Genomic DNA, 72,089 nt, shown 5'->3' with positions numbered 1-72,089 from the left:
TGAATTCACACCTACACTTTGCAATCAGGCCAGTCTCAATATATGATTTCTTCTCCTAATTTTTTAGTGAGTCCAAAGTGGAATTAAATTTAGTTTAGCATCTAGCTTTATGACTACTTTGAAGTAATCTAATAATTCTAGAACTCACTTTCTTTATGTCTAACACTTGAGTCATAATCTTTGATTCACAAAGATTTTATAGCTGTATCTAGATACTAGTGTTCCTGTAAATGTTTGTAAATCACTTATAGTTCAAATACATGACATTTATAGGCATTGTAGTAAATTCACAGTGCATTTAATTTTGGTTAATCTATTCAGAACTCTAGGATGTAGGAGAATAGATAATGCTCTTCCCATTTTTTTAAAATTAGATACAGTAAAATTGAAAAAAAATGTTGATTCAGAAAGTTTTCTTATTTTTACTTTCCATTTTGAACTTTTGACACTGTAGTAATACATTTCACAAATCTACATTTAGTGAATAGGGATTTAGAATTAGTGCAAGGATGAAATAAAGTTACCAACACTGGAAAACATTATAGGGAATAGATACCCCAAACAGAAAATAGTTCAAATAATAGAGGCAATTAACAATTACTTCATAAGTATAGTATTTAAGAAAGCTTCACTAACAGGAATAGTTAGGTATATGATGGGTCCAGTGTACTCCCATTAACATAAATGAATATAAGAGATTCTACTAATTATTATGAATAGAATAAATTCCAAAAATAGTATTCAATCTTATACAGAATTTCTGAAAATTAGTCATTCCATATAATGAATATTCAAGATAAATGAAGAAACTCATTTAAGGGATAAAGGAAATAGTTTTGTTGTAGGCAGAATAATGTTCCCACCAAACTAGGCATCCTAATCCATGATCCTGTGAATCTGTTACCTGATATGGCAGAAGGGACTTTCAAGATGTTATTAAGTTAAGGACAGTGAGACAAGGAGATTATCCTGGATTATCCAGGAGGAATCAATCTAATCACATGAGTCCTTAAGAGAGGACTCATTTCTGGATATAGTCAAAGAAAAAGATGTGACTATAGAAGAAAGGTCAGGGGCTTACAATGTTGCAGGTTTTGCAGATGTAAAATGGGTGCCATGAGCCAAAGAATGCAGGCTGCCACTAGAAACTGGATAAGACAAGAAAACAAATTGTGCTCTAGAGCCTCCAGAAAGGAACACAGAATGGCTGACATTTTGATCTAAGCCTGGAAAGATCTGTGTCAGATATCTGATCTACCAAATGGTAAAGTAATAAATTTGTTTTCTTCTAAGCTACTAAGTTTGTGGTACTTTGTTACAGGCATCATAGAAATCCAATACAAGTTCCGACATAGGTTGTGTAAATTCTTGCTAATTATTGATCATTATTTAATCATTTTATTGAGGATCAAGGTCAAATCTATGCTTAGTAATTATAGCACTAAATAAAAATATAAGAACTAGTTTTTTCCCTTACAGTTGGTGAGGCTAGATACCCTATGAAATAAGAAAAAGGAAAAACGTTGACAGTGGTTCATACTATATGTCTGAACTGAGTACTTGTTTAATGCTACATCATTAATAGTAATAATGTTGATATAGTTTTCCATTAAACGAATGTGGAAAGTAACTCTTGAAACATTAAGGCAAATTCCCAATCACCAGAAGGTTATTAATGGCAGAATTTACATTCTAAGACAGGTTTTAAACTTACCACTTCATGGCTCTGTAATAATTCCCATTCTGACTGTATTTCTTGAATCCCTTACTTCCTACTCAATTTGCTGCTTCTAATCATCTATGGAACAGGGGAGTCAGAAGAACTAATTTTCTTAGAGTTGGATATGAAAATAGAGTAGAGTGATAATGAGGACATGAAGGTCAATCTAAGAATGAAATTCATGAGCTTCAGTGAATGAACTTTTTATATACATATTCATGATATGAAGACTATGCTAGTTTTTAGACTTATAAGCACTCTTGCTCTATTATTAGTGTGCCTGTAATGGCAGAGACAAACCTATTGAATAAGCTAAAGATATTGTGTTATTGACTGCATGTTTATGTCCTGAAGAAATGCATATGTTGAAATCCTAACATTCAGTGTGATGGTATTAGGAGGTGGAGCCTTTGGGATGTATTTAGATCATGAGAATGGAGCCCTCTTGAATGGGATTAGTGACCTCATAAGAAGGAACATAAAATCTTGTCCTCTTTCTTTCTGCTTTCTGCCATGTGAAGACACAACAAGAAAATAGTCATCTGCAAATCAGGAAGAGTGCCCTCATGAGATATAAGATGGCCAGTTCTTTTATCTTGGACTTCCCAGCCCCCAGAACTATGAAAAATAAGTGTTTGTTGTTTAAGCCACCCAGCCTCTGATATTTGTTTTTACAGCTGCCCAAACTGACTAAGATAGTTGTCAAACTCATGACAGTGGGTATATTAATAAAACTGTGCACATTGCATGATTGAAGTCAAGGGTTGTTTAGTTTCTTAGGGCTGCCATAACAAAGTACCATAAACTAGATAACTTAAAATGACAGAAATTTATTGTATCACAGTTCTGCAGAAGTCCGGTATCAAGGTGCCATGTTTCCTCTGAAACATGTAGGGGAGAAACCTTCCTTGCCTATTCCAACTTCTGGTAGCCCCAGTTGTTCCAAATCTTGTGCCAGTATAACTCTAATCTCCGCCTCCATCTTCATATGGCCATCTTCCCTCTGTGTGTGTTTTCACATGGCATTCTCCTCTCTGTATATATTTGTGCCCAATATGCCTCTTCTAATAAGGACACTTGGTGTATTGGGTTAGGACCCACCTTAATGTCCATATCTTAACTTGATTACATCTTCAAAGAGCTTAGTTTCAAATAAGGTCACATGCACAAGTATGGATGTTAGGATTTCAACATATCTTATTGGAGGACACAACTCAACCCATAAAAAGAGTTAGGGACAAGTTCCAGGGAAAACTGAGAAGAAATATTCTTCAGGTGGACTAGATTCTAAATGACCAATTCTTGAACAAGGGTTTTGGAAGAGGAATTCAAAAAAAAAAAAAACCTTTGGATGGTGTTTGGATAACATTGTACTCCTCATGGCTCCTAGATTCCTGATGTGACATATGTCTGAATGAAGAATTTGGTAGCTCATTTTTATTTTGTGTTTTGAGACTGTCCTAGTTTTTGATTGTTGGTTTAATAGATAAGTGGGAATGACATGTATTTGACTATGACAGTCAGAGAGAAGGATGATTACACATTAAACTCAGTTTTAATAAAGGGGTTCAGATTTTTCATAAGGGCTGAGGCTGTAATTAGGCAGAAAAAGATGACGGACACAGGTGGAAAACAGGAAAGCAGTATGTATATTAAGCAAGAAAAATGAACTCTAAGCAGAATAAAAGGACAAAGGGCAGACATGAAAAGGGAAGCTTAGAGAAAAACTCTGAAGAATATCCTACTTTTTAACTTCAACAATGAATTCATAGGTTTTTCACAGAGCACAAATTGTATCTTAGATAATCAGATATCTAATTACACCATTATGAAAATATCACTCTGAATTCTTAGGCCATTAGCTCAGCATGAAATATAATCCTGAAAGATATAAAGAATTTAGGTATATTTGTCATTGTCTTCTAGTAAATAATGATTTTATAATGGGTTTTATTTTTATCAATAAAAGATATGTGGAAAAATAATAGGAGTAAACAAATTCAGAAAAAGAGAAATAAGTGACTACTTAAGATTATATGTGTAAACCTTGATCAATGTTTCAAATACAAAGGAAGTGATATACAATAGAATTTTTGTGATTTTATTTGTACTCCTTAAACAAACAAGTCAAATAGTGTATTTTTTTTCTGAAGAGAAACCTCTCAGAAAACAATCAGCTATAACTGTTGAGCTAATTTTAATTTTGTGAATTCTACCCAGACCTCTTTTTTTCTTTAAATGTTTGCCTGTGAAAACTTTAAATATTTTCACCTATGAAATTTGCTTTCACAATTAAACATGGTAGCTAAGGAGTTACTTACTTCTCCTTGTTATTAACCATGCACTTTCAAAATCATCATTCCTAAATTGCACTATATTTTCATAAGATTCAGTAAATCCTGTATTTTCTGTTTAGCATAATGGGTAAAAGCTTATATCTGAAGTGAAAATGCACAGTTTCAATTTAGCTTCAGACCCTGCTTTTTTCTGCTATGAAATGAGGATAATAATGTTACTGAACTCACAGGATCCTTTTCAGGACTCAATGAGGTAATATTTATGAGGCATGTATACAAGTGCTTATCATATAATCGGGAGAAAATACATGTCACATATTAATATTATTGTTAAAAACATTTTAAGAATCAATGATTATTTCAGTTTTAGAATATCTGTTTGGGAAAAACAAAATTGAGGAAGAGAAAATAAATGAGACCAACAGAAGGAAGGCAAAATAGACAGAAGAGAATGAAAAAGGTTTTACAATGAACCATCATAACTTCCATTATGAGCAACAGCTCTTGTTTCCTCTAGAATATCCACATGTGATACATATATTCCAATAGACAAAGCACCACTAAAAAATATTTTTAAAATAACTCTTCTTTGCTTATTTTACCCCATAAATGTAGCACATAGTAATATTGCTTAAAACTCATCTTTTTTTCTCTATCACCTATTTTCTGCACATGCAACAGATACACACACACTTCTTTCTTCAAAAATGATCTCAGAACATCCTTACTCATAGAGTTGAATAACTCTAGTCCTATTTTTATCTTGATAGGAAATTATCTGGCAATAAATAAATCCCCTAGAGGGCTGGAGAGTGGAGGAAACCCAACTGGCTGAGCCAGAAGCCCCTTTATTCCACACAGAAAACAGAAAGTAGACTCAAACAATACTCATTTTATTCACACTGCATCAAAAAAAAAAAAAAAAAGAAAAGAAATCAACATTTTAGAGTGAAGAGGTAAATGTTTAGGTTGCCTTGTTAATCAGGGTCTAATCATATGATAGAAACCACCAGAATATGTAAATATAGTAATGTAGAGAACTCGTATTCAAGTGAGAGAAAAGATAAAAATCAGGAGAGTGAAATGTCCAGAACTCAGCAATATGTAGCTACTATACCCTTTAGACTGAAGACTAAGCAGAGAAGATTTTGGGGGAGAGGAAGTGTGGGACCTTGGCCCAGGATAGACTGCAGGAGGAAGAATACACAGTGGGTTTATCTGGAAGAAACTGCATCCACAGAGGGGACAGAACCACTCCCATATAATCCAAGATAGAGAGACAGGAAGATAGAGTCCATATATTCCTTCCCTACACGTGACTAACAATCTCCCAAAAATACCTTCCAAGGCCATACCTAGGTGGAAGACAGCTGACTAGAATTCTTAGTAAATACAGCACCAGCCACCCCATAATACATAGTAAAGAAAAAAGCAAGGGTAGATCCAGGGATTCATGGGCAATCAAATGCTGGAAAAGCACAGTAAATGTTAGGGAGACTGTTCATGGGGATAGATGAAAACAACAATCACAGAGAGACCTTCAAAATTGGAGATGAGTAAGACATGGAGATCAGCTTCCTCCCCAAAAATATATCAAAAATACATCTACATGTGGAACAACTCCTACAGAACACCTACTGAATGCTGGCAGAAGACCTCAGACTTCCCAAAAGGCAAGAAAATCCCCACGTACCTGGGTAGGACAAAATAAAAAAGGAAAATCAGAGACAAAAGTATAGAGATGGGACCTGCACCTCTGGGAAGGAGCTGTGAAGGAGGAAAAGTTTCCAGACACTAGAAAGCCCCTTCATTGGCAGGCATGGAGTGGGGGAATCTTCGGAGCCACAGAGGAGAGCACATCAACAGGGGTGCAGAGGGAAAAGCAGAGAGATTCCGACAAAGAGGATTGGTGCTGACCAGCACCCACTAGCCTGAGATGCTGAGCCTCAGACTTTGGATGTCAGACCCCAGGTAGAGGACTGGGGTTAGCTGCTTAAAGACAGCATGAAGGGGGCTAGTGCACCATAGCTGGCTGGGAGGGAGTCTGGGGAAAAGTCTGGACTTGCTGGAGAGGCAAGAGACCATTTTTTCAGAGTGTGAAAGGAGAGGGGCCTCCTGCTCTGTGTGCCCACAGATGGCAGAACACTGCCTAAGCAAGCTCCAGAGACAGGCGCAAGCCATGATTATCAATTTGGACCTGACAGGTGGGCACAGACCACTAATGCTGCTGCCACTGCCACCAAGAATCCTGTGTGTAAGCACAGGTCACTACCCACCCACACCCCACACTCCAGGAGCCTGTACAGCACAGCAAGCCACTGCCAGGGTCCCGGGATCCAGGGCCAACTTCCCCAAGAGAGGACACAGCATGCCGCAGGCTTTGCAACATCACATGGCCTCTGCCACCAGAGGCTTGCCCTGTATTCCAATTATGATTACCGTACCCCTCCATCTCCCTGGCCTGAGTGAGCAAGAGAGCCCTAATCAGCTGCTGCTTTATCCCCCTCCTGTCTGGGTGGGAACAGACACCTGAGGGCGACCTACATGCAGAGGTGGGGCCAAAACCAAAGCTGAACCCCGGTAGCTGTGTGAACAAAGAAGAGAAAGGGAAATTTCTCTGTGCAGCCTCAGGAGCAGTGGATTAAATCTCCGCAATCAACTTGATAAAAGATGCATCTGTGGAATACCTGAATAGACAATGAGGCAGTGGACTTTGGGAGAAACTGTAGACTTGGGGTTTACTTTCTGCATTTCATGTGTTTTGGGTTTTATGTTTATGTTAGTTTAGTTTTAGTGCTTGTTTTCATTGGCGGGTTTGTTTATTGGTTTGGTTATTCTCTTCCTTTTTTTTTCTCTTTTTGTGAGTGTGTGTGTGTGTGTGTAAGTTTCTTTGTGTGATTTTGTGTGTTTAGGTTTGCTTTTACCATTTGTCTTAGGGTTCTGTCTTTTTTTGTTCTTTTCCTTGTTTGCTTTTCTTTTTATGAGTGTGTGTGTGTGTGTTTCTTTGTGTGATTTTGCCTGTCTAGTTTTCCTTTTACCATTTGTTTTGGAGTTCTGTCTGTTTAGTTATGGTTTTCTTTTTTTCTTCCTTTTCTTCCATACTGTGTGACTGGCAGGGTTTTGGTGCTCCAGCAGGGTGTCGAGCCTGAGCTTCTGAGGTGGGAGAGATGAGCCCAGGACACTGGACCACCAGAGACCTCTTGGCCCCAATTAGTATTAATCGGTCAGAGCTCTCCCAGAGATCTCCATCTCAACACAGACACCCAGCTCCACCAAACAGCCAGCAAGCTCCAGTGCTGGATGCTCCATGCCAAACAACTAGCAAGACAGAAACACAACCCCACAATTGGCAGAGAGGCTGCCTAAAGTCATGCTAAGTTCACAGACACCCCAAAACTCAACAGAGAACATGACCCTACCCACCAGAGAGAGAAGATCCAGCTCTACACACCAGAACACAGGCATCGGTCCACCCACCAGGAAGCCTAAACAAGCCACTGAACCAACCTCACCCACTAGGGGCAGACACCAAAAATAAGAGGAATTACAAACCTGCAGTCTTTTAAAAGGAGACCCCAAACACAGTAAGCCAGACAAAAAGAGAAGACAGAGAAATATGCAGCAGATGAAGGAGCAAGGTAAAAACCCACCAGACCAAACAAATGAAGATCAAATAGGCAGTCTATGTGAAAAAGAATTCAGAGTAATGATACTATAGATGATACAAAATCATAGAATGGAGAAAATACAAGAAACATTTAACAAGGACCTAGAAAAACCAAAGAACAAACAAACAATGATAAACAACACAATAAATGAAATTAAAAATTCTCTAGAAGGAATCAGTAGAAGAATAACTGAGGCAGAAGAACAGATAAGTGTCCTGGAAGATAGAATAGTGGAAATAACTGCCACAGAGCAGAATAAAGAATGAAAAGAATTGAGAACAGTCTCAGAGACATATGGGACAACATTAAGTGCACCAACATTCGAATTATAGGGGCCCCAGAAGAACAAGAGAAAAAGAAAGTGATTGAGAAAATATTTGAAGAGATTAGAGTCGAAAAAGTCCATAAGGTGAGAAAGGAAATAGTCAATCAAGTCCAGGAAGTGCAGAGGGTTCCATACAGGATAAATCCAAGGAGAAACACGCCAAGACACATGTTAATCAAATTGTCAAAAATTAAATACAAAGAAAAAATATTAAAAGCAGCAAGGAAAAACAACAAATAACACACAAGGGGATCACCATAAGGTTAACAGTTGATCTTTCTGCAGAAACTCTGCAAGCCAGAAGGGACAGGAAGGACATATTTAAAGTGATGAAAGAGAAAAACCTACAACCAAGATTACTCTACCCAGCAAGAATCACATTCAGATTGGATAGAGAAGTTAAAAACTTTACAGACAAGCAAAAGTTAAGAGGATTCAGCACCACCAAACCAGCTTTACAACAAATGCTAAAGGAATTTCTCTAGGGAGAAAACAAAAGAGAAAGAATAGACCTACAAAAAGAAACCCAAAACAATTAAGAAAATGGTAATAGGAACACACATATCGATGATTACCTTAAATGTAAATGGATTAAATGTACCAACCAAAAGATACAGACGGAATGGATACAAAAACAACACCCATATATATTCTGTCTACAAAAGACCCACTTCAGACTTAAGGACACATAATGACTGAAAGTGAGGGGATGGAAAGAAATATTCGATGCAAATGGAAATGAAGAGAAAGCTGGACTAGTAATTCTCATATCAGAACAAAATAGACTTTAAAATAAAGATTATTACAAGAGACAAAGAAGGACACTATAAAATGACCAAGGGATCAATCCCAGAAGAAGATGTACCAATTCTAAATATATATGCACCCAACATAGGAGCACCTAAATACATAAAGCAAATGCTAACAGCCATAAAAGGGGAAATTGAGCGTAAAAAAATAATAGTAGGGGATTTTAACACCCCACATTCACCAAAGGACAGATCATCCAGAATGAAAATAAATAAGGAAACACAAGCTTTAAATGATATATTAAACAAGATGGACTTAATTGATATTTATAGGGCATTCCATCCAAAAACAAAAGAATACACTTTCTTCTCAAGTACTCATGAGACATTCTCCAGGATAGATCATATCTTGGGTCACAAATCGAGCCTGGTAAATTTAAGAAAATTGAAACTGTATCAACTAACTATGCTGACCAAAATGCTATGAGACTAGAAATCAATTACAGGAAAAAAAACTGTAAAATACAAACACATGGAGGCTAAACATTACATTACTAAATAACCAAGAGATCACTGAGGAAATCAAAGAGGAAATCAAGATATACCTAGAAACAAATGACAATGAAAACACAACAACTCAAAACCTATGGTATGCAGCAAAAGCAGTTCTAAGAGGGAAGTTTATAGCAATACAACCCTACCACAAGAAACAAGAAATATCTCAAATAAACAACCTAACCTTACACCTAAAGCAATTAGAGAAAGAAGAACAACAACAAAAAAAGCAAAGTTAGCAGAAGGAAAGAAATCATAAAGATCAGATCAGAGATAAATAAAAAAGAAATGAAGGAAACAGTAGCAAAAATCAATAAAACTAAAAGCTGGTTCTTTGAGAAGATAAACAAAATTGATAAACCATTAGCCAGCCTCATTAAAAAAAAAAAAAAAACAAGAACACTCAAATCAACAGAATTAGAAATGAAAAAGAAATAACAAATGACACCAAAGAAATACAAAGCATCAGGAGAGATTGCTACAAACAACTAAATGCCAATAAAATGTACAACCTGGAAGAAATGGAAAAATTCTTAGAAAAGTACAATCTTCCAAGACTGAATGAGAAAGAATTAGAAAATATGAGCAGACCAATCACAAGCTCTGATATTGAAACTGTGATTAAAATCTTCCAACAAACAAAAGCCCAGGAGCAGATGGTTTCACAGGTGAATTCTATCAAACATTTAGAGAAGAGCTCACACCAATCCTTCTCAAACTCTTCCAAAATGTAGCAATGGGAGGAACACTCTCAAACTCATTCAACGAGGGCATCATCACCCTGATAGAAAAACCAGACAAAGATATCACAAAAAAAGAAAACTACAGGCTAATATCACTAATGAATATAGATGCAAATATCCTCAACAAAATACTAGCAAACAGAATCCAACAGAACATTAAAAGGATCATACACCATGATCAAGTGGGGTGTATGCCAGGAATGCAAGTACTCTTCAATATACACAAAAAAATCAATGTGATACACCATTTTAACAAACTGAAGGAGAAAAACCATATGATCATCTCAATAGATGCAGAAAAAGCTTTCAACAAATTTCAACACCCATTTATGATAAAACTCTCCAGAAAGTCAGCACAGAGGGAACCTACCTCATTACAATAAAGGCCATATATGACAAACCCACAGACAACATCATTCTCAGTAGTGAACACCTGAAACCATTTCCTCTAATATCAGGAACAAGACAAAGTTGCTCTCACCACTGTTATTCAACCTAGTTTCGGAAGTTTTAGCCATGGCAATCAGAAAAGAAAAAGAAATAAAAGGAATCCAGATTGGAAAAGAAGTAAAAGTGTCACTGTTTGCAGATGACATGATACTATACGTAGATAATCCTAAAGATGCTACCAGAGAACTACTTGAGCTAATCAATGAATTTGGTAAAGTAGCAGGATACAAAATTAATGCAGAGAAATCTTTTGCATTCCTATACACTAATGATGAAAAATCTGAAAGAGAAATTAAGGAAATATTCCCATTTACCATTGCAACAAAAAGAATAAAATACCTAGGAATAAACCTACCTAAGGAGACAAAAGGCCTGTATCCAGAAAATTATAAGACACTGATGAAAGAAGTTAAAGATGATACAAATAGATGGAGAGATATACCATGTCCTTGGAATGGAAGAATCAACATTGTGAAAATGCCTATACTACACAAAGCAATCTACAGATTCATTGCAATCCCTATCAAACTACCAATGGCATTTTTCATAGGACTAGAACAAAAAAGTTTACAGTTTGTGTGGAAACACAAAAGACCCTGACTAGCCAAAGCAATATTTAGAAAGAAAAAGGGAACTGGAGGAATCAGGCTCCCTGACTTCAGACTATACTACAAAGCTACAGTAATCAAGATAATATGGTATTGGCACAAAATCAGAAATATAGAACAATGGAACAGGATAGAAAGCCCAGAGATAAAACCATGCACATATGGTAACTTTATCATTGACAAACGAGGCAAGACTATACAATGGAGAAAAGACAGCCTCTTCAATAAGTGGTGCTGGGAAAACTGGACAGCTACATGTGCAAGAAAGAAATTATAACACTTCCTAACACCACACACAAAAATAAACTCAAAATGGATTAAAGACATAAATGTAAGGCCAGACAGTATAAAACTCTTGGAGGAAAACATAGGCAGAACACTCCATGACATAAATCACAGCAAGATCCTTTTGGACCCATCTCCTAGAGAAAGGGAAATAAAATCAAAAATAAACAAATGGACCTAATAAAACTTAAAAGGGTTTTCACAGCAAAGGAAGCCATAAACACGATGAAAAGAGAACTCTCAGAATGGGAAAAAAAATATTTCAAACCAAGCAGCTGACAGAGGATTAATCTCCAAAATATACAAGCAGCTCATGCAGCTCAATTTCAAAAACACAAAAAACCCAATCAAAAAATGGGCAGAAGACGTAAATAGACAGTTCTCCAGAGAAGATATACAGATTGCCAATAAACACATGAAAGGATGCTCAACATACTAATCATTAGAGAAATGTAAATCAAAACCACGATGAAGTATCACCTCAGACGGGTCAGAATGGCCATCATCAAAAAATCTACAAAGAATAAATGCCGGATAGGGTGTGAAGAATAGAGAACCCTCTTGCACTGTTGGTGGGAATGTAAACTGATACAGCCACTATGGAGACCAGTATGTAGGTTCCTTACAAAACTAAAAACAGAACTACCTTATGACCCAGCAATCCCACTGCTGAGCATATACCCTGAGAAAACCATAATTCAAAAAGAGACATGTATCAAATGTTCATTGTAGCAGTATTTACAATAGCCAGGACATGGAAGCAACCTAAGTGTACATCGACAGATGAATGGATAAAGAAGATGTGGCACATATATACAATGGAATATTACTCAGCCATAAAAATAAATGAATTTGAGTTATTTATAGTGAGGTGGTTGGACCTAGGATCTGTCATACAGAGTGAAGTAAGTCAGAAAGAGAAAAGCAAATACTGTATGCTAACATACATATATGGAATAAAAAAAATGGTTCTGATGAACCTAGGAGAAGGACAGGAATAACGAGGCAGACGTAGTGAATGACTTGGGGACATGGAGAGGAGGAAGTGTAAGCTGAGATGAAGTGAGAGAGTGGCATTGACATATGTACACTACCAAACGTAAAATAGATAGCTAGTGGGAAGCAGCCGCATAGCACAGGGAGGTCAGCTCAGTGCTTTGTGACCACTTAGAGGGGTGGGATAGGGAGGGTGAGAGTGAAATCCAAGAGGGAGGGTATATGAGGATATATGTATACCTATAAGTGATTCACTTTGTTATACAGCAGAAACTAACACTACAGTGTAAATCAATTATACTCCAATAAAGATGTAAAAATCAACAACAACAATTACATTATATCATACCAAAGACTCAGATGGAAGGATGGATGAATGGATGGATAGATTAGAGAGGAGGGAGAGAGAGAGAGAGAGTAGAGCAAAGCAAGCAAACCCAAATCTATCTTGGGTGATAATCAGCAACTATAAATATAAGTTTCAAGGAGGACTTTATTAGCTTTGGCACATGTTTGGTGACAGTAACTGTTATGTCGATTTATAAATGATAAATATCTGTTCATTTCATGACAGTTGTGTTTGTTATCGTTTCTTTCTTTATTAAAACTTTAATACAGAATATTAAGTGGCATAACACTACAGCATTTTTTATCCCGCTTTGGGTTGACTTTAGAATTATAGCTATTCTTTCATGTTTTCTAATGTCTTCCTTTTCACAACTTGCAATTTCTTTAAAAACAAACAGTAACATCAGCAGTGGCTATTTGACTCACTCTCACTTAAAGATCCAATTTGTAATCTATGTGGTTCCCTTCCAATTAATTATGTATATACTTTGTTTACTTGTGGGAGAACATATTCCTACCTTCTCAGCTTATTCACTGGAAAGCCAATCCCATTTCCTTCATAATTATAGTGTTTGTTTAGAGCATTGATAATCTGTATTATTACAAACCGGGCATTGTTGTTATCTTTTTTCATAACGGAATTAGGAAGCCTGTTTCAGAGTCTCTTCTCTATCTAGAAGTATGATTGTCCAGATTGAAATCCTTGGGAATCCTTCCCAACATTTCAGGATTTCAAACTTATTCTTGGGGTTTTCAAAGTGACAACACTGTGCTTTACAGAGAATATCCTTAGTCCAACTTTTTCACACAGTAAATAATCCAAACCAATGTACACTATTATTTTAGCTTTTGTAAACCTCAGTCTTCTCACTTACTATGTAATTATTGTCAATATAAAAGAGGATACAATCCACACATGCTCAATCAAGACACATCTTTAGAGTCTATTTTTATAGAAAAGACACTGAAAGTTTGTTAGAAGGCTCTGTGTTCTGTTATGGTTTTGACTCTCCTCTTGTGATTATCAGAATTTCATAGCCTCCCTCCACTTTCAACTTATTCTTCCAGTTCTGTAATGGATCTATAATTTAACCATGACAGAAAAATATTTAAATAACAGTAGGTTGGTTCCATCTGAGGACAAAAGAGTTTTAAAAATAATGTGTTTAATGTGTATCAGCTTTACTACAATGAACTTTATGACATTACTTTGGTCTAATTAGACTCAATTTTTTTCACCTTTCTTTTACTTGGCTGAACATTGCATAATTTAGATTGTCAAATTAATTATCTCACTTATGTGACCTAATATTGTATTTTATTTATCTCTAAGAAATCATAAAAGTGATGCTATTTCAACGTTTTGAAAATAATTCAATTATTAAAATTTTTCCTATGTTTACACATGCTTAATTACAATGGTTCTTTGAATAATTCATTTAGTCCTTAATGATGACTTCCTATAGTTGTATAAATAGTAACAATGCAATTGGAAAGAATGAAGCAATCATTCAATTATTCTCTGCATTGGCTTGTGGACAGTAAGTTTGTGGAAGGCATAAGCAATTCTAAATATGGTCATTTACATAGAAAAGTTGGAGCAAATTAGAAATTGTTAAAAACAAATTCCCTGTCCCCTCACAGCCAGATCATATGAATTGTTCCTCTTTCATAATATAAACTTATTTATCAGTTTTAAATAATGTTTACACACACCAATAAATGAATGATTTAATTACTGCACTCCTTAAATATTTGGTTGGTGTTATATCTGTGATTTCTCTTCTTACTATATAATCATAATGTGCCCATCTCTGAAAGCAAGAAATAAAAATAAGTGCATTATGTTAAAAATGAGCATAAGGATGATTGCAGATATGGACTTCACGATTTCTTCCATGGTACCAAGAATTGACTGGGGACAAGTAAGTGTGATTTTTAAAGTATAATACAGAGTTGTCTAAAATAATAGAATGATTTTTTTAAAAAAAAATATGCATTGTTCATTGTTTCATTTTCTGCCGCTCAAATACTCTATTTTTTCGATTGAATGAAATAATCATATGACGTTCATCACCTATCATGTGCAAGGTTTTGGAGGATAAAAAAATAAGTAACGTTTATAGTAACATTGTTCATGTGTTCATAGTAACACTGAAGTCTTATGGAAGAAAAGCAGGCAGATAATAGCAAACTATAATACAGAGCAGAATTTTAAAATATTTATTGATTTGGAGAATCTGTGATGGAAGCATAAGGGAAAAATAACTTATTTTGACATCAGGAAAATTTCCTGGAGGAGACAGTAATTGTTTTAAGTTTTTCAGGTGAATGATTTTTAAGAACGGGAAAACAGGAAAGCAGATCTTCTCAGACTTAAAGATAAGCATAGGCAAAGATATGGAGTAGGAAAAATACTTTAGCAAGCAGAAATAACTGAAATATTGAAGAAAATGCTCCAGGGCAATGAATAATGAGGCTGGAAAAGCAGTTTGGGACAAAGTCATAGGGAGATTGACATATCATTGAAAGGTATCTCTTCTGTGTTCTCTTCTTGCTTCACTGCACATAGCTATGTGCTCAGAAAAGAATGCCTGTAAGTCCAAGCTATGTAAAGTCAAACTGGGTTCTCATATATGTAGCATGATTTGTAAGTGCCCAGGTAAAGCTCCATTGAATATATATCATAAGTTTCAACTACAGAAGTGTAGTTATAGTTTTTCACTTTTGCATCTTTTTTGAGTGTCTATGAAAATTGTCAAACTTTATGGAAGAGTCAAAATTTAATTCATTATTAACAAATGCCTCAATAAATGAATAATAGCTTGAATGTCTAATAGACATCTCATATTAAGGTGTCAAATGCAAATCCAGTTCTCTTCTGTCCCAAATCTGCTTACGTAGTTACTACAGCAAAGCAGATCATGTCAACTTCATTCTTCCATTTTTTAAATAAAAACCTTGGCACTGTCCTTGACTTCTTTAGTACATTCTCAACTCATATCCAAATTCTGTTGGCTCTGCATTCAAAATCTCTTAAGTATTTTATTATTTCTTACCAGCTCTACAGCTGCCATCCCTGCATCTTTCCCCGGATTTTTTACCACCTTCCTAAAAGACCTTCCTTCTTCTACCCATGCATTTCATTCATTCTCAACACATCACTAGAGCATTTTTTTTTAACAAAGGTAAAACATGCTACACCTTGGCTCAAAATCCCGAAAAAGATCTCTGATGGTTAATTGTCTATCACCTTGCCTAGACCATGAGGTCCCTAGACTTTTGGTCAAACACTATTCTAAGTGTGTCTGTGAGGATGCTTCTAGAGGAGATTAACATTTAAATTGGTAGACTAAGTAAAGCAGAATGCCCTCTCTTATGTGGGAGAGCATGGTCTAATCAATTGAAGACCTAAATGGGACTCAAGAGGAATTCCTCCTGCCTCACTGTTTGAGTGGAGATATTGGTATTTTTCAAGCTTTGGGACTAAAACTGAAAAATCATCTCTCCTATGTTCTCCAGCCTACAAGCTTTCATAATTTACACCATTTGTTCTCCTGGTTCAGAGGACTTTGGACACATCCCATTGGCTCTCCTGGGTTTGCAGCTTGCTAGCTGCAGGTCTTGGGACTTCTCCACCTCCATAATCACATGAACCAATTCCTGTATGTATTCTGGTTTCTATTTCTTTGACTAATACGTATTTTGACACTGAGAATGGTTCTAAAGGAACAGAATTTTAAGAGTGAGTATTCTGAATTGGTTCTGGGATTTCTGGAATTGGCTCTCTAATCTGATTAGATTTAAAAGTGCTAACGACTCTATTTCCAGTAGTAGAGAGAACACTGATAGCCTATGACTTGATCTAGCAATGGAGAGACATAAAATGTCACCACTGGATACACCAACAATTTATAAGAAACAAGAAGCTAGATGATCTTGTGTATGATACTTTCAGTTGGCCAGGACAGAAGTTCACTGTCTTACTTCAACGGTATATCAACAATCCAGCCCTATGTCATAATGTAGTTTGTAGGGAAGTTGATCAACTTTCCCTTCCACAAGATATCACAAAGTTCTCCTACACTGATGATATTATGCTGATTGGACCTAGTGACCAAGAAGTAGAAACTATGCTAGACTAGTTGGTAAGAATGTTCATGCCAGAGGATGGTAAATAAATCTGACAAGTTTCAGGGGTCTTCTGTCTTGGCAAAATTTTTAGGGGTCTAGTAACATGGAGCATATTGAGATATCCCTTCTAATATAAAATATAAGTTGTTGAATCTGGCTCTTCTTACAACTAAAAAACAAGCTCAATGCATAGTGGGCCTCTCTGGACTTTAGAGAGAATGTTCCTCACTTGGGTCTATTACTCTGGCCTATTTATTGAGGAGTTTGGAAAGCTTCTAGTTTTGAGTGGAACCCAGAAGAAGAGAAGGCTATGGAACAGGTCCAGGCTGCTCTACAAGCTGATCTGACACTTGGGGCATGTAATCCAATGATCTAATGGTGCTTGAAATTTTAGTAGCAGATAAGGATGCTGTTTGGAACCTGTGGCAAGCTCCTATATGTGAATCACTATGCAGGCACTTGAGACTTGAAGCAAAGCCCTGCTATCCTCCACAAATAAATACTCTTCTTTGGAGAATCAGCTCTTAACCTACTGGGCCTTAGTAAAGACTGAACACCTAGCAATGGGCCACCAAGTTACCATGTGACCTGAGCTTCCTACCATGAACTGGGTGTTATTTGACTTGCTAAGCCATAAAGTTGGATTGCACAGCAACACTCTATCATCAAAGGTGAATGGTATATACGTGATTAAGCCCTAATAGAACCTAAAAGCATAAGTAAGTTATGTAAGGAAGTGACACAAATGCCCATGGTCCCCACTCCTGCTACACTTCCTTCTCCACTCAGCTGGCACATACAGCATCATGGGGAGTTACCTAGGATCAGCTGATAGAGGAAGAAAAGACAGGCTTGGTTTACAGTTGATTTTGAACAATATATAAGTACCACCAGAAAGTAGATGCCTGCAGTGCTATGGCCCCTTTCTGGGACAACCATAAAGAACAGCAGTGAAGGGAAATCTTACTAGTGGTCAGAACTTCAAGCAATGCACCTGGTTGTTCACTTTGCTTGGAAAGATAAATGGCCACATGCGTGACTATGTACCTATTCTTGTGTCGTGGACAAAAGTTTGGATGGTCATGGACTTGGATGAAACATGATTGCAAAATCTATGACACAAAGTTTAGGGAAAAAGTATGTGGATAGAACTTTCTGAATGGGCCAAAAGTATGAAGACATTCATGTCTCATGTGAATGTTTACCAAAGGGTAACCCAAGAAGGGGAAAAATTTAATAATCAAGTAGATAGGATGATCTGTTTTGTACATACAAGTTAGCCTCTTTCCCCAGCTACCCCTGTAATTGCCCAATGAGTTCATTAATAAACTGGCCATGGTGGCAAGAATAGAGCTAATGCATGGACTCAGCAACATGGACTTCTACTCACCAAGAACAACCTGGCAGTGGCTACTGCTGAGTGGATTGATCACCTTAACAGTAGCAGAGACCAACATTTGGGTTTTGATGTGGCAACATCACCCAGGGTCATCCGCCAGTGTGAGGTATGTAGAAACAAAGACAATATTGAGTTTTCCTGAACTTCAAAACGTAAGAGGGAGACAAGATGGATGAGTTGATTAAGAAGCAAATGTATGTATAAGGACATAAGCTATTTTAGCATAATTATTTTTTCTCTTTCTTCAGTGGTGCTTACATATCCTTAGCAAACAGCTAAAGGCCTCTTAAAACACAAGGTTTTAATTTGTCATTAACCCAAGATGGCTACAAAATAAAGTCATGTTCTAGAAGCCAACTTGGAATACAAGCTTCATTATAAAGTTTTCCCTAAAGTTGCCTAGGCTTGGCTCTGGTACATGGTAGTCCATAAGGGAGAAAAACATAACTGTTTGAAAATAGGTGATGAGTAAATTTTTTCTGGCAATAAGGTAAATAAACATTTTGAAAGGATCTAGCACTGCAAAATATCAAAAATACTAAATATTGTATACATTTACATATACTTATATTAAAGGACATTGCCAAGCTTATGAGGAATTAGAAGAGATCCCAATGGCCCACAGAAAATATATATACAAAATTTAAAGTAGAAAGTAGAAACTGGAAGGCTAATGTCTGTTTCAGGGACCAGGATATTTGAGGAAGAAGAAACAAAGTTATGGATCTCAGGCCAGTGTCACAGGTGGAGATGGGTGAATGGGACTGAAATCAATACACTTTATAAAATGTTAACCCTGAGAAGATTCACACACCTTCAGTTAAAAATAAAATGAAAAACAAAGTCCACTGAGGTGGAGAGAGACAGTGAATAAGCCTGTTGATATCCTCTCTAAACTGGGTAGAAAAAGAAAGATTATAAAAATTCTAAGAATTTCTACTGGAATGTATAACCCAGGTCTTCCCTCAACTGATGTTGAGGTTTGGATAGTTGTTGACTATATCATAAGTGAGAACAGATAAAAACTCATGTCCTCCCTGGATGTCCTACACTTGACTTCTCAGGATTTCTATAGATTAATCTCAACTAAATGCTAATTACAGTGTAAAAATTACAAAAAAAAAAAACCCACAAAGAAACAAACTATTATAGCAGGGCTGAGAGTGAGTGAAGAACTGATCATGGGTACAAAATTTAAAAGGGCACTAAAAATCTTGTAGTCAAGACAAATAGTACTTTAATTCATTATTTTAACAAATCAAATTCAATTCTCAGATCTATAATAAACAAAATACCAAAATTTTAGCAAAGGGAGGATCTGTTATAGATGGATTAGGGTGAGACAAATGAGGTGACTTGTATAAATTCAAGGTCAGATCTTGCCTTTACGTAATTTTTTGATATTTGTTTATCATGGATTTTCTGCAATAATTATGGTTTTAAAAATTATATTAACATAGTGTTTATTTTGATTACTGATTTTTTTGGTCACTTATATTTGGCACATAATATGAGTGACTCACTCAACTAACCATGTCCCTGGCCCTGTATCGCAGTCAAGAATCAACAGAAAAAAGAAATAACAAGCTTACCTCATAAGATTTAATATACTGAAATATCAACATCAGTATATAAAATAGCTATGTATATTATACGTAAATAAATAGGTTGAAAATATTAATGATCAAGAAAAAAAGCTTATTTTAAATGACTATAAAAATTCAAATCCCATTTAAAGGTATTTTATATATATACATAAAATAAGCAAATATAAAATTAAAATTTGTTGCATTAGTTAATCTGCAGATTAGACAACATTGAATAGACAATTAGTGAGAACGGGATATTAGACCTGAAGATTACAGAAAAGAGATTAAAATATAGGGAGGACATAATGAGGACTAATATTCTTCTCATCACAGTTTAAGAAAAATCCAAAAGTGAGAATGATGGAGAGGAAATATTTTAAGAAATAACAGCTAAGAAATTTTCAGAATTGACAAATGGCATGAAGGCTAAAATTCAAAAAATGTATATTGCAGGAGACCTTCAAGATGGCAGAGGAGTGAGACATGGAGATCATCTTCCTCTGAACAAATACATCAGAAATACATCTACATGTGGAACAACTCCTACAGAACACATACTGAATGCTGGCAGAGGCCTCAGACCTCCCAAAAGGCAAGAAACTCCCCCATGTACCTGGGTAGAGCAAAAGAAAAAAGGAAAAACAGAGACAAAAAAATAGAGGTGGGACCTGCACCTGTGGGAGGGAGTTGTGAAGGAGGAAAAGTTTCCACATAGTAGGAAGTCCCTTCAATGGTGGAGTCGGGGGTTGGAGGGGGGAAGATTTGGAGCTACAGAGGAGAGCACAGCAACAGGGGTGCCAAGGGCAAAGCAGAGATTCCCGCACAGAGGATCAGTGCTGACCAGCATTCAACAGCCCAAGAGGCTTGTTTGCTCACCCGCCAGGACGGGTAGGGGCTGGGAGCTGAACCTCCGGCTTTGGAGGTCAGATCCCAGGGAGAGACTGGGGTTGGCTGAGTGAACACAGCCTGAAGTGGGCTAGTGCACCACAGCTATCTGGGAGGCAGTGAGGGAAAAAGCCTAGGCTTGCCTAAGAGGCAAGAGACCATTGTTTTGGGGTGAGTGAGGAGAAGGGATTCAGAGCACCACCTGAATGAGTTCCAGAGATGGGCGTGAGCCATGGTTATCAGCGTGAACACAAGAGACGGCCATGAAACACTAAGGCTACTGCTGCAGCCAACAAGAAGCCTGTGTGCAAGCACAGGTCACTATCACCACCTCCTTTCCTGAGAGCCTGTGCAGCCCACTACTTCCAGGGTCCTGTGATCCAGGGACAACTTAATCCAGGAGAATACACAATGCACCACAGGATGTTGCAATGTCACGCCAGCCTCTGTTGCTGCAGGCTCGCCCCGTATTACATATCCTTCCCTCCCCCCCACCCACCCCCACCTGAGTGAGCCAGAGCCCCCTAATCAGCTGCTACTTTAACCCCGTCTTGTCTAAGTGAAGAACAGACGCCCTTGGGTAATGTACATGCAGACTGGGGGCCAAATCCGAAGCTGAACCCCAGGAGATGTGCAAACAAAGAAGAGAAAGTGAAATCTCACCCAGCAGCTTCAGGAGAAGTAGATTAAATCTCCACAATCACCTTGATGTACCCAGCATCTCTGGAATACCTAAATAGACAATGAATCATCCCAAAATTGAGGCAGTGGACCTTGCAAGCAAATATATATTTTTTTTTTCAATTTTTTTTTCCTTTTTCTCTTTCTCCATGTGGTTGACAGGCTCTTGGTGCTCTGGCCAGGTGTCAGGTTGGTGCCTCTGAGGTGGGAGAGCTGAGTTCAGGACATTGGTCCACCAGAGACCTCCTGGCTCCACATAATATTGAATGATGAAAGATCTCTCAGAGATCTCCATCTCAACACTAAGACCCAGCTCTACTCAAAGACCAGCAAGATACAGTGCTGGACACCCTATGCCAAACAACTAGCAAGTGAGGAACAAAACCGCACCTATTAGTAGAGAGGCTGCCTAAAATCATAGTAAGATCACAGACACCCCAAAACACACCACCAGATGTGGTCTTGCCCACCAGAAAGACAAGATCCAGCCTCATCCACTAGAAGAAAAGCACCAGTCCCCTCCACCAGGAAGCCTACACAATCCACTGAACCAACCTTACCACTGGGGGCAGACACCAAAAACAATGGGAACTATGAACGTGCAGCCTGCAAACATGAGAAGCCAACCACAGTAAGTTAAGAAAAATGAGAAGACAGAGAAACACACAGCAGATGAAGGAGCAAGGTAAAACCCACCAGACCAAACAAATGAGGCAATAGACCATCTACCTGAAAAGATTCAGAGTAATGATAACAAAGATGATCCAAAATCTTGGATATAGAATGGAGAAAATATAAGAAACATTTGAAAAAAGACCTAGAAGAACAAAAGAGCAAACAAACAATGATGAACAACAAAATAAATGTAATTTATAATTCTCTAGACAGAATCAATAGGAGAATAATTGAGGCAGAAGAACGGATATGTGACCTGGAAGATAAAATAGTGGAAATTACTGCAGAGCAGAGTTTTAAAAACAGAATGAAAATAATTGAGGACAACATCAGAGACCTCTGAGACAACATTAAATGCACCGACATTTAAATTATAGGTGTCCCAGAAGAAAAAGAGAGAAAAAAAAAGTTACTAAGAAAATATTTGTGGAATCTATAGTTAAAAACTTTCCTAACATGGGCAAGGAAATAGTCAATAGGGTCCAGGAAGACCAATGAGTCCCATACAGGATAAATCCAAGGAGAAACACTACAAGACACATATTAATCAAAGTATCAAAAATTAAATACAAAGAAAAAATATTTAAAGCAGCAGGGGACAGCAACAATTAATACACAAATGAATCCCCATAAGTTTACATAAGTTTACATAATTTTAACAGCTGATCTTTCAGCAGAAGTTCTGCAGCCAGAAGGGAGTGGCAGGAAATATTTAAAGTGATGAAAGGGAAAGACCTACAACCAAGATTACTCTACCCAGCAAGGATCTCATTCAGATTCAATGGAGAAATTAAAATTTTTACAGACACGCAAAACCAAAGAGAATTCAGCACCACCAAATCAGCTTTACAACAAATGCTACAGGAACTTTTCCTTGCAGGAAATGCAGGAGAAGGAAAAGACTTGCTATAACAAGATCAAAACAATTAAGAAAATGGTAATAGGAACATACATATCAATAATTACTATAAATGTAAATGGATTAAATGATCCAACCAAAAGACATAGACTGGTTGACTGGATACAAAAATAAGATCCATATATATTCTGTCTACAAGAGACCCACTTCAGACCTAGGTACACATACAGACTGAAAGTGAGGGGATGGAAACAGATAAACCATGCTAATCGAAATTCTCATATCAGACAAAATAGACGTTAAGACAAAGACTACCACAAGAGACTAGGAAAGACACTACATAATGATCAAGTGATCAATCCAAGAAGAAGGTATGAAAATTCTAAATATTTATGCACCCAACATAGGAGCACCTCAATACATAAGGCAAATGCTAACAGCCATAAAAGGGTAAATCAAATGTAACACAATAATAGTAGGGGACTTTAACACCCCACTTTCAACAATGGACAGATCATCCAAAATGAAAATAAATAAGGAAACACAAGCTTTAAATGATATATTAAACAAGATGGACTTAATTGATATTTATAGGACATTCCATCCAAAAACAACAGAATACATTTTCTCCTCAAGTGCTCATGGAACATTCTCCAAGATACATCATATATTGGGCCTAAATCAAGCCTTGGTAAATTTAAGAAAATTGAAATCATAACAAGTATCCTTTCTGAGCACATTGCTATGAGACTAGATATCATTTACAGAAAAAAATCTGTAAAGAATGCAAACACATGGAGGCTAAACAATACACTACTTAATATATAAGAGATCACTGAAGAAATCAGAGAGGAAATCAAAAAATACCTAGAAACAAATGAAAATGAAAACATGACGAACCAAAACCCTGGGATGCAACAAAAGCAGTTCTAAGAGGGAAGTTTATAGCAATACAAACCTACCTTAAGAAACAAGGAACATCTCAAATAAAAAACCTAACCTTACACCTAAAGCAATTAGAGAAAGAAGAACAAAAAAACCCCAAAGTTAGCAGAAGGAAAGAAATAATAAAGATCAGATCAGAAATAAATGAAACAGAAATGAAGGAAACAATAGCAAAGATCAATAACTAAAAGCTGGTTCTTTGAGAAGATAAACAAAATTGATAAACCATTAGCCAGATTTATCAAGTAAAAAGGGGAAAAGACTCAACTCAATAGAATTAGAAATGAAAAAGGAGAAGTTGCAACAGATATTGCAGAAAGACAAAATATCCTAAGAGACTACTGCAAGCAACTCTATGCCAATAAAATGGACAACCTGGAAAAAATGGACAAACTCTTAGAAACATATAACCTTCCAAGACTGAACCAGAAAGAAAAAAAAATATGAATAAACCAATCACAAATGAGGAAAATGAAACTGTGATTAAAAATCTTCCAACAAAAAAAAGTCCAGGACTAGATGGCTTCACAGGTTAATTCTATCAAACATTTAGAGAAGAGCTAACACCTATCCTTTTCAAACTCTCCCCAAAAAATTGCAGAGGAAGGAACACTCCCAAACTCATTCTATCAGGCCACCATCACCCTGATACCAAAACCAGACAAAGATACTGCAAAAAAAAAAAGAAAATTGTAGACCAATATCACTGATGAATACAGATGCAAAAATCCTCCACAAAATACTAGAAAAGAGAAGCCAACAGCACATTAAAAGTATCATACACCATGACCAAGTGGGATATATCCCAGGGATGCAAGGATTCTTCAATATACACAAATCAATCAATGTGATACACAATGTTAACAAATTGAAGGATAAAAACCATATGATCATCTCATTAGATGCAGAAAAAGCTTTTGACCAAATTCAACACCCATTTATGATAAAAACCCTCCAGAAAGTAGGCATAGAGGGAAATTACCTCAACATGATAAAGGCCAAAACCACAGGCAACATTGCTCTCAATGGTGAAAAACTGAAACCATTTCCACAAAGATCAGGAACAAAACAAGTTTGCCCACTCTCACCACTCTTATTCAACATAGTTTTGGAAGTCTTAGCCTCAGCAATCAGACAAGGAAAAGAAACAAAAGGAATCCAAATCAGGAAAGAAGAAATAAAGCTATCACTTTTTGAAGATGACAAGATACTATACAGAGAGAATCCTAAAGATGCTACCAGAAATCTACTAGAGCTAATCAAATAATTTGCTAAAATAGCAGGATACAAAATTAATGCAGAGAAATCTCTAGCATTCCTATACACTAATGATGAAAAATCTGAAAGAAAAGTTAAGGTACCACTCCCATTTACCACTGCAACAAAAAGAATGAAATACCTAGGAATAAACCTACTTAAGGAGAAAAAAGACGTGTATGCAGAAAGTTATAAGACACTGATGAAAGAAATTAAAGATGATACAAATAGATGGAGAGATATACCACATTCTTGGATTGGAAGAAACAACATCGTGAAAATGACTATAGTACCCAAAGCAGTCTACACATTCAATGCAATCCCTGTCAAACTACCAATGGCATTTTTCACAGGACTAGAACAAAAATTTTCACAAAAGACTGTGAATAGCCAAAGCAATACTGAGAAAGAAAACCAGAGTTGGAGGAATCAGACTCCTTGACTTCACACTATAGTACAAAGCTACAGTAATCAAGACAGTATTGTACTGACACAAAAACAGAAATATAGATCAATGGCACAGGATAGAAAGGCCAGAGATAAAGCCATGCACATACGGTCACCTTATTTTTGATAAAGGAGGAAAGAATATTCAATGGAAAAAAGACAGCCTCTTCAATAAGTGGTGCTGGGAAAACTAGACAGCTGCATGTAAAAGACTGAAATTAGAACACTCCCTAACACCATACACAAAAATAAACTCAAAATGGATTAAAGACCTAAAATAAGTCCAAACACTATAAAACTCTTAGAGGAAAACCTAGGCAGAACACTCTATGACATGAATCACAGCAAGATCCTATTGACCCACCTGCCAGAGAAATGGAAATAAAAACAAAAATAAACAAATGGGACCTATTGAAACTTAAAACCTTTTGCACAGCAAAGGAAACCATAAGCAAGACAAAAAGACAACTGTCAGAATGGGAGAAAATATATTCAAGTGAAGCAACTGACAAAGGATTAATCTCCAAAATTTGCAAGAAGCTCATGCAGCTCAATATCAGAAAAACAACCCAATCCAAAAGTTGGCAGAAAACCTTAATAGACATTTCCCAAAGAAGATACACAGATAGCCAACAAACACATGAAAGAATGCTCAACATCACTAATCATTAGAGAAATGCAAATCAAAACTTCAGTGAGGTATCACCTCACACTGGTCAGAACGGCCATCATCAAAAAGTCGACAAACAATAAATGCTGGAGAGGGTGTGGAGAAAAGGGAACCCTCTTGCACTGTTGGTGGCAATGTAAATTGATAGCCACTATGGAGAACAGTAAGGAGGTTCCTTAAAAAACTAAAAATAAAACTACCATACGACCCAGCAATTCCACTGCTGGGCATATACCCTGAGAAAACCATAATTCAAAAGGATATATGTACCACAATGTTCATTGCAACTCTATTTAGAATAGTCAAGACATAGAAGCAATGTAAGTGTCCATCGACAGATGAATGGATAAGGAAGATGTGACACATATATTCAATGGAATATTATTCAGCCATAAAGGAACAAAATTGAGTTATTTGTAGTGAGGTGGATGGACCTACAGTCTCTCATACAGAGTGAAGTAACTTAGAAAGAGAAAAATGAATACCATATGCTAACACATATATATGGAATCTAAAAAAAAAAAAAAAACAAGAAAGAAAAAATGATTATGAAGAACTTAGGGGCAGGACAGGAATAAAGACACTGATGTAAAGAATGGACTTGAGGACACTGGGTGGGAGGAAGGGTAAGATGCGACAAAGTGAGAGAGTGGAATGGACATATAGACACTACCAAATATAAAATAGATAGATAGTAGGAAGCAGCCACATAGCACAGGGCGATCAGCTCAGTGCTTTGTGACCATGTAGAAAGGTGGGATAAGGAGGTTAGGAGGGAGATGCAAGATGGAGGATATATGAGGATATATGTATATGTATAACTGATTCACTTTGTTATAAAGCAGGAACTAACACACCATTGTAAAGCAATAATACTCTGATAAAGATGTTTAAAATATAAATTAATTAAATTAAAAAATAAATAAATAGCTGCATTTTCAACATCATCATCATAGCAAAATAAATTGGATCACCAAAAAATCATGATGATAATGAGAATGGTGATGATGAGAATGATAGAGGTAACATGAGCAGCTGAACTGTATAGTAAATTGGATCACCAAAAAAAAAATTAAAAATAAAAATTATAGTTATCATACCCAGAAAAAAACTATATATGTGTATTTTATATATATATATATATATATATATATATATATATATATATATATATATATATATATATATATATATATATATATATTCCAGAGAGGATTAATAAAAAGAAATGCATGCTTACACATATAAAATGGTTATTACAAAACTCATCTACAAACAAAACAAAAACCAAATAAATCAAATTATAGTACATTTTCCAGCAGCAACAATGAGAGGCAAAATCAGTTGAAGAATATATTTAAAATGCTGAGAGAAATGAATCAGCAATTTTCAATCATATAACTAGCAAACTCTTTTTCAAGAACAAGAACAAGAAAAATAAATATTGAGAAAATTTACCATCAATAGATGCTCCTAATAAGAATTATATATATATGTGTGTGTATATATATATATGTATATAGATATAATATAGTTGCCATAACTAAATAAATTATGGTAAAATTTCAAAAGGAAACACCAAAAACTTAGAAATAGAGAGTATATATTTCAAATTTTATAGGAAAATATTTAGGGAATAAATTTATCATTTAAAATAACAATAGAAGAGGGAAGAAATGAAATATCAGAGTATAATTTTAAATAAATATTTTACCAAATTTTCAGGTGACAGATGCATAAATTTTATGAAGCATAGAAAAAGCTGAAAACAATACATAATTTTAAAAGGCATTTTACTAACACCAGACCCAAAAAATATACTTAATAAAAAATTATATGCCAACTGACACTCATGATTATGGATACAAAGAATTAAAACAATGCACTGGAAAATGTAATAAGGTTATATTTTAAAATCTAAGCTAAATTAGTTTTATCTCCTATATAAAAGTTTAGATTAACATTAATAAAGGTATTAATATTTTTCTTCCATAAAATGATTAAAGAGAATGAAAATATGATCAAGTGAATAAAAATAGACAAGGTAATATATCCCATGGATTTTTTTTTTTTTTACCATTGGTAATGAACAAAAATATTTATACCAGGATTGTTTGTAGTCACAAGAAACTCATAATAGCCAAAAAGTCCCCAAAATAAAAGAATGGGCAAAGCAATTATATGTTGATATTAATACATAGGAGTTAATTACAGTTTTAACAAATGAACCATGGTCAATCAACTCAAAATATATCAATCTCAGAAATATATGTGGCTTATAAAAGGGGAAATCAACAGTAACACACTCATAGTAGGGGACTTCAACACCCCACTTTCACCAATGGACAGATCATCCAAAATGAAAATAAATAAGGAAATACAAGCTTTAAATGCTACATTAAACAAGATGGACATAATTGATATATATAGGACATTCCATCCAAAAACAACAGAATACACATTTTTCTCAACTGCTCATGCAACATTCTCCAGGATAGATCATATCCTGGGTCACAAAACAAGCCTTAGTAAATTTAAGAAAATTGAAATTGTATCAAGTATCTTTTCTGACCACAATGCTATGAGACTAGACATCAATTACAGGAAAAGATCTGTAAAAAATAGAAACACATGGAGGCTAAACAATACATTACTTAATAACGAAGTGATCACTGAAGAAATCAAAGAGGAAATAAAAAAATACCTAGAAACAAATGACAATGGAGACACGACGACCCAAAACCTATGGGATGCAGCAAAAGCAGTTCTAAGGGGGAAGTTTACAGCAATACAATCCCACCTTAAGAAACAGGAAACATCTCGAGTAAACAACCTGACCCTGCACCTAAAGCAATTAGAGAAAGAAGAACAAAAAAACGCCAAAGTGAGCAGAAGGAAGGAAATCATAAAGATCAGATCAGAAATAAATGAAAAAGAAATGAAGGAAACAATAGCAAAGATCAATAAAACTAAAAGCTGGTTCTTTGAGAAGATAAACAAAATTGATAAACCATTAGCCAGACTCATCAAGAAAAAAAGGGAGAAGACTCAAATCAATAGAATTAGAAATGAAAAAGTAGAAGTAACAACTGACACTGCAGAAACACAAAAGATCATGAGAGATTACTACAAGCAACTCTACGCCAATAAAATGGACAACCTGGAAGAAATGGACAAATTCCTGGAAATGCACAACCTGCCAACACTGACTCAGGAAGAAATAGAAAATATGAACAGACCAATCACAAGCACTGAAATTGAAACTGTGATAAAAAATCTTCCAACAAACAAAAGCCCAGGACCAGATGGCTTCACAGGCGAATTCTATCAAACATTTAGAGAAGAGCAAACACCCATCCTTCTCAAACTCTTCCAAAATATAGCAGAGGGAAGAACACTCCCAAACTCATTCTACGAGGCCACCATCACCTTGATACCAAAACCAGACAAGGATGTCACAAAGAAAGAAAACTACAGGCCAATATCACTGATGAACATAGATGCAAAAATCCTCAACAAAATACTAGCAAACAGTATCCAACAGCACATTAAAAGGATCATACACCATGATCAAGTGGGGTTTATTCCAGGAATGCAGGGATTCCTCAATATACACAAATCAATCAATGTGATACACCATATTAACAAATTGAAGAAGAAAAAACATATGATCATCTCAATAGATGCAGAGAAAGCCTTCAACAAAATTCAACACCCATTTATGATAAAAACCCTGCAGAAAGTAGGCATAGAGGGAATTTTCCTCAACATAATAAAGGCCATATATGACAAACCCACAGCCAACATCATCCTCAATGGTGAAAAACTCAAACCATTTCCAATAAGATCAGGAACAAGACAAGGCTGCCTACTCTAACCACTCTTATTCAACATAGTTTTGGAAGTTTTAGCCACAGCAATCAGAGAAGAAAAGGAAATAAAAGGAATCCAAATTGGAAAAGAAGAAGTAAAACTGTCACTGTTTGCAGATGACATGATACTATACATAGAGAACCCTAAAGATGCTACCAGAAAACTACTAGAGCTAATCAATGAATTCAGTAAAGTAGCAGGATACAAAATTCATGCACAGAAATCTCTGACATTCCTACACACTAATGATGAAAAATCTGAAAGTGAAATCATGAAAATACTCCCATTTACCATTGCAACAAAAAGAATAAAATATCTAGGAATAAACTTACCTAAGGAGACAAAAGACCTGTATGCAGAAAAGTATAAGACACTGATGAAAGAAATTAAATATGATACAGTTAGATGGAGATATATACCATGTTCCTGGATTGGAAGAATCAATATTGTGAAAATGACTCTACTACCCAAAGCAATCTACAGATTCAATGCAATCCCTATCAAACTACCACTGGCATTTTTCACAGAACTAGAACCAAAAATTTCAAAATTTGTTTGGAAAAACAAAAGACCCCAAATAGCCAAAGCAATCTTGAGAACGAAAAACGGAGCTGGAGGAATCAGGCACCCTGACTTCAGACTATACTACAAAGCTACAGTAATCAAGACAGTGTGGTACTGGCACAAAAACAGAAAGATAGATCAACGGAACATGATAGAAAGCCCAGAGGTAAAGCCACGCACATATGGTCAACTTATCTTTGATAAAGGAGGCAAGAATGTATAGTGGAGAAAGGACAGCCTCTTCAATAAGTGGTGCTGGGAAAACTGGACAGGGACATGTAAAAGTATGAGATTAGATCATTCCCTAACACCATACACAAAAATAAGCCCCAAATGGATTAAAGACTTAAATATAAGGCCAGAAACTATTAAAATCTTAGTGGAAAACATAGGCAGAACACTCTATGACATAAATCACAGAAAGATCCTTTTGGACCCACCTCCTAGAGAAATGGAAATAAAAACAAAGATAAACAAATGGGACCTAATGAAACTTCAAAGCTTCTGCACAGCAAAGGAAACAATAAACAAGACCAAAAGACAACCCTCAGAATGGGAGAAAATATTTGCAAATGAAGCAACTGACAAAGGATTAATCTCCAAAATTTATAAGCAGCTCAATAGCAAAAAAACAAACAACCCAATCCAAAAATGGACAGAAGACTTAAATAGGCATTTCTCCAAAGAAGATATAGACTGCCAACAAACACATGAAAGAATGTTCAACATCATTAATCATTAGAGAAATGCAAATCAAAACTACATTGAGATATCATCTCACACCAGCCAGAATGGCCATCATGAAAAAATCTAGAAACAATAAATGCTGGAGAGGGTGTGGAGAAAAGGGAACACTCTTGCACTGCTGGTGGGAATGTGAATTGGTACAGCCACTATGGAGAACAGTAAGGAGGTTCCTTAAAAAACTAAAAATAGAACTACCATATGACCCAGCAATCCCACTACTAGGCATATACCCTGAGAAAACCATAATTCAAAAAGAGGCATGTACCAAAATGTTCATTGCAGCTCTATTCACAATAGCCCAGAGATGGAAACAACCTAAGTGTCCATCATCGGATGAATGGATAAAGAAGATGTGGCACATATATACAATGGAATATTACTCAGCCATAAAAAGAAACAAAACTGAGCTATTTGTAATGAGGTGGATGGACCTAGAGACTGTCATACAGAGTGAAGTAAGTCAGAAAGAGAAAGACAAATACCGTATGCTAACACATATATATGGAATTTAAAGAAAATGTCATGAAGAACCTAGGGGTAAAACGGGAATAAAGACACAGACCTACTTGAGAATGGACTTGAGGATATGGGGAGGGGGAAGGGTAAGCTGTGACAAAGCGAAAGAGAGGCATGGACATATATACACTACCAAACGTAAGGTAGATAGATAGTGAGAAGCAGCCGCAGAGCACAGGGAGATCAGCTCAGTGCTTTGTGACCGCCTGGAGGAGTGGGATGGGGAGGGTGGGAGGGAGGGAGATGCATGAGGGAAGGGATGTGGGAACAGATGTATATGTATGACTGATTCACTTTGTTATAAAGCAGAAACTAATAAAAAATTAAATAAAAAAAGAGACATGTACCAAAATGTTCATTGCAGCTCTATTTACAATAGCCCAGAGATGGAAACAACCTAAGTGCCCATCATCGGATGAATGGATAAAGAAGATGTGGCACATATATACAATGGAATATTACTCAGCCATAAAAAGAAACGAAACTGAGCTATTTGTAATGAGGTGCATAGACCTAGAGTCTGTCATACAGAGTGAAGTAAGTCAGAAAGAGAAAGACAAATACCGTATGCTAACACATATATATGGAATTTAAGAAAAGAAAAATGTCATGAAGAACCTAGGGGTAAAACAGGAATAAAGACACATACCTACTTGAGAATGGACTTGAGGATATGGGGAGGGGGAAGGTTAAGCTGTGACAAAGCGAGAGAGAGGCATGGACATATATACATTACCAAACGTAAGGTAGATAGATAGTGGGAAGCAGCCGCATAGCACAGGGAGATCAGCTCGGTGCTTTGTGACCGCCTGGAGGGTGGAATAGGGAGGGTTGGAGGGAGGGAGACTCAAGAGGGAAGGCATGTGGGAACAGATGTATATGTATGACTGATTCACTTTGTTATAAAGCAGAAACTAGTAATAAAAAATAAAAGTAATATATGTGGCTTAGCAATAGCATTGAAAAAAACCACAGCTGTTATGGAATCAATTACATAAAAACACAATTATACAAAACTAAGGATATATGCATATGTATGTAACAAAACTACTATCAACCATCATTGTTTAAAATTCTGTATGTGTGATTTGTTTACTTGCTAAAATGTATTTGTAATCCCCAAATCTATAGTCAGACCTGCTCAAAACAGTGAATATTTGAGTCTGAGGCCTATGTTTCCAAATGATGGTTAACAGGGTAAGGTGCTCTGCCTTCTTGTTTCAGCTCTCAGAGAGATGCCCACAGGATTGAGAGGGCAGTGCACTGCAGAGCAAGCAGTTCTGGCCCTGAGGGCAGCTGGACTGGGACTGAATCCCACCTCTGTCATCTGCTAGTGGGGAAGCTTCAAGAAAGTCACTTAACCATTCCGAACCTTGTTTCCTCTTTTATAAAATAGGAAAAATCAAATCTACCAGGATGAGCTGTTTTTACAATTTAAGATTGTAATCTATGTGAGATGTGTGTGTGCACGTGTGTGTGTGTGTGTGTGTGCATATTTCCCCTAGGAGCAATTGTTCATTATTTGCTAATTCAGTGTTCACCTCAGCTTTATGCAGCATATACACCATGAATAAGGAGAGTCAACTGATAAGGAAAAACAAGGAAATAATATATATGAATAGTAATTCTTTCCAGAGAGGACTGAGAGGTGATATGGGAGCCTGGGAAAGAAAAGTCATACAACTGAAAGGGTCACAGAGGGGCTTTTAGCTGTACTGGTAATGCTCTGCTGGATAATTCAGTTGTTGGGTCCTCAATTGCTCATTTTATTATTGTTTTACTATTTATGGCCTATGACATTTATGTAACATATAAAATTATATTTATGAGATATTTCATAATAATAAAATGGTTTTAAAAGATCAATCTGCCCTCGTTTAGTGCTGGGGTCAGTTAACTACGGTCCATGGGTATAGCCGCACTCATGTTTCATTTAGAGCAGGAATAGTCAAATCATAGCTCATAAAATCCACCTGTTTTTACAAAATTTTATTAGTGCATAGCCTGCCCATTTTATGTATTTTCTATGGCTGCTTTTGAGCTACAAGAGCAGAGTTAAGTAGTTGCAACAGATACCTCACAAAGCCTAAAATATTTACTATTTGGTCCTTTACCAAAACTTTTACAAACCCCTAATTCAGTGCAACCTCTTAATATCCACACTAATTGGTAAGAACAGCTCAGAAGTCAGGGCCAAAATGAGCTACAGAGAAAAACCTAGAAGAAAAATGTTTTTAATGTGATAAGTGACTTGAGATTTTAAGATTCTGAAACATCCATAAAGCAGCAGGTGTAGGGGGCTGGAGCAACATGCCAGCAAACAAAACTGAAAATAAGTCAACGAGAAAACTTGCAAATATTAACTCATGGAATCCACACAATCCTCACGTAAGTCAACTGAAGCACAGATAGATTAAAAAATCACCCATGTTCACAGATGTTGCATCTAGTGAAGCTAGAATTCCATACAACCTGCCTTCCTGTGTAGAATAATACACACTCACAATTAGCATAATCTATTATTAAGGTGATTCCCATGGTAAACTGTATGTTGTGAGCAAACTGATTTCATCATCTCAAACCTTCTGTAAACTGTTATTTTGGAGAGTGAAGGATGCAGTGACATATTGTGTATACCTCTTGGGTGCGAATATAAAGATTCAGTGGACTCAAGACATTGGAAATAAAGAGATATTTAAGCCTCTTGGTCATCTGTGAAATTATTAGGAGATACTGGGTTTCCAATCATATGTAATATGGAGATTTTATATTTAATATTTAAATATTAAAGGACAGGGTAAATTTGACATATAAAGGAATTGATGTCACTGAAGTGGTTGATATTTTGGTTACTTTTTATGAATATAACAATTCTTGTTTTGTTTAGCAATTAGTCAATATATAAAAAATGAGGATGTCATGGTGGGACCATATCTTATATCTGCTTGCCTTTCTTTAAAAGAGCCAGCAGAATGATCTTCAAATGGTGTATAGCAGGACACTGAATACAAGGATAAACACAGTGTGTGGCTTTTAGAAGGGGGAGAAAACGGTTTTTGAATTCAGGTACCAACAATGAGGTAAGTAACATGAGTATTTCCCTGTGTTCTTATATAAAATAATTATACATTTACAAGAAAATAAGTTTTTATTGAAAATTATTGAAGATAATTCAAATGTTAAAATATTTTTTGAAGCAAATTGAGATAAATGATGTAATAAATGTTATTTCACAAAACATGCAAATACAAGATCTTTTTAAAATTATTTTTTAGTTTAAAAAAACGTATACTATATAAAATCAGTTTTGCTCTACCACAAGTGAAAGTTCATGGAAAAGACTGTAAGTAATCAGGAGAAAAATCATTTTAATAATTTTATTTTCTTAGAGTCCATAGATCAAAAAAATATAGGCCATAGAGAGATTTTAGAATTAGGTTAAAAGCCTTCTGTGCCCCCAGATATAATTGATGTTTCACAGCAATTAAAAAAATACCTAGAATTCTTATATATAATAGCTTAATTTATTTTTATCATCATGCTTTTATGTGGAGCAACACATTTACCACACAGTCTTGAAGAATTCTGATTTAGATTGAATGAAGCATATATATTACACTGACTTCTTAAAATTATCTGAAATTGGAAAACAAAAGCAATTGTTAGAGTCTTACACTTTGAAAATATTATTTTGGCAATATGACATCATTTAATGTTTTCATTTATATTCAGTTAAGCTTTGATATATGGTTTCTGAAAGACATAAAGTCAAGCTTTGATCTATGGTTTCTGAAAGATATAAAGTCAAAGCAATTTCCATAATTTGGGTATTTTAATGTAATATATCTTGTTACTTATCACAGAGGTTGTCACATTTGTCATCCCATTAATTCCTACATCCTTATATAACTTTTTCAGAATTTCTTGCAGGCAAAGATCTTTTCTTTGCCCCTCACATTTCAGTGTGTACTTTTCAGAGTCTATTCACTACATCTGTGTCTGGTATCTCGTTGCCTCTCTTGTTAGGGAAATGGGCCAATTACAGTTCTGGTTTTCCTACCCCAGGCCCTGTTCCCTAGGAGATTTCTGCTTGTGAGTCCCTGCTTTAGTAAGCTGATGACCTGTATTCATCTGTTGGTCTCTCCAATTTGAGGGAAGGAATTTGGCCTGTGTCCTCCCCTCTCTTACAGATCCTACTAGAGTTAATTTTTCAGTATGTTCTGCATTTTCTCTGTTTTTTTTTTAAGATTTTTTATTTATTCTTATTTTTCTATTTTTTTTTTTTTTTTTTTTTTTTTGGTGACACTGCACTGCTTGTGGGATTTTAGTTCCCTGAGCAGGGATTGAACCCTGGGACCTCAGCAGTGACTGTGTGGAGTCCTAAACTCTGGACCACAAAGGAATTCCCTGTTCTGCTTTTTACTTGCTGTTTGAACTGAGTCAAAATTTCCACGTTCCTTACATGTGGAACCTGAAATGGGAAGTTAAGGTCATTACTCTAAATTGTTTTAGTAAAAGAGGGAGAAATACTCCAGAGCATATAAGGATCAGATTGTGTCCTCAGAAACTAACCATGAATAATCTCTTATGATCTGCCCTAGGATAGATTGTGTGTGTGTGTGTGAGAGTGTGTTTGGGGGAAGTGGGGCAGTAAGGCGGGCAGGGCTCTTCACTCTTCAGACTTTGGAAGCAAGTGTAAAAGAAACTTCACAGCATAAGTGTATATCATACCTAAATTTGACTTAATAGTGTTTTGACTAGAACATGAAAGGGACATTTTTGAGAAATGTTTTAAAAATGTTTATATTTTGGAGTTCTAATTCTTCAGCTTCTAAAACAAACCAATTAATTAATATAGAGTATGGTGAGAGAAAACAATTCTCCAAAATTTCATCAAGAATTCCTCTAAGTTAATGGCCAGATTTGCTATTATTCCCAGGATAGTTTCTGGTAGAACAAGTACACTTTTCAAAAAATACTGTAGGTTAAGGATTAATATTCCTAGCCTATGAAGTTGTACAAATTGCTAATGCTCTCCCTCTATACCTTGTCCTCCCATTGCCAAGCTCTTTCTCTCTTCTATTAACATTCAAACTATTGCAACATTTGAATAGCTGTTGTAAGAAAGAGTGACCTCATCTCATTGGCTTTACTTCTTCATTTGACATTCACACTCAAACCAGTGAAATGTTGTTTCACCCTCTACTGCTCAATATATCAATGGTCTGCTCATTAAATCTAGTGGATTCTTCTCAGAACACTTCTTACCACTGCAGCATTTGATATTGAGGGCAATTTTCTTCATATTTTGCACTCTTGAAACTTCTTTTTTGATTCCCATGACACAACTCTCTCCAGGTATTGTCTTATCTTTCTAGTTGCTCCTTTATTCTTATGTGAGCTATTTCCTGATCACAGCTTCTAAATTTTCTGTTCCACAGAATCAGTGTCCTATATTGGGGAAAACTCTTCATTTTTTCTTATGGTGTCTCAGTCACTCTAACAGCTGTATTTATATATTCAAGACAGCCTTTTCCCTTGAGCTCTATTCTTGTCAGTAAACCTAAATTACCTTCTAGGTATCTCCACATATACATTATACAGAATACTTGTTAGTTTTTAACTCAACTTGCTGCACTCTAAGCTTTTTATACTCCTAGAAATCATATATCTATTTTCTACATCTCAGACAATGGCACTTTTAACCTCCCCCTCCTCTACCCATCATAAACTCCTCAGTTGTACTTGTTCCTGTTGGTGTCAGTAAGGTCCAAAATTGCTTTTTGACTGAAAATCAATCAAAGTAGAAATATACCAAATTTGCTAAACTCACAATCTCCAATTTATAAAGCTTCAATACCAAGAAAATAAGTTCTAAATCTTCTAGTCTGGCATCACTTAGCAATGATGATGGTCAAATATATGAGACTTCCTTTAAACATGATCACCCAGTTTGTTTTAAATAAGTATTACCTGTGGTCATGGAGACAAAATAAAGCAGTACCACCCACAGAAGTCCTGGCCTCACAAGCTGCATGTACCAGATACCTTTGTGGTCCCACCTCAAATATCATATTTGATTTTAGCAGCAGTTATGCTGGACACCTCTGTGCAATATTTGTTCAATCAATTCTGTATACTACATTCTTTCTGTTAAAATAATTTGTGTGATTTCTGTTTTCCTGCCTGAGTCTAACTGAACCAATCAGCTATGATAGAGAATAAAGATACACACAAGATCAGGGACACATGATAGAATACATGTATCTGTCTCCTCCTGGCCCCTCTTATTTGTCACAGAGGCACACCCCAAGTGCAGAGGCCCTAGCAGTGTAGTTGACATATGGAACCCATGGAGTAGAAGAGAATAAAGACAGGCTCATTCTTTACCATGTATCTAATGCACTGGGGTGGGAGTTTGGGGGGTGGTACACGTAGCACACAAAGGTCTATGTTATTACAATATAATAAATTTCTTACTCTGCACAGTTAAATAATCAGGTTCAATTTCTTGTAGGTTTAATGGGCCTCTCTTAAAATATCTGTGTGTCAGACCTGGCCATGACCCACCTCAGCCTGTGTGGTATGGTTCATTTTTTCCTTCTGACCTGTTGCCGTCCCCCCTCTTAAATAGTCTAGCAATAAAGCTTTATGACTATACTTCAAGAATATAAAAGTTTTCCTGAATTATAGCTTTTACACATGCAATATTCTATGTCCAAAGTCAACTCCTCTTCCATCCTAATACAGTGGTAATTCCTAACTTTTTCTACCTGGATAACTCACACTTATTTTTCAGGAAACATTATTCCTTCAGGGAAGCATTTCCTTATCACTACTCTCCCACTAGACTAAATTAATTCCTCTAGTTTACACTCTACCACTTCATAGATGATCATATCATGGGCATCATTGTCAAAATCTCAGAAATAACAGAAGTAAAACCAATGAATCACAGAAGTAGCAATTAGTAAAAGTTTATTGTGCAGACACCAAAAAGACAGTTTTTGAACTGGGAGCACTCAAACCAAAACATGGGATGAGGTTCAGGGGTGTATTTTTTTATAAAACAACTATAGTGAGAAAGCAATGACTGTTTACTCTTCTCACTGATTGGTTATAATATTAGATTTTTCTTTAATGGTAGGGAACTGGTCAGTGGATACCTCATACCATCCTTGGGAAAGAGTTTAAGCTTTGCTTACGAGATCCAGAGGCATAAATAAGATATGACTCAAGTAAAATTAGCCTTGCATAATAAGCTAAATTAAGCTTTGTTTTTATGACTAAACTGATTTTGTCTGCTCAGGGAATTTTCAAGGCTAGTCTTCATTTGTTTTTGATCTTAACATCATATAGTTTTTGCTGGTTAATATTTTCTTTCTGTCTTAATTTCAAGAATGTAAGTCTGATGAAAGCAGGCACTATATTCATTGTATTTATTTCCATATCCTTGGAACTAAAGACAATTCCTGATACATTATGGATATTCATTAAGATAGTAGTTAATGGCTGAATAAAGGGATAAACAATGATTGAATGTTACTGTCTATTATCAGTCCTGTCCAATATATCTTTCTGTGATTTCGGAAATGCTGTATGTCTGAATTATCCAATATGAAAGACACACATGGCTACTGAACACTTAACATGTGGCTAGTGTGACTAAAAAACTGAATTTTTAATTTAATTTGAATTAATTTAATTTTAAATAATTACATGTGGATAGTTGCTAACATGTTAGAGAGCGTCAGGTCTATGGGACAGAATCCATAAGGATGTTCAGTTAAAAATATGAGTGAAAATATAAGTATACAAGAGATAAATTTGGGGAAATCATAAATCTTAGACTGAGCTTCATATATGGGAAAAAAATCATTTTTTCTGAACAGAGAACACAAGAACAGAGAACACAAATAGCACTCTGGTTTGGAATATAACACTTCTCTAAAATAGTAAAGCACAAGTTTCTTGTACTTGTTAAACTAGAGACATAATGTGACCAATATTTGAAAGAAAATAAATTGCTATGCTCTACCTTTTCAGAAAAATATGGAAAGACTAAATCTCATTGAATGTGCATTTGTTTTATGAATATGACCCAGCCTCAATCTTTTATTACAGTTTTATGTTGTATCTGTTGAGTGCACACAAATGAAAAATTTGGATAATGTAATAATCATTATTTAAGCACTTTGCCTGTGTTGGTCATATAGTGAACTGAGATAGCTTATTGATTGTATTATTAGAATCTACTCACATTTATGTTTTATGATTAAAATTTTGCATGGTTTGAATACTTTACACATATTAATATATATTACATATTTTTTAGTCAACAATGTCTTAATTGATTTTTTCTCATGACAATTTTCTTTCATGACTGTATGTAAACTTGTCCATTTTAGTTAATTTCTTGAACCATCCTTATTAGAATAATATATCTGTCTTTTGCCATTGTATATTTACCACTTCATAGGAGAGTATCAAAGGTTAAGAATGTATAAGAGACATTGTCAATACATATTTGTATATCCAAATAAACCATAAGCAAAATTTGTATTTTCATATAAATGTAAATGTATTCTTGTAAATTTGGACATATCCTATACTACATTTGTACTATTAGATTTTAAAAAGTATTTTGCTGGGCCTCCCTGGTGGCGCAGTGGTTGAGAGTCCGCCTGCCGATGCAGGGGATACGGGTTTGTGCCCCGATCTGGGAGGATCCCATATGCCGCGGAGTGGCTGGGCCCGTGAGCCATGGCCGCTGGGCCTGCGCATCCGGAGCCTGTGCTCTGCAACGGGAGAGGCCACAACAGTGAGAGGCCCGCATACCGCAAAAAGAAAAAAAAAAAAAAAAAAAAAGTATTTTGCTAACTCTAATTCTCTGAGCCATACAAATGTTCCTAAGTTCTCTGAATGTTCTCTCTGATTAATTTAATTTGGTTTTTGTAAAAGCTAAACTCATATAATTCCATCTGAATTCAGAGTTACTGTTTTAAAATTAAATCAGATCTTCTAGATAATATTTATCCCAGATCTGTATTTCCTCTGCCTTGGAAACAGTGTTGATTTTATTCATTTCTGATAAGGTAGTACCACCTTGGTTAAAGATACTTTTGACTTATTTTTAATTTCAAGCCTAGTAGACACAAAACACTACTTCTAGTCACTTCATACCATCCTCCTCATGATAGAGATCTTTTCAGATACAAACCAATAAAAAATAAACGCTATTATCTATGAAATGGCAGAATATTTTCTACCAAATACAACATTCTAAAATTAGATACATAATTTGATAATCAACTAGTGGCCTGATGATGCTTTTAACCATGCCCTTGGGCCCTATTTTCTTCTGAAGAAAAATTTCTAGCTCTAGAAGAAAAACATACACTTTTTCAATGGTATAGAGAAGAGCAAGGAGGAAGCATTAGTACACCCTACCTTTCAGTTATTCTGAATACTCAGCCTCTCAGAGGACATTTCATCATAACTCTCCTTATTCCTCACATGCACAAAAAACGCACATAAATAGTACCAAGATAATTTCTCAAGACCAGCAGGTAAAGAATATAACTCAGCAGTAACAAGACAACTCTGCTGTCTTTGCAGATTTTCTCCCCCACTTATCTTTCAATGCATGAATCATCACACCAGCAAGAGCTTTCCCTTCCACAAGGATGTTTTCCTACATTACCCCCCATGAAATCTTTACCGACTGAGTACCATCTTCTGCTAGGGTCTACCTGTGCCCCACTTACCATGCAGGATTGTGCCCAATTCAACTGCTGGGGGTGATGAGCCAGTTCCTGCATGAGACTTCAGACTGTGATTCAGGTCTCTCACCTGTGGAAGGAGAGAAGTAAGGCAGGAGAATTAGATAAGAAGAGTATTAGACTGCAGCATAGTTCCAAGAAAAGCGAGACAAGTCCTATGAGCAGTCCTTGGATGAAAAGTGCCTAGTGGAGAAATCCCACAGCACCTGGAGCTGCCAGTCAAATATGCTCCTCCAAAACAGATCTGTGAAATGAATTTTCATGGCCTCCACATTACTCTAACTTCAGTCTGTCCCAATCATTCCACAAAAGCAATGTTCGAGGAGGTCACCTAGAACCTCCATGTTGTTATAACCAGTGGTTATTTTTCGGTCCTTCTCTTACTTTGCCATTCAGCCATGCATTGAATAGTTGATGCTACTCAAGTCAGTCAGTTCCTTGAAACACTCCCTCTTTGACTTCATTGGCACCACCCTTTCCTGAAGGACAACTTTCCTCTCCGGTTGCTCATCTGCATGCTTGTCCTCCTCTACTCAGCTACTAAATATTTTCAGTTTCCCAAACACAGGTTTATATCCTTTTTCATCACACTCTATATTCCTTCCATGGTTTACCTCTTCTACATTAAAGTCCTCAGTTTCTACTTATATGCAGGTGACTCTCAAGCTTATATATCCAGTTTTGTCATTGGATGCTAAGCTAGAGCTTCTCTGAGATAAAACACTTTTTATTAGAGATCCTTCTCCACCTGGCTGTGACATAAAATGCATATTTCCTCTGTCACTTCATTTCCTATTTGTCCCCTATTTGCTGTGTAGGTGGCTAAGATTGTCTGGGCCAGTACTTGGGGTGGAAATAGCTTCCTGAGTTATTTGAACCTGTAAAAGGATGAAGGTTTCTTAAGAAATGATAAATCTAACTTCACACCTATAGAAGCAATAATCTAAAGTGATGAAATAAGAAATGTTTTCCCAAAATAGTCTCTCCCCTTTCTTTTGAATGAGAGCAGCATATCATTTTGTAATAGAGATGGGAAATGCATGAGTAATAACAAATACAATTTAACTGGATTTTCCATACTCCACCTGGAAATATGGAAGATTAGTTCTTATGGGTGAGGAGGAGTTGACAATACACATCTGCAGGATTATTTAGTTTGTGAAGTCCCTAAACTCCTGAGACAGAAACTTTGTAATTGTAACCATATTACATGAATGTAACTAGTTGAAAAGTACTACGTTCAATCCAAAGAGGCATCCTTTTGACAATAATAGGTTGTTTGCCTGAATTCAACCTTATTTTACTGATCTAAGTATGACAGGTTTTTGTGTGTTGGGATGGACTGAAATGTATAATTAGAAAAAAAATTTTGTGGCAACCAGAAACTTACTTATATTTAATTCTATTTTATATCATGAATTGAAAATCCCTGCTGCACAAGATCTTATAGAGATAACCATTGTTCATCCTCTCTTCAGGAGACTACTTTCTTCATGATCAGAAATGATCTTTTTTCCAGTGACTTAAATGAATTATATTCAGTCCTTATTTACCTGAGCATCCTGCAGTATATGATGCTGTTGACCTTTCTCTTCTAACTGAAAAATAACCATGAGACTTTGCTTTCTATGAACTGGCAATCCCTGATTCTCATTTGGCACTTTTGGTTTCCATTAAACTTGTTTTCCTTTTCCTGGTCTTTTTATGTAGGTTTCCCTCAGGAGTCTGTGACCTGTGCTCTGTTCCATCATCACTTTATGTGCTCTGCATGAGCAATCAAATTTATTGTGATGGTTCTAAGTACATATATATATTTATGACTCAAAAAGCTTGTATCAATCAGGATCCTATAGAGAAACAGACTAATAGAGTTTATATAGATATGTAGAAAGGTATATATTATGTGGGGTTGGCTCACACAAATATGAAAGCAGAGAAATCCCACAATCTGCCTTCTGCAAGCTGGAGACAAGGAAAGCCTGCAGTGCAGTTCTAGTCTAAACCAGAAAACTTGAGAACCAGGGGAGCCAGTGATTTAAGTCCTAGTTCAAGTCTGATGGCCTGAGAGCAAGGAGTGCTGATGTACCGAGGCAAGACAAGATGGATGACCCAGATCAAGAGAATAAACAAAGTAACCCTTCCACCACCATTTTGTTCCAGTCAAGCCTTCAGTGGATTGGATGATTTCTCACATTGGTAAGGGAGATCTTTACTCAGTCTACCAATTCAAATGCTAGTCTTTCCCAGAAACACCCTCAAATACACACACACTCAGAAATATATCTTACCAGTTGTTATTCCTTAGCCCTGTCAAATTGACACATAAAATTAACTATCACAAAGCCTAATACTATCTCAGTTATCATTTCAAAGCCTTGAAATTTTTACATCCATGTATTCCACTACAGATGACACTGGTTGTACTTCAAATCAACATAGGCAACATAGGCACAACTTGAGAATATATTTTCAAGACATGTTACCTAATAAAAATTTATTTTTATTGAGATAGAATATACCTACAATAAAGTATACAAATCTTATGTATAAACCTTGTTTAATTTTTGCTATGTACCTGTTATAAATGCCTCAAAGATTAATATACAACACATTTCCAGATGCCTGATTGTGGATTTAGGATCCTAAATCCTAAAATATCCTAAAGGATCCTCCCTGCCCTTCCCAGTCAGTACTCCTCAAGGTAACCATTACTTTGACTTCTGTCTACATATACTGGTTTTGCCTGATATTTTAAAACATGATATAAAAAGAAGCCTATGATATATGTTCTTTTGGGTCTGGCTTCTTTTGTTCATTATTGGACCCCACCTGTGAGATGCACCCATAGTTATTTTCTGTAACAGTGCTTCACTCTTTTTTATTGCTGGGTAATATTTCATTGTATAACTAGAACAAATTTTATATATCCCTTCTCCCATTGGTAGACATTTGGGTTATACATGAGTTACAATTGCTGTGTAACAAATTTTCCTAAAGCATAGCCCTTTAAAATAGCATTTGTTATCTTACAGCGTCTCTGTGTCAGGAATTCAGGAGTAGTTTAGTTGCAAAACCAAGTTAATCTAGTGTTTTAGTATAATTTCTAGTGTTTAATATAGTTTCAGGCAGTATAAGTTAAATAAAGCTCATAACTTTAGTTAACTTAAGATGCACAGCTATTAATCTATTCAAAATAGTAAAACTCAAATAATTATTAGCTAGTGAATGCTATTAACACAATGAAGCTCATTGTTTAATTTGATAGCATATCAGACATTTTAAACTTATGAAAAAATTCTATTATGCTCACTTTTATATTACTAAGGTCAAATTCGCCCATCTTATTTGTATCATTTCCTGAAGAGAAATTTTAAATTTGAGAAAGTGCAGTGTGTTGTTTCAGTAATATAACTGTGGCAACAGAAAAAAAGGTGACAATGAGGTTAGAGATTACCTGGCATAAAATGTACTATTTGTATCCAATTAGTATCAAACAAACAAAAGTTTATATAGTAGGATTTTCTATCTAAAGTTTTAAGATATATTTTATATCCTATAATTGTTACCCAGAAAGGAAAAAAATACATACACAGAAATTACATTTCCAAATGTGAATCCTGGGGTCAAGTAAATTAAGTAAAACCTCAAAGATTATAATTGCATTAATATAGAAACTGTGACTTATTTTCTACTGGGACAAAGAAAGATTTTCATTGTGCTTTCCACATAGACAATATTTTACAAATTCTTTTCCTGTTGTGTTTTTTAAAGATGTTGATGTTGAGTATATCTATAAAGAAAGAACGTGTTATCCAAATAACCACAGTATTTCTAAATATTCTAATATTAATTACAATATTTTTTCTTACTCTCTAAGGGAACTCTTCTGCTACTGTCATATTAAAACTAGATCCAAGTTTGTTAATTTAAATTTCAAGAGGTTTTAAAAATTCAGTAGGATTAACTACATTGTGGCTGGAACACTGGGTTGATGCCTCAGACATTGTTTATCTGGTTTAGAGATTAATACTTAATCATTTTTAGAAATATAAGTAATGGATATTTAAATAATAAATAATGTCTTCTAAGCCCAGGTGCTAAAGAACATTACCAAACACCATTAGTAAAAGTCAATATTACTGACTTTAAAATACTTTTTTTATTCATAAACTTTGTATATTGAATGGCTCTCCTGACTTTTAATCCAAATATGCATAGAACTTTGTGTCATCTAACAATCAATTGCTCTTACCCAAAGCTTTTTTCTTGCAGAATGTTTGCTATGCTAGTGAAAATGTACTTCAGCTAATCAAATCTCTTTACCTTCTCTACTTTATTTCTATATTGGGAGAATCAGAAATCTCAGTGAGAGAATTTTAGTGTATCATTGTGTGATGACAAGACTAATGATTTTTTCCCATTTGATGAAGTAATTTTTATGAACAAAGTAGCTGGGTTACTAGCTCCATAAAATTTCAATATCAAATCAGATGTGGAAGGGACATTCAACAATATATAGTCTGATCTTTATTGTACATATTGGGAAATTGAGGTTCAGAGATTTTAAGTGAGTCATTTGAAGTCACAAAGTCAAACAGTAATAAAGCTGTGACTGGAATCCGGGCCCAAACATCTCCTTTTTATTTTTCTTTCAATACTTTTCCATTTGGTTACCTTTGGAAAATTCTTGGTTTATGGCCTTGGTTATTCCTTTTTCAATTGAAATATGTACTAAATTTACATAAAGATGAATCATAGAACTGTAATTCAGGATAAGCTGTGAAGAATGTCTAGTACAGTTTTCAAAATGTCCTTTTGGTTTTTCAGTAATTTCAATTGATCAAACTTCCTCTAAAGTTATCTAAGTTTTTGCAGGGTTTATTTTTTTTTTCTTTTCTTTTCTTTTCTTTTTTTGCTATACTAAAGAGTCTTTCCATCTTAGATAGGGGAACATTCACCCATGGTGAAAATATGAATTATTGCAACTACTTTGGTGTATAGCATGATAATCTAACTAAATTTAAAATAAACATAATCAGTACTTCTAATGCTAGATGTTTATCAGGCCTGGAAAAGTATGTAATAGAAAATTTGAAGTAGTTTACATATATGAGATTTATAAAATATAAATAAAATATATTTATAAATAAAATGGTATATTTATAAAATATAAATAAAATAAATTATAAAATAACATGGTACATTTGATAAATAGAATACTATACAATTATTAAAAACAAAGAAGCTGATCTAGGTGCCAAGTGCAGAAGACTGGATTTAAGTGAAAAAATGCAAAGCATAAAACATGTATTATAATCTTATTTAAAATTATAATGTGTATGTATGTTGTGTAATGTATGTAGAAGCTATGTATATCTATCTACATAACGACTTCTGTAATGTTGGCAAGGAGATTATCCTTATAATTATCTCTGAATTAGGAAGAGTTTTGGGGACAGAGGAAGTGAGATTTAAATTTTGTTAGCAGTTGTAGGTTCACAGCAAAATGGAGCAGAAAGTACAGAGTACCCATGTATTCCTGACATTTAAATATTAGCTTTGACTTTTTTAAGATGTATTAATTTACTTTTTTACTATGTGTGTAAAACTTCTTTCTTAAAATCTGGTTAAGAGATAAAAACTTTAAAAATATGATTAATGAATATCAATTAAAATTTGACTAAAAGGTATACAATTAAAAGGTACCAGCATCAATTAAGATGGAATCAATGCATGCATTCTGTTTTGCTTTCTTTATATATGATAGTTAACTATTTTTTTGTTAAAAATTCACTATATTGTCCTCATGTCCATTTGCTTTTCCCATTTAATTTTTACCTCTTATTACTTAGGTTTCACACATACAAGCACAAAATCCCTTGATTAAAAAAAAATGAAGCAGATGTCACATAATTTCTCAGGGTGGTGGTGATTGTGGAGGTTAGGGGGTGAAGAGATTAGAATTAAATAGCCCAATACATAACTATTATGCTCAAGATGCAGGTTTGATATGAGTTCCATTCAGCAGAGCTCACTTTTTAACATAAACTGTTTTATTCATTTTTAAGATTCATTTCAATACTACCCTCTCAGTGCTGTGTGATCCGTTACTTGTGGACAAGCTGTATTCACTACCCTTTAATTCTTGAGGTATTTATAATTTCTATCAAAATGTACTACTTATTTGCAGTTTCTTATTTTTTCTCTTGCTATTTGTTAGCTATAGCTTCAACTGTATTTGCAATTTTCTTCCTGAGTACAGAAATCAGTTTTAGGACTCATTTCATTTTCCTCAATATTGATTGTTAACATTACTATTTTGACTTCCAGAATCTACTCTTGTTTTCTGAGAATATCATCCTTATTTCTTCTTGCCCATTTTCCTGCTTACCTGTAACCTATGATTATATGTAGTCCAAATGGGAGCTATACCTAACTTGTATGCCCTTCTTCTCTGGTCATCAGGATATTGAAAGTGGACATTTGTCTCCATCTTTCATTTCACTTCATTGACAAGTTTTCAGCATGTAGCTCCATCTATGCCACACAAGTCTTCATTTAATATTTTTAAACTAAATTTGCTAAACATAGACCAATGGTTACCATGATTTTAGTGTTATGAGAGAGGCATTTGGGGGGAACAAACAACACTGAAGAAGAAATCATAACAAGTAGAAAGAGAGGCTAATGATGACTATTCAATTCTAGTCCCTGAAATTCTGAGGACTATCCTGGTTTCAGAATTCTACCTATTTAGTTGTTTGATTTGCCCTTCAACTCTTTGAATTGTCCCAGAACCTTTCAAACTAACTACTTTTATATTTCCTTAACTAGCTTGAATTAGATTTTTGTCATTTTTTTTTTTTTTGCAAATTTGGTCAGTAATGATGATGCCTAATTCAGAACATATATTGCATGACAACTAATGAATTTTCTTCATTTTTTTACTCTTCCATTCATGATAAATAATGTCTTATGAAAGAATATACATTCTTCAAATGCCAATAAAAAACACTTGAAAATTATTGGTGCACAAATACAAGAGTAAGTTAAAAGCTATTGTCAAAGAAAAGTGTTTTGACACATTTAGGAATTTTATTTGATGTTATACATAATTTTAATAAAGAAATTAATTGTAATACCCTCTTAACTACAGTGGTTTTCCCCTAGGTAATTTAAAATATATTTTATCCACTATTAATCTATTAAAAAATCTTAGACCTGAAAAGTCATATCAAATTATTTTTAGTTATACTCACTTTCCTCTTAAATGAAAAGGTTTTCAACATTAGCATTACCAAATATCCAAGTTCATCATCAAATTAAGATAATTTTTCTTTTCACTTTTGACTTTTTCAAGGTTTTATAGACTGTCAATACATATGTATAAACTATTATTTTTACATAATGGACATATTTTATTGCATCTTCCTTTTTATCTAGCAATATATTTGAATCAATACCATAGTGATTCCAAAATGTTCTAAGTGAACAAAACTGAATGTAGTACATTTTGAACATTTTCTTTAACATAAGAAACCACTGATAATATTAGTCTGATTTTCTCCAATAACATCTTTCTGAAACATGATATAAAATATAAACCACAATTGCTAATGATTCTGTAGTACTGATTTTTGTTTGGTTTGGTTTCTATAATTGATATAGAAGGAAGCATGAAAAGACATTTAATAATTTCTAATATAATTTTACAAAATTTTACTATGAAGAAATTCAAAGGGACCATAACATTTTTTTTAAATTTTGTTATGGCATAAAATTACTATTGCTTTATGTCTATTGCTCATATTGATTTTGTTTTATAAACTGATGTTGAGATGTAAACTTTATAAGTTTCTTCAAGACAGAAACAGTCAAGATTAGAATCAAGTTAAATCAAAAGTATTATTTAGTGTAGTACCCAGAGTCTAGCTTCTTTTTTGCCCAAATATCTAAAACCAAGTGACGTATTGTCTGTGGTGTAGAGTAGTACATTCCTAAATGTCCTTAGGAAAGTAGGCAAACAGATAAAAAGTGTAAATTGTAAAACCATAGATAAATGATGACAAACTATTATTGTAACATAAGGAAAAAATCTCAAAGATTTTGTGAACAGAAAAAGAGAATCATCCTATTCTCTTACATTGAAATTGTGATCAATACTAATTATTATAGTGTTTTGTCAATATTAAGGAACTAAATTGAAAAGAACAATTTATTTGTAAGCTTAGTTATTAATTTGAACATTCTTTAGCTTTTTCATGTAATCTTGTATTCTATCACATTTATTATAGGAAGGTATATATTTAAGATAAATGTTTTTAATAGATATCACAGATTTCTTTACACCCAAAATCATGACAGCTGAGGATTATATACTTGAAAGTATTTTGTGATCATATATTTGAAAATTTAAAAAGTAATCTCTGTAAAATATAATATTGTTTCTTTTGTGTTTGGTAAGGTTTGAAAATGTGTAGTTAATGTGGGCACTTGAATAATGTTAAATTTTGGAAATCTGTGGATAAAACCAATTAATTGCAGGCAAGTAGCTTGGGTAGTTTAATGATGTATCCTAATGGTCCAATTTTGTGATTTTGCACATCTTCTGAATATTTAACTATTTTGAATGATGTCTTCCTAGTTTCAGCATGACAAGGAAAACAAAATGAGGCTATTTTGGTTTTAGCACAATTTGTCTTTTGCCAGAAAAGGGCAGAGTAAATTCTCCTGCTAGCATCATGGGCACAGTATGTAAAGGTTTCATGATATTAGTACAATTTAACATTCTCTATACATTCAAAGAATAGAAATAATGACCAATTAGAGTCAAAATCCTAATGACAAGATTAGTTTTTTATTAAAGATAATTTTATTTAATCCTATTTAATGAACAGAGGAAGCATGTTTCAGTTAAGCATTTTTTGGTTAAACTAAACATTAAATTTATATATAACATGGAACTTTCTAAGGCTCTGCTACTTGACTAAAAGAGCCAAACTCATCTTCTTCATACTCTTACCTAAGATTCAAAACTTATGAAAATTATAGGTTTGCTATATAACATTTGTTTTGTAATAGTTACATCTTTTTTACCACCATTGCAGAATCATAGATATGAGAGGGATTTAGAGACAATTTAATACAATCTCAACACAAATTTAAACATATATACACAAGAACTGCTTGACCAATTCTAGTCATGAATAGCCTCCTACTTTTAGACAATGAGATGCATTGTGAAGAATATCTAATTGTTTGAAATTATATATTTACATTGTTTAAATATTTGCCTCCCTGTAAATAGTTTATTGTTGATCTTATTCTATATATGTAAGGGAGAAGAAATAGGCCCCTCTTACACATGAGATATCTTGAAATATTTTAAGACAAATTTTGTTTTATTATGTCTTTTACTTGGGTTAAATACCCCCATCTTCAAAGTATACTCTGTGGATCAGACATATTATTAGCATGACTAGAGAGCTTGACAAAAATGCAAAAAATTTGATCTCAGTAATACTAATTAGAACCCACTTCTCAAGATCTCTAGGTGGTTTATATGCACATTATTGCTTGAGAACCATGGTCCTAAATTAATCTTCATATGTATGTCATATTCTGTTGAACTTCCTAAATTCCAGTTATGAACACACACACACACACACACACACACACACACACACATTTCTTTTTTTCAAAAATTTTGTTTAGGTGTAATTTTTGTATCGTTAAAAGCACAGATCTTAAGTGTACAGTAAAATCAATTTTGATAAATCCATAAACCCATGAAACTCAAGCTTCCATATTCAATATATAGAATGATTGCATCACCAGGTAAAGTTCCTCTGCTTCTCAGGTGACCATTGAACTTATTTGTCACTAAAAGCTAGATTTGACTGTTATAAACTTCATATAAATAAAATCATTCAGTATATACTAATTTGTGCTAATTTTTTAACCCAACATAATGTTCTTGATATTCATCGATGTTGCTGTATATATGAGTAATTTGGTCATTTCCATTGCTCGGTGATGTCTCATTGTATAAATATGACACAATTTGTTTATGCACTCACCTGTTGATGGATACCTGGGCTTTTTTTAGTTCTTGGCTATTATAAATAAAGCTGCTATAAATATTCTTGTGCAGCATGCTTTGTGAACATATGGTTTCATTTCTCTTAGGTAAATAACTAGGAATAGAATCACTGTGCCAGTGTAAATGTACATTTAATTTTCCAGTGTATTATTATGAAAATATTCAAGTATAGAGCAAATTTGAAGAAAAAGTTTGCAGTGAACATCAATATCCACCACCTAGATTCTAGCATTAATATTTTATAATACTTGTTTCATCACATTTCTATCCATTTAGGCATGTTTCTATCCATGCATCTGTCCATTTAAATTGTTAATACATTTCAAAGTAAATTGAAGACATAAATTCAGTTCTCCTTCAAAACTTCAGCACATACATCACTAAATAGAGTTAACTCTTTATTTACAATTTTTCTTTTGATATAAAATTTACTTAAACTTAAACGTGTGTGTACATTTTTTTGAATTTTGACATGTACCTCTATCTATGTATTCTGAACACTTGCCACGTTAATAATGCTCCAGAAAATATTCTCATGCTTATTTTCAATCAAACTCCTTTGGCATCCTAGCTAATGTAACCACTCATGTATTTTTCCAAGTTCAATTAGTTTATCTAGTTCTAGAAATTCAAATGAATGGAACCTTACAGTTGTGTAACGATTTTGTGACTGGCTTTATTCATTTTCATTTCAGGATTCCTTATATTGTGTTTGTCAGTGGTTTGTTCCTTTTTATGGCTAACATTTTGTTATATGAATAAAATAAATTTTTAGTGATTTTTTTCTACTGATGGAAACCTAGTATTTCCAGTTATTGGCTATTATGAGTAATGTTTCTAAGATTTCCATGTACTAGTTTTTGCATGAACATATTTTCATTTTTCCTGAGAATATATCTAGAATTCTTAAGTCAAAGGTAAGTATATGTTTAGTTTTTTTTTTTAGAAACTACTAGAACATTCTAAAGTGGTTGCAAAATTTTACTTTCTCAGAAACAATTTGAGGGATCAGTTGTTCCACATCCTTACTAACATTTGGTGTTGTCAGTCTGTTTTATTTTTGTGTCTGATGTGAACCATGAATTGAGGTTCAATTCCTTTCAAAATGAATATCCAGTTTTTCCAGCACCATTTGTTAAAGAGACATTTTTTTTCACCTTTGGATTGCTTTGGCTCCTTTGTTGAAAATCATTTGACCACATAAATGTATGACTTTATCTTGGCTGATTGATAAGCACGTTAAAATCGTCATTGATATTGGCAACATTATGAACAATAACCACACTAATCATAGCAGAAAATAAACATTTATTAGATTTTTCTTATTGAGTCATCTTGTTATCTTTTTAATCCCCACAATTGTATGAAGTAGGTGCTATTTTTACCCTTATTTTATTAATAACAATAATGAGTTTTGGAAATTAACTTGCTCAATGTCACACACCCCAAGTTCCTCACCACTGTATTAAATTACCTCAAGAATTTAGAAAAAGCAATAGAAATTTCTTTCCAATTGACAATAACCTATAGTAAACAAAACATTAAGTATATTATCTAATTAGCTATGAATTTGCTGAACTCAAATATTTTCCAAAAAAACAACTCAGTAAAAATTTTCAAACACGGATCAATTCAAAATATATCTGCATTTGTCTGATCTCATCAACATGAGATAATAAACTATTACTAATAATGTAACATTTTCTATAATGTATAATGTGATTTTGTGTTATCGAATCTAACCCTCTTGACTCATGCATTGGTTTAAAAAAAGCTTCTATCTTGGAATACGAGCATTATTCTTCAAACACTGCAAACAATTTGTGATATGGAATATAATGAAGGTACAGTCCTACAGGAATATCTTGGACATATTGCAAGCTCGGTTCCAGACCACCCCTATAAAGTGAACATCTAAATAAAGTGAGTCACACAAACGTTTTGATTTCCTAGTGCATATACGCTGTTCTGTAGTCTATTAAGTGTGCAGTAGCATTATGTCTAAAACAAGCACGTACCTTAATTAAAAAATACTTTATTGCTAAAAAATGCTAACCAATGTTACCGGGTGGTGTGCATTGTGTCACAATAGCCTCAATCGAGGAGGTCAATGGAATATCTGGACCTGGGCCAAATCCTGGTCTTGGTCCTCACAGTAGCAAGCAAAGAATTGCAGACTACCACTTGAGGCGTAAATACAAAGCAAAGTTTATTTAAGCATAGATACACCCTCAGAGAGAGAGAGAGCAGGCTGTTTCTGCGAAGTGAAACCAGCATTCCTGTACAGGCTTAAGGGCATTTTTAAGGAGCATTTTGCGGGGAGGTGGAGGGAATGACAGGGGTCATTATTTGATTGACAGTCCCGAGCTATATGATAAGTTCACTACTGCACATGCTCTCACCCTTGATTCGCTAAGAAATGCCCATGGGGTAGGGATGGGGGATCACATGTAGATTTTATTATAATGATGGTATAATGAGTTTGGGTTTACTATAGGTTATACACCTGTCTGGTCTGGGCATGCACAGCCCAGGGATGTTCCCTTGTGTTGCTCTGCCTCCTCTTTATCAGGATAAGTTTGCCCACCATATGGCCATAGTTTCACCCATTCTGGGTGGGGTAAGGGGAGGGTACCCAGATGGTTGGGGTGTAACGTAGCTGCTCCCCTCTTGTCTTTTGCCACAGTTGTCTTCTTGCTGCTAAAGTTAGGGGAGGGTCCCCAGATGGTCGGGGTGTGACTCAACTACTCCCTCTTTTCTTTTCACCGCTGCCACCTTCTTGCTGCTAATGTCTAACTACCTAACACCATGCTCTGAGCCCTCAGCGAGTTGTAACCATTTTGCTGGTGGAAGGTCTTACCTAGATGTTAATGGCTACTCACTGATCAGGCTGGTGGCTGCTGAAGGCTGAAGTGCCTGTGGCAGTTTCTTAAAATAAGACAACAGTGAAATTTGCTGCATTGATTGACTCCACAGAGTAGAACGTTTTTTCAAAACTGGAGTCAGTCCTCTCAACCCCTGCCACTGCTTTATCCACTAACTTTGTATAATATAATACATCCCTTGTTGTCATTTCAACAATCTTCAGAGCATCTTCACCAGGAGTAGTTTTCATCTCAAGAAACTACTTTCTTTGCTCATCTATAAGAAGCAACTCTTCATTCAAGTTCTATAATGAGATTACAGAAATCAGTCATAACTTCAGCTTCCACTTCTAATTAAACTTCTCTTGCTATTTCCAGCACATCTGCAGTTAGTTCCTCCACGGATGTCTTGAATCACTCAAAGTCATTTATGAGGGTTGGAATCAGCTTCTTCTAAACTCCCATTAATGCTGATATTTTGACCTCTTCCTGTAAGCCACAACTGTTCTTAATGGCATATAGAATGGTGAATCCTTTCCAGAAGGTTTCAATTGACTTTGCCCAGATCCATCAGAGGAATCACTATCTAAGGCAGTTATAGCCTTACAAAATATATTTCTTAAATAATATGACTTGAAATGTGAAACGACTCCTTGATCCATGGGCTGCAAAATGGATGTTGTGTTAGCAGGTATGAAAACCGCATTAATATCACTATACATCTCTATCAGAGCTCTTGGGTGACCAGGTACATTGTCAGTCAGAAGTAATATTTGACAGAAATCCTTTTTTCTGAGCAGTAGCTCTCAACAGTTGCCCTAAAATATTTAGTAAACCATGTTGTAAACTGATGTGCTGTCATCAGGGCTTTGTTGTTCCATTTATAGAGCCCAGGCAGCATATTTAGCATAATACTGAAGTGCCGTAAGAGTTGCAGAATGGTAAATGCACATTGGCTTCAACTTAAAGAAACAACTGCATTATCCCTTAGTAAGAGAGCTAGGCTGTCCTTTGAAGCTTTGAAGCTAGGCATTGACTTCTCCTCTCTAATTATAAAAGTCCTAGATAGCATCTTCTTCCAGTATCTAGTCTTGGTATCAAAGGTTTACTTGTTTTATAAAATAAATTCCATAGTATTACCTCTTTTTTCAATAATGTGGGATAGTTTATAGTTTAGGAAATATTTTTTCTTTAAAGATTTAGACAAAATGATTATTAAAATTATCTAACCCTAAGGACTTATAAAGGAAATGCTGATACATTTGCATTTTTCTATGGTTATTGCTTAATTTTATTCAATCATTTATATTTTCTCAGAATAAACAAGGTGTTCAGAATGGTTTCTTATTAAATTAATCATTACATTCTCTTTTTAAAAATCTTTTTTGACACTGCATTCCTTTTATATAATTTTATTGATTTGTTTTTTCAGTTTCTTTTACCATTTCAGTTATTTATTTATTGGTTTATTTATTTATGTACTTATTTTAATGCTAAGATTTGTCTGAAGTTTGCCTATTTTAACTTCTTAACAATTAAGACTAATGTTTAATTTTTATTTCAATAACACTATTTTATTAATATTCTATTGATTAGTATTTTTGTTTTTCCTTTTAATTTTTATTTCAAATTTAGTTAACCATGCATTTTGCATGGTTAATTATTTCATCTTAATTATTTTTGTGAATAATCTAGCATGCTTCTCCATTATTTCTATTTGCTTGTCCTCTTCTTAATGCTGGATAATCTTTTTATGTTTATGCCAAGTCCTGATTAAATTTCTGCAGGATTATTTCTATTTCCTTTTAGTTATTTTTACATCTGTGTGTAACTCAACCTAATCCATTTTAATATTACCCTCTCTATTTTTTTCTTCTCATCCTTTTCTTTTTTTTAGGGTCTACTTTAATGGTCTCCTCCTGCTTTACAGACACCATTTCCCTTCACATGTATTTGAGACACTAAGTTCTATGCTTTTTTCTTATTTTCTGTAATACATATTTTTTGTTATAAACTTCTCTAGGTGCTTAGAATTGCTTTGCTTTTTCTTACTGCTACAGTATATTTTTTAATTTGCCTTATGTTAGCTCATTATATGGATATATACTTGAATATGTATATTGATGTAATATATAATATACTATCTATATATACCTATATATATCTATATATCTAACTTAATATAATATCTATTCTGACCCAGTCTTTCTAGAAGAGAGTGTGAGGATTACCCTTACTAAACTTAGTTTTAGTCAAATGCTCTTTCTCAGGTCAATAACAATGGAGACGTGGAAGAGTGCAGGTCCCAAAGCAATAACTGGCTATGTAGTTTCTTGATAGTGTTGGCACCTTTCACTTCACTCTTTTAAAAAAGTGGTGGGCTTCCCTGGTGGTGCAGTGGTTGAGAGTCCACCTGCTGATGCAGGGGACGCGGGTTTATGCCCGGGTCTGGGAGGATCCCACAGCCGTGGACCGGCTGGGCCTGTGAGCCATGGACACTGGACCTGCGCGTCCAGGGCCTGTGCTCTGAAATTGGAGAGGCCACAACAGTGAGAGGCCCGCGTACCTCAAAAAAAAAAAAAAAAAAGTGGTCATCGTTCTGCCCTCATTCTTTTGGCAAATTCGTATTCATTTTTCAAGTGTCTTTTCTTGAATAATTATTTGCCAACATTAATGAGGCACCCAGCTGTAATATATCCCTTCACTGTTCTTTTGTACTATTTTTTTATATAACTCACTAGGTTTTTTTTGAATTTTATTTAATTTATTTTTTTATACAGCAGGTTCTTATTAGTTATCCATTTTATACATATTAGTGTATATATGTCTATCCCAATCTCCCAATTCATCACACCACGCCCCCTGCCATTTTCCCCCCTTGTTGTCCATACGTTTCTTCTCTACATCTGTATCTCTATTTCTGCCCTGGAAACTGATTCATCTGTACCATTTTTCTAGATTCCACATATATGCGTTAATATACGATATTTGTTTTTCTCTTTCTGACGTACATCACTCTGTATGACAGCCTCTATATTCAATCACGTCTCTACAAATGACCCAATTTTGTTCCATTTTATGACTAATATTCCATTGTATATACGTACCATATCTTTTTTATCCATTCATTTGTCAATAGGCATTTAGGTTTCTTCCATGACCTGGCTATTGTAAATAGTGCTGCAATGAATATTGGGGTGCATGTGTCTTTCTGAATTATGGTTTTCTCTGGGTATATGCCCAGTAGTGGGATTTCTGGGTCATATGGTAATTCTATTTTTAGTTTTTTAAGGAAACTCCATACTGTTCTCCATAGTGGCTGTATCAACTTACATTCCCACCAACAGGGCAAGAGGGTTCCCTTTTCTCCACACCCTCTCCAGCACTTGTTGTTCATAGATTTTCTGATGATGCCCATTCTAACTGGTGTGAGGTGATACCTCATTAGAGTTTTGATTTGCATTTCTCTAATAATTAGTGATGTTGAGCAGCTATTCATGTGCTTCTTGGCCATCTGTATGTCTTCTTTGGAGAAATATCTATTTAAGCCTTTTGCTCATTTTTTGATTGGGTTTTTTTTTTTAATATTGAGCTGCACAACTGTTTATATATTTTGGAGATTAATCCTTTGTCAGTTGATTTGTTTGCAAATATTTTCTCCGATTCTGAGGGTTGTCTTTTCATCTTGTTTGTAGTTTCCTTTGCTTTGTAAAAGCTTTTAAGTTTCATTAGGTCCCATTTGTTTATTTTTATTTTTATTTCCATTACTCTAGAAGGTGGATCAAAAAAGACCTTGCTGTGCATTATGACTAAGAGTGTTCTGCCTATGTTTTCCTCTAAGAGTTTTATAGTGTCTGGTCTTACATTTAGGTTTCTAATCCATTTTCAGTTTATTTTTGTGTATGGTGTTAGGGAGTGTTCTAATTTCATTCTTTTACATGTAGCTCTCCAGTTTTCCCAGCACCAATTATTGAAGAGGCTGTCTTTTCTCCACTGTATATTCTTGTCTCCTTTATCAAAGATAAGGTGACCATATGTGCGTGGGTTTATCTCTGGGCTTTCTTTTCTGTTCCATTGATCTACATTTCTGTTTTGTGCCAGTGCCATATTGTCTTGATTATGGTAGCTTTGTAGTATAGTCTGAAGTCAAGGAGTCTGATTCCTCCAACTCCGTTTTTTTTTCCCTCAAGACCACTTTGGCTATTCACGGTCTTTTGTGTCTCCATACAAATTTTAAGAGTTTTTGTTCTAGTTCTGTAAAAAATGCCATTGATAATTTGATAAGGATTGCATTGAATCTGTAGATTGCTTTGGGTAATATAGTCATTTTCACAATACTTATTCTTCCAATCCAAGAACATGGTATATCTCTCCAGCTGTTTGTATCAGCTTTAATTCCTTTCATCAATGTCTTATAGTTTTCTGCCTACAGGTCTTTTGTCTCCCTAGGTATGGTTATTCCTAGGTACTTTATTCTTTTTGTTGTAATGGTAAATGGGAGTGTTTCCTTAATTTCTCTCTCAGATTTTTCATCATTAGTGTATAGGAATGCAAGAGTCTTCTGTGTATTAATTTTCTATTGTGCAACTTTACCAAATTCATTGATTGGCTCTAGTAGTTTTCTGGTGGCATCTTTAGGATTCTCTATGTATAGTATCATGTCATCTGCAAACAGTGACAGTTTTACTTCTTCTTTTCCAATTTGTATTCCTTTTATTTATTTTTCTTCTCTGATTGCTGTGGCTAGGACTTCCAAAACTATGTTGAATAATAGTAGTGAGAGTGAAAATTCTTGTCTTGTTCCTGATCTTAGAGGAAATGTTTTCAGTTTTTCACCATTGAGAATGATGTTTGTTGTGGGTTTGTCATATATGGCCTTTTTTATGTTGAGGTAGCTTCCCTATTCCCACTTTCTGGAGAGTTTTTGCCATAAATGCTTGCTGAATTTTGTCAAAAGCTTTTTCTGCATCTATTGAGATGATCCTATGGTTTTCCTTCTTCAATTTGTTAATATGGTGTCATTGATTGATTTGCATATATTGAAGAATCCTTGCATCCCTGGGATAAATCCCACTTTATCATGGTGTATGATCCTTTTAATGTGTTGCTGGATTCTGTTTGCTAGTATTTTGTTGAGGATTTTTGCATCTATAATCATATGTGATATTGGTCTGTAATTTTCTTTTTTTCTGTAGTATTTTTGTCTGCTTTGGGTATCAGGGTGATGGTGGCCTGATAGAATGAGTTTGTGAATGTTCCTTCCTCTGCAATTTTTTTGGAAGAGTTTGAGAGGGGTGGGTGTTAGCTCTTCTCTAAATGTTTTATAGAATTCACCTGTGAAGCCATTTGGTCCTGGACATTTGTTTGTTAGAAGATTTTTAATCATTGTTTCAATTTCATAACTTGTGATTTGTCTGTTCATATTTTCTATTTCTTCCTGGTTCAGTCTTGAAAGTTATACATTTCTAAGTATTTGTCCATTTCTTCCAGGTTGTCCATTTTATTGGCATAGAGTTGCTTGTAGTAATCTCTTAGGTTGTTTTTTATTTCTGTGTTGTCTGTTGTAACTTCTCCTTTTTCATTTCTAATTTTATTGATGATTCCTCTCTCTGTTTTTCTTTATGAGTCTGTCTAATGGTTTATAAATTTTGTTTATCTTCTCAAAGAAACAGCTTTTAGTTTTTTGATCTTTGTTATTGTTTCCTTTGTTTGTATTTCATTTATTTCTGCTCTGATCTTTATGATTTATATCCTTCTACTAACTTTGGGTTTTTCTTGTTATTCTTTCTCTAGTTCCTTTAGGTGTAAGTTTAGATATTTATTTGAGATTTTTTTGTTTCTTGTATATTACTCATTAGTTTTTAAATAAAGAATTTATTTATTTGTGAGTTCCCCAGATTGGCTGTAGGCAATTTGAAGAGCAGGCCTAATCTAGTTCAATAGGCAAGGTGCAGTAGCAAACAGAATGAAGGACTTACATAGCAGCTCACTTATGTAGATGAGGTTTCAGTAGGGCCACTGCATCCTGGAAAGATGTGTGTCTACCACAAATGAGAAGTTTGGGAAAACATCTATCAGGAAACAGAATAATTGAGATGCTATGGAGGATGAGTAGTATTTAAAGGTCTAGTTATAGTCAATCTCCTATATGTCTGAAGGATACTCACTTGAAGGGCTGTGTGAACTACTGTACTGAAATGTTCCTCATTGGGTAAACACTCAGTTCTGTAATCATAAATCTTTAAAACTACTTCTCTTCCTCTGCCACTTTTTCTCTTTCTTCTTATTCTACATCACGTTCTGAGTGTAAAACAGAATAGACAATGGGATTTGGGATATTGGCAAGAAAATGCAATTATGTATTATGATTTTACCTACACTCAATTACATTATGAATTGCTGTATTGGAAGTAATAGAAACAGGTCTGCTATTTAGAAATGCATATTTTATGAACACTACTTGTTAAAGTTAAATTAATTATTCACAACAATATTTAAAAATAATATTTTGACAGGGATTACAAATGCACCACCTTGTGAACTGTGAAGAATATATTTCAGTTTCCATAATTATTCTAATGAGAATTATTACAATGGAGTTAACTCCTGGAAGAATTAGACATGAAAACTTGTCAACACTGCATCAATCATAATTTTAACTTCAAGCCTGTAAAATTCTCTTTATAATATATAACAGTGAAACTTTTTTAGCTCTAGGGTTGAAAATGAACTCTGGCTGCTAAGTCATACAGCTTAAATTAAAAACAAGATTTAACTATAATTAGCAAATTCCAGATTTGTTTCTAAGCTATTTTGCATGACTTAAAGAAAGAACCATTGTGTGGTGACTCTCTACACTCTCTTTTCTTTCTTTTTTTTTTCTTTTTTTTTTTGTGGTATGCGGGCTTCTCACTGTTGTGGCCTCTCCCGTTGTGGATCACAGCCTCCAGATGCACAGCCTCAGTGTCCATGGCTCATGGGCCCAGCTGCTCTGCGGCAAGTGGGATCCTCCTAGACTGCAGCACGAACCCGTGTCCCCTGCATCGGCAGGCGGACTCTCAACCACTGTGCCACCAGGGAAGCCCCTCTTACCCAGATTGATTGCATAAGTATCCTACTCTCCACTTGACTGAGTCTTTATAATCATTGAACAATCAAGTAGAAACAACCCAGCTATTTGTATTATGTCCCGTATTTAGAGGTAGAAGTACCAGGAACAAAGGACAAAATAAATATTGTTAGTAGACAAATGAAGAGAAAAAGCAGCAAAGAAAAGAACACGCTTTTTAAAAATCATCTTATCATCCCCTAGACCTTAATTTATACTTTGTTAAAAATTAAAGGCAAAATCTCAAGTTTTATGGATTTCCTATCATCATAACTTTTAATACTATTTATTATCATTCTAGATATTTCAAATAGGAAAAGAAAAAAGAGAATAAGATATAATTCATGCTCCACAGCACATGTTTCAGAGTGGAAAGAAAACATGTAATCAAATACATTCAAAACAAAATGGCTAAAGCAGAAACTAACACAGTATTGTAAAGCAATTATGCTCCAATAAAGATGTTAAAAAAAAACCCAAATATGATAATAATGAAAAAGTGTGAAGTGCTGCAAGATTACCAAAACATGACACAAAGACAAAAAGTGAGCAAATGCTCTTGGAGAAATGGTATCAATATAACTGCTTGACACAGGATTGCCACAAACCTTAAGTTTGTAAAAAGTGAACTATCTGGTTCCTCTCTCATGCCCCCATCCGCCCCCTCCCCAGCCAGCGTCTTGCTCCTTCCTTTCATTAAACAAACAGAAGATCCTGAAACCTGGACACTGTGCTAGCTGCAGCTCAAGGAGGAGGAGGAGGCAGAGCGCGGGATGGGCGCTGAGGGGAATCTGTGATCCCGCACTCCCAGCCCCATGCGTGCGTGCACACACACACACTCTCACACACATGCATGCAAACACACACTCTCGCACAAACATATGCGTACACGCCCGCGCCATGCGCTCACTGGTTGGATCTCCCATGCAGGCAGAATGCAGCAGAGCCCGGGGAGCAGGTCTCCAACCACTGCTTGAATGCACCTCACTGCAAGGAACCGGACGGCCCAGTAGGACACACGGGAGGAGGGTCCACCGAGAGAGGTAGATGAAAGGCTCTTGGTGCTGCAGCCAGGAGTCAGTGCTGTGCCTCTGAAGTGGGAGAGCCGACTTCAGGACACGGGTCCACAAGAGACCTCCCAGCTCCACATAATATCAAGCGTGAAAATCTCCCAGAGATCTCCATCTCAACACGAGCACCCAGCTTCAGTCAACGACCAGCAAGCTACAGTGTTGGTCACCCTATGCCAAGCAACTACCAAGACAGGAACACAACCCCACCTATTAGCAGAGAAGCTGCCTAAAAACATAATAAGGCCACAGGCACCCCAAAACACACCACGAGACGTGGACATGTCCACCAGAAAGACAAGATCCAGCCTCAACCACCAGAACACAGGCACTAGTACCCCCCACCAGGAAGCCTACACAACCTACTGAAACAACTTTAGCCACTGGGGACAGACACCAAAAACAATGGGAACTACGAATCTGCAGCCTGCAAAAAGGAGACCCCAAACATAGTAAGATAAGCAAAATGAGAAGACAGAAAAACACACAGCAGGTGAAGGAGCAAGATAAATACCTACCAGACCTAACAAATGAAGAGGTAATAGGCAGTCTACCTGAAAAAGAATTCAGAATAATGATGGTAAAGAAGATCCAAGATTCTATTTCCAAGATCCAAAATCTTGGAAATAGAATAGACAAAATGCAAGAAACAGTTAACAAGGACCTAGAAGAACTAAAGATGAATCAAGCATCGATTAAAAACACAATAAATGAAATGAAAAATACTCTAGATAGGATCAATAGCAGAATAACTGAAGCAGAAGAACGGATAAGTGAGGTGGAACAAAAAATAATGGAAATAACTGCTGCAGAGCAAAATAAAGAAAAAAGAATGAAAAGAACAGAGGACAGTCTCAGAGACCTCTGGGACAACATGGAACACACCAACATTCAAATTATAGGGGTTCCAGAAGAAGAAGAGAAAAAGAAAGGGACTGAGAAAATATTTGAAGAGATTATAGACGAAAACTTCCCTAATATGGGAAAGGAAATAGTTATTCAAGTCCAGGAGGCACAGAGAGTCCCATACAGAATAAATCCAAGGAGAAATACGCCAAGACACATATTAATCAAACTGTCAAAAATTAAACACAAAGAAATCATATTAAAAGCAGCAAGGGAAAAGCAACAAATAACACACAAGGGAATCCCCATCAGGATAACAGCTGATCTTTCAGAAGAAACCCTACAAGCCAGAAGGGAGTGGCAGGACATAATTAAAATGTTGAAGGAGAGAAACCTGCAACCAAGATTACTCTATCCAGCAAGGATCTCATTCAGATTTGATGGAGAAATTAAAACTTTTACAGAGAAGCAAAAGCTGAGAGAGTTCAGCACCACCAAACCAGCTTTACAACAAATGCTAAAGGAACTTCTCTAGGCAAGAAACACAACAGAAGGAATATACCTACAATAACAAACCCAAAACAATTAAGGAAATGGGAATAGGAACATACATATCAATAATTACCTTAAAAGTAAATGGACTAAATGCTCCCACCAAAAGACACAGAGTGGCTGAATGGATACAAAAACAAGACCCATATATATGCTGTCTACAAGAGACCCACTTCAGACCTAGAGACACATGCAGTTTGAAAGTAAGGGGATGGAAAAAGATATTTCATGCAAATGGAAATCAAAAGAAAGCTGGAGTAGCAATTCTTATATCAGACAAAATATACTTTAAAATAAAGACTATTAGAAGAGACAAAGAAGGACAGTACATAATGATCAAGGGATCGATCCAAGAAGAAGATATAACAATTGTAAATATTTATGCACCCAACATAGGAGCACCTCAATACATAAGGCAAATACTAACAACCATTAAAAGGGAAATCAACAGTAACACACTCATAGTACGGGACTTTAACACCCCCCTTTCACCAATGGACAGATCATCCAAAATGAAAATAAATAAGGAAACACAAGCTTTAAATGATACATTAAACAAGATGGACTTAATTGATATTTATAGGACATTCCATCCAAAAACTACAGAATACACATTTTTCTCAAGTGCTCGTGGAACATTCTCCAGGATAGAACATATCTTGGGTCACAAATCAAGCCTTGGTAAATTTAAGAAAATTGAAATTGTATCAAGTAACTTTTCCGACCACAATGCTATGAGACTAGACATCAATTACAGGAAAAGATCTGTAAAAAATAGAAACACATGGAGGCTAAACAATACACTACTTAATAACGAAGTGATCACTGAAGAAATCAAAGAGGAAATTAAAAAAATACCTAGAAACTAATGACAAGGGAGATACAACGACCCAAAACCTATGGGATGCAGCAAAAGCAGTTCTAAGGGGGAAGTTTATAGCAATACAATCCCACCTTAAGAAGCAGGAAGCATCTCGAGTAAACAACCTGACCCTGCACCTAAAGCAATTAGAGGAAGAAGAACAAAAAAACCCCAAAGTTAGCAGAAGGAAAGAAATCATAAATATCTGATCAGAAATAAATGAAAAAGAAATGAAGGAAATGATAGCAAAGATCAACCAAACTAAAAGCTGATCCTTTGAGAAGATAAACAAAATTGATAAACCATTAGCCAAACTCATCAAAAAAAAAAGGGAGAGGACTCAAACAATAGAATTAGAAATGAAAAAGGAGAAGTAACAACTGACACTGCAGAAATACAAAAGATCATAAGAGATTACTACAAGGAACTCTATGCCATTAAATGGACAACCTGGAAAAAATGGACAAATTCTTGGAAAAGCACAACCTGCTAAGACTGAATCAGGAAGAAATAGAAAATATGAATAGACCAATCACAAGCACTGAAATTGAAACTGTGATTAAAAATGTTCCAAAAAAGAAAAGCTCAGGACCAAATGGCCTGGAATACAATGGAATATTACTCAGCCATAGAAAGAAACGAAACTGAGCTATTTGTAATGAATTGGATATACCTAGAGTCTGTCATACAGAGTGAAGTTAGTTAGAAGGAGTAAGACAAATACCGTATGCTAACACATATATGTGGAATATAAGAAAAAATATGTCATGAAGAACCTTGGGGTAAAACAGGAATAAAGACACAGACCTACTTGAGAATGGACTTGAGGATATGGGGAGGGGGAAGGGTAAGCTGTGACAAAGCGAAAGAGAGGCATGGACATATATACAGTACCAAACATAAGGTAGATAGATAGTGGCAAGCAGCCGCATAGCACAGGGAGATCAGCTTGGTGCTTTGTGACCGCCTGGAGGGGTGGGATAGGGAGGGTGGGAGGCAGGGAGACGCAAGAGGGCAGGGATGTGGGAACAGCTGTATATGTATGACTGATTCACTTTGTTATAAAGCAGAAACTAATAAAAAATGTGAAATATCTGGAAAGTAAAATAAAGTGAACCATAGTAAAAAAAAAAAAAAATGGCATGCTCCAGAATCAAAGGTAAATTCTGTCATGGGAATTACCCAACAGAGGTCACGTAAATATGGCTATGGTGTTAGGCTGTTTTTACAGTAAAAGTGAAATAAAACTTAATGAGCAGAATATGTTCAGAGGTTCATAGAATTCACAGCATGTAAACTTTCAGAGGTAGTGATTAGAAAAATAACTCACTATTTTAAGGAAAAACTATAGATGACAACATGGATTTCAGTTTAGTTTTTGTTGTTGTTTTTGTTGTTAGATTAAAATTCCAGGATATTATCTCTAAAATTACACCTGAATTCACCTAAAGAAGTAGCCGGGTAACAAGTTGGAGTTACAGCATTCCAAATAGAGGAAACAGCTGAAGTTTCCAGAAATAATGGGAGCATAGGCTTCATAATAACAGTTTTTCATGTGTACACTAAAGGATTCTTCTCCATTATTTTTAGGAATAATTTTTCCATGGAGTTTATGTGATATAAAATGCATAATAATCTTCCTAATTATTGAATTAAATTATCATTGTAGGGAAAAAAGTGAAATACATTCATTCCCTGTAAAATAGGTTGCTTTTATAAGACATTTCTTCTTGGCTTTTAAAAATCATTTTAAAGTTGCAGTCTTTAAAACCCCCTTTATTATAATTTTTAAATCTCTGTATATAAAGTGACCAATTATCTTCTGGTTGTAACTAAAGCAAAAGAGGGAATTAAGATTTTTAAAGATAATTTACACTCAATGGCTTTATAACTACTAAAGACACATTGTAACAATTCATCTTATTTAAGTACTGGCACACTCTTCTTTTAAATTTACAACAAAAACAATAGTCTCATTAGAGGTTGGACTTTATGACACTTAGCCTGCCCCACATCCATTCCCAGCTATTAAAACACTTGCTGCTATAAACTGAAGGCTTTAGAGTTAGACAGAGACATGATAAAATAAAAATCGTAGCCTGTGGTGCCCATAATGGACAATAAGTCCTTAACCACATAAGTCTGCTTACTGCTTAACAGTGTGAGCTGAAATCATCTTTTGTTCTTATTTCTATATGCATTCATCTCTGTTAAGAACATCTAGACTTAAAAATAACAGCTGTCTTGCCCTCTTTTTTGTATTTGTCTTGATTTCCTACTCTTTACATACACCAAAAATAAGCAGTATTTCATGTGATCCTTGTACATTTTTGCTTTTATGTTTCCTTCCTCTATTATGTAGGCAAACGCCAGGCCATTCTAAGGAAAGCTGACTCACCGAGTCTGTTAACCAGAGGCACCTTCAATGTTTTCTAGGAATTAATGTTGGTCCCTGATTTCTGTTGGTTCTATCTACTTCAAAAAATACTTAAAGATAGTTGATTCTCATTATCTGCAGATTACATAATTGTGGATTTTCCTTCTTGCTAAAATGTATTTGTAACCACAAAATCAGTGCTCATGGACTTTTGCAGATAGGCACAAAGGAATCAAAAATTAGAGTCACGTAAGGAGCATGTCCAAAGCTATGGTCAAACAAGGCTATGCTCTGCCTTCTTGTTTCAGGTCTCATGCTGTAAATGAGTGTTTCTTCACCATCTATCTAATGACATACTTTTTGCAGTTTAGTGCTCTTTTTCAGTGAATTTGCTGTTTAAAATGGCCCCCAAGAATAACAGTAAAGTGTTGTCTATTGTTTCTAAGCCCAAGAAGTCTGTGATGTGCCTTCTGGAGAAGATACAAGTGATAAGACGTATTCAGACATGAATTGTGCTATTTGAGTTCAATATTAATGAATCAACAATATGGTATTTTCAGAGAGAGGAAGAGGAAATTTACTTACCTTTATAGGAGAATGCTTCAAAAAGTATTAAAATAATATGTATAGTTTATGATGAAGCTATGGAAAAGATGGATAAGTGGTTAAATTTGTGGATTTATGAGATGGTAACTGATAAAATAAGCATTGAAGACAGCACAGTGTGAGTTTCAAAGCCAAATATATCTGTGGCCATGTTATCCAGGGTCAGGAAACGATTAAACTCTTTTCAGCTAATGTTTCCTTATAAAGAAATACTGCATATAATTATTTCTTACAAATATATATTATGTTATGTGTCATTAACCAAAGCACATAAAAAACAAGCTTATGTTTGATTGATGAAAATGTTGCAATGAATGGTTCTCAGGAACCTAACTCTGTATTTCCCCTAGGAACAATGGTTCTGGATTCACCAAGACAGTATTCACTGCAACTTTATAAAACATAACTACCTTGAAAAAGGAGGAACAACTGTATATAAAATGTGGGCAAGTTCTTTTTTATGGATAGAAAATTTTAGTTTATTTATAATTTCTTCCATACCACTCCTCTATATAATTGATAATCAAATATGAGAGAATCTGAAGTCATGTAATAGAAAAATGCAAGATATGAAATCAAATGAAGCTTTACTCAATGTTCGTAAATAGGACTTGCAGAAATACATTTCATCTTAGGAAATTCCACTTGTGTGCTTTTAACTTAGAGAAAATATATTTATCTGTAACAGTATTCATAGTTGATAGATGAGAAGATTTAATAGATTATTTCACAATTCTATTAGGAATTCAAAGAGGAATATGGTACAAAAATGATAAATTGAATAGCTATAAAATTAATAGAAAAGGAGTATGAAGTAATATACACTAAAAAGTAATAGACCATTTCTTAAAATTAACTTGTTTGGATAAAAATGCATGCTTGTTTCAACTCATGCGAGCAAACATTTTAAACTCCATGAGAATATGCACCTTGTACTTGTTTTTTCATGGCCTACAGAGCCATGCAAAATTTCATTCAGAAAAATAATAAATATATGCACATTTGAAAACAGATAGTCTCCATCTAACTACAGATTTATTACCAATTTTTCCAATATTAGTTCTTTGAAGTGAAATGAATGCTTTTAAAATAAATGGAAAATATTTTAACTATTTCCAGAGGTATTTAATGCTCATTTATATGAAAAAAGCCTGTTCATTTGTAACTCTTTTTTAGAAAGAAACAAAACCTAGCTTAAAAGCAATAAGAAAATAATCTCCAATATTATTTTAAGGAATTCAATGCATTTTTTCCTACTCTAACTCATATTTACTATTTTCTTCAACATATTTATTTGGGTTCTGTTTCTCATATGAAGTCTTGTAGGGCTGAACAGGGGAAAGAATGAACTATACTTGCTTTAAAGTGGTAACTCTTTTTTTAAATTTCAAAGTATATATCTCTTTCACACAGAAATGTATGAAAATGATTTGTCCCAGGCAGGATCATTGTAAGTCAAGGTTTTGCCATCATGAAAATTTTGCTTTTTAGTTACAAACTTATACGAAAATTAAAAATCCTGAAATATGATAGATTCATAAGGGTAGGTGGTGTTGTCATACTATAGCAGGCACTTCAGAAAGCATCATAAAACTAAATTACAAATGCATGTTATTTTCAGTAAATAAAATTTAAGCATTTAAAATTTAAAACTTTCCGTAAATAAAATAATATTTTCAAATCATTAAACCAAAAGACATACAGCTGAATTTTATATCTCTTCAAAAACCTTACAAGAATAAATATTTCCAGAAGCAATACCCATGAGCAAACCTGTTATTGTGGTTCATTCAATGGTACCCGAAATCTAAGCAAAGATGTTCCACAATTCCACTCTTTTAAATATGGCTAATGCAAAAGTAAATGGCTCCTAATTTTTTATTTAGTTTCAAGTTAATCAAAGTTAAACTGATTTCTTTAGTGAGGCATTTGTTAGAGTTTTAGTTTAATAAAATTTGTTATAAAGCTCCAAAAATAGTATATTTATCTTTTCACTAATTTATTTATCCACAAAAACAGGGGTGTGTGTGTGTGTGTTCTCTGATACCTATAATACTGCAGAATACAGACTACACCTTGGGAAGCTTTTTTATAAAAATATGTGGTACATTCCAAATGATCCTAAAGGGTTTTATTTCTAATTCTTTTTGTAGAATATGTGAATACAATATCTGAGGAAGTTAGGATGAGTTCATTCAAAAAAATGCTTTTAGAAAAATTTATATTGCAATTCTTTTGTAAACATTTTGATTTCTTGGTATGAAAAGGAGAAAAAATGAAAAGATATTTAGTATGTGTTTGGTGATGAAATGCTCAGTGTGTTATATAAATATATAATATTACCTCAAATCTTGCTTAGAATTGGAAGATTAGTATGGCTGATAGTAATAGAAAAATTCTTGGCACAATATCTGTTACTACTCAGTCATCATACATGGTCAATGTTTCTGATCAACAAATTCTATAACCACGAAACTTCATTCTTTTCATGGCCTATACAAGTAACATCACACAAACTCTACCTCTAAACACAAAAGGGTCTAAAAATTATTCTGCTTTCAAGACACCATTAGTACTGATTGAGATTAGACTAATATCTGTTAGTATAAGAAAACACAATATTGAATATAGTTTTTGTTATCAGTATTCACTGACCTACTTTCCAGAAATTTGCACTTGTATAAAACTGTATAAAAATGTGACAATTAGTTTACTGGTATATATGTAAAATTATATGTTAAGAACACTGTTTTTAAAATTTTATCTGAGAAAGATTACATGTAAGAGTCTTCATTGATTTTATTAATTTAAACTTTACCTGAGGGAGAATTCAGAGTTATTGGTCAGTCATTAAATATACAGAACGTGTGATAAGTTTTGGATTCTGTTATGTACTCTTGGCCTCAGATCAATTGGAAGACCATAGTTTGATTTTAGGTTTTGAGTATGAGATTCAGGTGTCTGTTAAATTAGCCTTAAAATTAAATTGCAGACTCAGTACAAATATCTAACTCTTAGTCCTACACATTAACACAGATTCAACGATTTGAAAAAGGCTCAATCTTTCAATCAAGCTCTTCATGCAGACTGAGGAGACTGACCACTAACTAGAACAAAAAATCCTTCAAAACTAAGTTTTTTACATGTTGATTTTGCAGGCTAACTTGTAAACAACCACTCCACACCTAACTTCATTTCTCTTTCTAAAACAATAGATGCGATATGCATATGGCAGAGAGGGCCTTGCAGTTTCAAGTAAAAAAAAATTCTTCAAAAGGAAAATAAAAATACCTGAAAATGTGTTTTTGAAAAGAAGGAAGTTTAGTAATTGCTCAGAAGAAGAAGGGGAGAAAATCATTGAGGATCTTTAAAGATGTCAAGATGAGAGTTAAGGGAATGAAATATTAGGGTTTTACTGTGATTTGAATTATTTAACAATTAGAATGTGTGATATAAAATTCTGCTGATCTTCTCACCCTCTCTCCAGCCTGCCAACTCACTCAAGCTCTCTTTCCATGCTTGGCTCAAATGAAGTTCAAGGGCTGATCAACAAGTGTTTTCCTAAGCCAATGTCCCACCAGGTCAGGTGACACTGGTTTTCCTTAGTTTAGGCATTGCTACTTTCTGCAAGGGATTATTGTAAACCATTCCTTAGCATGGTTAAGGAGTACCAAAAAAAAAAAAAACACAAAAAAATCCATACCCCAATCTAACTCTATTCTCTGAAGTTTCTCCTTGACTTTCTATGCTCCGCTTAAATAGGCAGGAAGGAAATGGAGGTGGGACACAGGGAAAGATGGTAATGTAGACCTGTTCTGCCCTCTCTTTGTAAGGCCTATGGCAATTCATTTTAGGACACAGCAGGTACTAATAAGCTATGTTGTTTTGCTTTGGAGCATTGGCCTCAATTGCAAGGCAACACCTGCCATGTTCCC

The sequence above is a fragment of the Mesoplodon densirostris genome, chromosome 1 (assembly GCF_025265405.1).
Source record: "Mesoplodon densirostris isolate mMesDen1 chromosome 1, mMesDen1 primary haplotype, whole genome shotgun sequence".
NCBI lineage: Eukaryota > Metazoa > Chordata > Mammalia > Artiodactyla > Ziphiidae > Mesoplodon > Mesoplodon densirostris.
The sequence above is the reverse complement of the archived record's forward strand: the minus strand, read 5'-3'. Positions refer to the sequence as shown.